This window comes from Gadus chalcogrammus, chromosome 22, assembly GCF_026213295.1.
Source record: "Gadus chalcogrammus isolate NIFS_2021 chromosome 22, NIFS_Gcha_1.0, whole genome shotgun sequence".
In the NCBI taxonomy this organism is placed as follows: Eukaryota; Metazoa; Chordata; class Actinopteri; order Gadiformes; family Gadidae; genus Gadus; species Gadus chalcogrammus.
In genome coordinates, this window is record NC_079433.1 from 4945711 (window position 1) to 5016332 (window position 70622).

At 42.8% G+C, this 70622-nt stretch overlaps 6 protein-coding genes and 1 pseudogene across 22 annotated transcripts in view; 2 read left to right on the forward strand and 5 right to left on the reverse strand.

The window, feature by feature from the left end:
- Positions 1–13777: 13777 nt before the first annotated feature.
- On the reverse strand, positions 13778–17847 carry si:ch73-196l6.5 (riboflavin transporter 2). 2 transcript variants are annotated; one of them, XM_056583092.1, is made up of 4 exons: positions 17835–17847; positions 15283–16332; positions 14870–14993; positions 13778–14369 (listed from the first exon to the last, which is right to left on the reverse strand). In XM_056583092.1, the coding sequence occupies exons 2-4, from the start codon at positions 16290–16292 to the stop codon at positions 14160–14162; spliced, it is 1344 nt and encodes a 447-aa protein (XP_056439067.1). In that variant the 5' UTR covers positions 16293–16332; positions 17835–17847; the 3' UTR covers positions 13778–14159. The 2 variants fall into 2 exon arrangements, with proteins under 2 accessions (XP_056439067.1, XP_056439066.1); XM_056583091.1 differs by lacking the exon at positions 17835–17847 and adding an exon at positions 16438–16515.
- A 688-nt stretch (positions 17848–18535) lies between these two features.
- On the reverse strand, positions 18536–23928 carry slc52a2 (solute carrier family 52 member 2). The gene is made up of 4 exons (XM_056582349.1): positions 23570–23928; positions 21867–22782; positions 21409–21532; positions 18536–20754 (listed from the first exon to the last, which is right to left on the reverse strand). The coding sequence occupies exons 1-4, from the start codon at positions 23697–23699 to the stop codon at positions 20545–20547; spliced, it is 1380 nt and encodes a 459-aa protein (XP_056438324.1). The 5' UTR covers positions 23700–23928; the 3' UTR covers positions 18536–20544.
- Positions 23929–24056: 128 nt separating this feature from the next.
- Positions 24057–27751, reverse strand: LOC130375424 (uncharacterized). Its single transcript, XM_056582345.1, has 3 exons — positions 27664–27751; positions 27313–27403; positions 24057–27136 (listed from the first exon to the last, which is right to left on the reverse strand). Exons 2-3 carry the CDS (start codon positions 27371–27373, stop codon positions 24654–24656), a joined length of 2544 nt encoding a protein of 847 aa, XP_056438320.1. The 5' UTR covers positions 27374–27403; positions 27664–27751; the 3' UTR covers positions 24057–24653.
- fbxl6 (F-box and leucine-rich repeat protein 6) lies at positions 27389–34502 on the forward strand. 2 transcript variants are annotated; one of them, XM_056582348.1, is made up of 11 exons: positions 27389–27509; positions 27691–27942; positions 28460–29213; positions 29560–29718; positions 29832–29895; positions 30159–30290; positions 31470–31577; positions 32075–32191; positions 32485–32716; positions 33454–33703; positions 34267–34502. In XM_056582348.1, exons 3-11 carry the CDS (start codon positions 28561–28563, stop codon positions 34394–34396), a joined length of 1845 nt encoding a protein of 614 aa, XP_056438323.1. In that variant the 5' UTR covers positions 27389–27509; positions 27691–27942; positions 28460–28560; the 3' UTR covers positions 34397–34502. The 2 variants fall into 2 exon arrangements, with proteins under 2 accessions (XP_056438323.1, XP_056438322.1); XM_056582347.1 differs by lacking the exon at positions 27389–27509 and having other exon boundaries at positions 27531–27942.
- A 428-nt stretch (positions 34503–34930) lies between these two features.
- On the reverse strand, positions 34931–52198 carry eppk1 (epiplakin 1). Its single transcript, XM_056582344.1, has 2 exons — positions 52091–52198; positions 34931–47983 (listed from the first exon to the last, which is right to left on the reverse strand). Exon 2 carries the CDS (start codon positions 47973–47975, stop codon positions 35163–35165), a length of 12813 nt encoding a protein of 4270 aa, XP_056438319.1. The 5' UTR covers positions 47976–47983; positions 52091–52198; the 3' UTR covers positions 34931–35162.
- A 3919-nt stretch (positions 52199–56117) lies between these two features.
- Positions 56118–56236, forward strand: LOC130376380 (5S ribosomal RNA; annotated as a pseudogene).
- Positions 56237–67854: 11618 nt separating this feature from the next.
- Positions 67855–70622, reverse strand: part of pleca (plectin a) — a 90465-nt gene continuing 87697 nt past the window's right edge. For all 15 annotated transcript variants that reach the window (XM_056582339.1, XM_056582337.1, XM_056582341.1 and 12 more), the window contains one exon: positions 67855–70622. This exon is cut by the window's right edge and continues 4200 nt beyond it. In XM_056582339.1, coding sequence (XP_056438314.1) covers positions 68622–70622 — 2001 coding nt within the window. In that variant the 3' untranslated portion in view covers positions 67855–68621.

Below are 70622 nucleotides of genomic sequence, written 5' to 3' on the forward strand. Positions count from 1 at the left end.
CGAATTTCCATACATTTGTTTGTATATCTCTTCCTTTGCCTACCAAAAGCGTTGTGTGGCCGGCGCCTTTTTGACTAACACCTGTTTTTTATTGTCCCAATGACAGAGTGAGATCATGTAAATCAGATCTGATTCATGTGCTACCTGTGTTTTTTTTAATGTTTGACTATCCCCACAAACACCTCATCAACCTTCTATAAAATCATTGAACAGTAGCGATCTGAGAAACTTGGGAATATCTTCACCCTCTGTAACTGGTAAGCATTGATGTGATTCCTTAACATAGCCATGTCAATATTCTAACTTTGTCACTGCATAACACTGAGACCCGGTAAGTCTCACACAACTAATGTTGTTACCACACTAACATGTCTATATAGTTACCTCTGAGACCTGGGTAAACATTGATTTTATGCCTTAACGTATCCAGTTCAATATTCTAGCGTGGTTACCCCGCTAACACGGTTAATGCTTATCACTGGGACCTGGTAAGCATTAATGTGTTTCCTTAACGTAGCCAGTTCAATATTCTAGCGTGGGACATCATGTTGGTTACGACACAGGCAATAGAATGTGCTCATTGCATTCGTGTTTTCGTCTGTCTGCTCTGTGTGCACTGTCCACGATGTGTTCTTTGATCATTAGCTAACGAGTGGCTTATATTTTCAGCCCAAAGGACCTGAGAAGATGGAGGAGTTGGCAGTTTGGTTTTACAATCACACCGGAACGTTCCAACGTAACTTCCAACGTCACACTCTGAACACCACCCTTTGTCAAAACACGTTATATAGGACTTTGGTCACAATGAGTGATCTTTTCAGTGTCCTCGTTGGAACACCATTGATTGCAAAACTGCTGTGGACTGCCTTTCACTCAAAGAAGACAGACGTCCTCAATATAAATTTAGCAATTTTCCATTGCCTACAATACCTGCTGTCCCTGGTAGACCTTTGTCTCGTTTTTTACAACGTGTGGAAACATTTACAACTGGTTCGGTTTTTGTCTGTGTATGTAGTCGTCGGAGGGCCCATGAATCTATCCTTCATCTGTTTGGAGTGGTACATCGCGGTGATCCATCCCACCTTCTACCCACTGTTGAAAAAGTACAGATGCAGGGAAGTTTGTGCGCTGTCGGTGTGGCTTTTGGCGGTGCCTCCTGCCCTAATCAAAGTTCTTTATGCAGAACACGGTACGTACGTGGCAATAGACACATTAGCGTACACCGTATTGGGCCTCTTGGCGATTACAATGGTATGGTCCAACGTCGCTATTCTGAAAGCTCTCAGAACATCGGGGCCTGTAACTGATAAATTACATCCTGCCAAAAAGCGAGCTTTTCAAACTGTTGGCGCCATTTCAATCCTCACGTTGCTGTGTTACATTTCAGTGGGTATATTGAGTTATTACAGATCTACTAAGAAACTCGATTCCAATTGTGTACTGGTCCCTACTACCATATTCCTGGTATCTGTTGCTAGTATGGTGCATCCAATGTTTTACTTGGCTGCTACAGGGAACCTCTTTTCATGTCCAAGACCGATAAAATAAAAGCAGCTAATTAAAGGGCTACATGGAGAACATAATTCAATTGAAATAGGATGAAAATCATGTTTTTATGGAATTAGGAAGTTGCTGTTGTAAAGTCTTTGCGCAGCAATTCAATGATTTAAGTACAAATGTGCTTTAAATGAAAAACAAATTGAATTATTAATGGACTAAAGTTCCGAACATGAAATACAAAAATATCATGTACTCATTCTCTTTTTAGGAGGTGATTACTCAAAGTCTATGCATAATAGCAGTATTCTGGCGCTGTCACACCAAAATTGTGCCGGGGGCGAAAATGTTACCGCCTACGTAATCGAAACATTACTTCATCTTTCGACGCGATTGTCCGTTGCCAGGCAGGTTTCAAAAAACGATCGCGCTCATCAAGACGAAATAACATAATACAGATAAGACTTGTTTTAACTTTATATTTGTATTGCATTTAATTGTTTAATCAAATTTAGCTAGTAAACTGATTGTTTAAAGTGTATCGTAGTTTATATTTGTATTGTATTTAATTGTTTAATCGAATTGAGCAAGTAAACTGAGTGTTTAAAGTGTATTGTAGTTTATATTTGTATTGTATTAAATTGTTTAATCGAATTTAGCTGATAAACTGAGTGTTTAAAGTGTATCGTAGTTTATATTTGTATTGTATTTAATTGTTTAATCGAATTTAGCTAGTAAACTGAGTGTTTAAAGTGTATCGTAGTCTAGCTAGCTTGTGTTCATTTAATTTAGATAATAGACGTCATCGTTCGAATTGCCAGGCAGGTTTGGAGTTTTCGGTAAAATCTTTGCCAATAAACATAGGCTACTCCAGTACAGTACTAGAGTGTAGAGCGCTACTAATAAAAAATATATACACTGCCGTTTAAAATTTTGCGGTCACCCAGACAATTTCATGTTTTCCATGAAAACTCACACTTTTAACATTTAACTTAGTTAAATGCTAAATTAACATTTAATTTAGCATTTAACACGATTAGCTTAACTATGTACAATTAGAACCCAGGAGTGATGGTTGTTTGAGATGGAACTCTGTAGTGTGCATCTATGTCGATATTCGATTAAAAATCTGCCGTTTCCAGATTGAATAGTCATTTACAACATTAACAATGTCTAGACTATATTTCTGATAAATGTAATTTTATTTTCATTGGAAGAAAAAACAGCTCTTTTTTAAAAAATGACATTTCTAAGTGACCGCAAAATTTTGAAGAGTATTGTATATTTAGTATCATTAAAGAATTATTTTATTTATAAAAAGGTACTAGAAAATTCTCTGTCTAACTCCAATAGCTCACTCAGTGAAAGAGTGTAAAGAAACAGAAGAGGTTCTGCCGTACTCAAGGCCAGTGGAGAGAGACTGATGTAATGCAGAATTTAAATAGGGCAGTAAAAACATTGGCAGTATTTACACCCGTTTAACACTAGGCTACAACAACAATCACATTAGTTACCAAATTATGTGTTATGTTATCACATTATGTTATGCAATATTATAAACGTATGTTTCTACGGGCAATCATTTTTCCACCATAAAAAAGAAATAAATAATACGTAAAGAGCAATCAAACAGACCAGTAGCAGGCAGAGCTAGGTATTGGAATTGTTGGTGTTAATATGGTTCTGTTGATGTACTTTTTTGAATTGCGTGTTATTTTTATTTAATCGTTGCCAATGGCTTTTCATTTTGAAAAGCCATGAACATTTTGATACATTGATGGGTTATATTTGTTTTATTTTAGACGTCTAATACGTAGGCCTACATGGCATTCAATCATCATCACACATGATTTATCATTGTTTAAAAGTGGTCACAATCTTTACTTCACTTTAAGAACAATTCGCTGTGATACCTACATTGAATATCCCGCCATTATTCCCCCGCTTTAACGTTGTCAATCGATAAATGGACATTAACAGTGGTTATCAGCGGGCCAGCATGGTGCCTATCTACCTGCTAGTCCAATGATATTGATAACCTTCGAAGCAGGGGGTTCATTTATAGTCACTGATGATGGGTCCAGAAGCATCAGTAGATGTATGTACACAGTAAGTGATTTATTTATTATTTATTTATATCATTTATATTTATCTATCAGACCATAAAGACATCAAGGCCTATCCAATGAGATTCTTCTAGCTGGGTTTGATGTGTCTCTAATAATAATAATAATAATCTCTGCAGTCCTGCAGGATCGTGTGACGGTCGTCCTGCCTGACTGAACACCTGTTGTTTTGACAGGCCTTTGGTGGAACCACATCAGAGGCCCCAGAGAGTTGTTAGAAGCGTACATCTTATTTGTACGACGTGATTTGTAATGATTGAGTGTCCCACAGACACTTTAAGCAAATAAGTAAGGGTTCACAAACTTGCTATAAAATCACAGGACCGAGGCAATTATCTTGGCCATATAGCATCAACCACCGGTACCTGGTAAGTGTTGTGATTGATACTGTTACGTTAGCTATGGTGTTAATTTATGTTACTGAATAGGGATGTATAAATAGTACCAACTTAAGAAACCACGGTTTTCCTTCTAAAATAGCCTAATTGTATATGGTTTCTAATATTTTCAGCCCAGAACAATCGAAAGAGATGGAGAACACGACTTACATGTTTTCCAATGGCAAGGAATCTGCCGAAAATAATGGGACAGTCATTTGCGCGGGCAATATATATAAGTCTTATCTCGCAATAACTGACATTCTTATTATTTTGATTGGACAACCTGTGATTGCAAAACTGCTGTGGACCGCCTTTCACTCAAAGAAGAATGATATCCTCAACATCAATTTGGCTCTCTTTCACAACATCCAATACCTGCTAACCGCTATACACGTGTGTATCATTTATTTAAACAGGGAACTCAATTCACAAATAGTTTCTTTCATTACTGTGTATCTTCTCATAGGAGGGCCGATGACTTTATCCTTCATCTGTTTGGAGCGGTACATTGCTGTGATCCATCCCACCTTCTACCCACTGTTGAAAAAGTACAGATGGAGAGAGGGTTGTGTGCTCTCGATGTGGTGTATTGTGTTGCCCACTGCCACGATTAAAGCTTTTTCAGATAGATTGAATATCGAAAGTAATGTCATACCCTTCATGGTGTCCACCATACTATGCCTCGTGGCAATTGAAATGGCATGGGTCAACATCGGCATTCTGAAAGCCCTCAGAACTTCGGGGCCTGCGACTCATAAATTGCATCCTGCCAAAAAGCGAGCTTCTCAAACTGTGTGTGGCATTGCGTTCATTGCAATGATATGTTACACTCCAGTGGGTGTATGTGTTTTTGTCAGATTTATTATCGGACTCGATTCAACTTGTTTTTTAGTTCCTGCCGTCATATTACTGGTGTCTGTTGCTAGTGTTGCGCATCCCATATTTTACCTGTCAACTGCAGGGAACCTGCCTTGCCGAAGATCGTCACCGACTCAGTAGAAACACTGCTTACTGCTAACGATATATTCTCTATAAAGAGCAGAGCATACTGCTCCTGTGAAACACAATTCATGTACAATTCATTCAAAGTTTATAGGTTTAAACCTTATCATTGGCAAATTGAGAGATCCAATGGAAGCTGTCATGTGAGTGTTTTTGTTTTGTATAATATTAGAATATCACGTAGGCCTATGCCCGGATGTCCCAAAATGCATGATGTGAAAAGAGCTAAAAAGGGTTGTGTTGGTAAGATGTATAACACGTTATGTGACATTTCTGCATTAAAATGTCTGAAAACGACTAATCCTTTGTAATACAATTTTTTTTGTTGTGTGAGTTCAATTTTCTAATTTCCAACAATGTTAAATTCAAAGAGAATGCCGTAGTTTCCTTCATAGTAACGACCAGTTACATTCGGCAGCAGGTCAATGACGGGGTGCTTTGTATGTCTCCTGCTGTATAGTCCCGGATGCAGGGCCGTAGCACCAAATTCTGGGCCCTGTATACAGGAGGTACTGATGGGCCCCCCCGATTTATTTCCCCGGGGGGGGTAAAATTGTTGTCGGGGGGGGGGGGGGGAGAAACGAATGTTGACGGGTGGTGGGGAAAGATTGTTGACGGGGGGGAGGCGTGACCTGGCAAATGTCCACTGAGCGCGTGTGCGCGGGCTCCTGCCGCTAGGGGGTGGTAGAAAAATCTATAGGAATATATATTTTTTCTTTTTTACATTCCCATGAGCCCCCCTCTGCCTTGGGCTCCCCCAAGCCTGTCCACCTTGCCCCCCCAGTCCAGCGGCCCTGCCCGGAAGACGTACAATAGGCAATGTAATGTAATGACCAACATTAGTTCTATCGGGAGATGTGCCGCTGCCGACCGTCTCCTCGGCAGCGGCACACAGCTGGACACACAGGACTCATACTGTCATCTGACATGTCTAGATTGCCACGTAAGATCGCTGTAATTCAAGGTGTTAATATCTGTTGAATATCGAATGGCTTTCTAGATTTTTCACGGTCTTTTAAAGACCCAGACGCAGACAATCGAGACCTATTTTGTTTCCATATGGTTGATAACGCTGGAATAGCCTCAGCTTGGATCTGGTGAAGGGCAAAAAAACGTTCATGACCGTACGTCAAAAAGGCTGAGGAGTTATGAGTTTTTGAAGTTTAATTGATCGCTATAGCGCCCCCTATGGTCCATGGAGTTTAGCTAGGTTAACCTTGAACTATGCTTCTTTAAGTAGACATGGTTTGGTGAGTATTGACTCAAGGTAACCCCCACCTTTGGCAACTAACATTGATTGGGCTAATTTGGACATCCAGCCACCATTTTGTTACAGGTTCTGGGTTTCCTAGGAACATTTTCTCAACATGAGGAGAGACAGGATTTAATGATTATAGATGAAAGGCGTCAGGAAATATGGCCGTCCAAAGTTAGCATTTTCAGTTAATTGTTAAAGCAACCCCAAAGGCCCAATCTGGTTACAATTTTGAGAGATTCCTCTTGACGCTTGTTCCTTTGACTACACCAAGTTTGATTATAATGGGGTCAAGTTTTGGCCTTAAGTTCAATTTCTAAGATTTTGAGCCTCCGGCAGCCATGTTGTTTTGTTAATCGAGTTCATCTTAGTTGAGCAGCTATAACTTTGGTCCCCAACAATCACTAATCAGTCCCTAACCCTAACACTAACGATTACAATAGGTTGCCTCACACATTGTGCTTGGCCTCCTAATAATAATAATCTCTGCAGTCCTGCAGGATCGTGCAACGGTCGTCCAGCCTGACTGAACACCTGTTGTTTTGACAGGCCTTTGGCTGAACCACATCAGAGGCCCCAGAGAGTTGTTAGAAGCATTCGTCTTATTTGCACGACGTGATTTGTATTGATTGAGTGTCCCACAAACATATTAGGTAAATAAGTAAGGTTTCATCAACTTGCTATAAAATCACAGGACCAAGGCCTTTATCTTGGCTTTATAGCAACAACCACGATACCTGGTAAGTATTCTGATTGAAACTGTTATCTTGTTATGGTGTTCATTTATGTTATTGAATAGGGATGCATACATAGAACCAACCTAAGAAACCACCGTTTTCCTTATAAAATAGCCTAATTGTATATGGTTTCTAATATTTTCAGCCCAAAACAATCAAAAGAGATGGAAAATACGACAAACATGATTTCCAATGGCACAGAATCTGCCGGAAATAATGGGACAATCTTTTGCGCAAACGAAAAATGTCAAACTTACATCACAATAAGTGAAATTCTTAGTATTTTCATTGGACAACCTGTGATTGCAAAAATGCTGTGGACCGCCTTTCACTCAAAGAAGAAGGATATCCTCAACATCAATTTGGCTCTTTTTCACAACATCCAATACCTGCTAACCGCTATACACGTGTGTATCATTTATTTAAACAAGGAACTCAATTCACAAATTGTTTCTTTCATAACTGTGTATCTTCTCTTAGGAGGGCCGATGAATTTATCCTTCATCTGTTTAGAAAGGTACATTGCTGTGATCTATCCCACCTTCTACCCACTGTTAAAAAAGTACAAATGTAGGGAGGGTTGTGCGCTGTCCATGTGGTTTCTAGTTCTGCCCACTGCCACGATTAATGCTTTTTCGTATGGATTGAATATCAAAAGTTATGTCATACCCTCTATGGTGTACACCGTACTGTGCCTCATAGCAATTGAAATGGCATGGGTCAACCTCGCCATTCTGAAGGCCCTCAGGACTTCAGGGCCTGCGACTCATAAATTACATCCTGCCAGAAAGCGAGCTTTTCGAACTGTGCGTGGCATTGTGTTGATTGCAATGATGTGTTACACTCCATTGGGTGTGGGTTTTTTATTCTTTTTTTTCTCCGGACCTGATTCAACTTGTTTATTAGTTCCTGCCATCATATTACTGGTGTCTGTTGCTAGTGTTGCGCATCCCATATTTTACCTGTCAACTACAGGGAACCTGCCTTGCCGAAGATCGTCAGCGACTCAGTAGAAACACTGCTTACTGCTAACGATATATTTTCTATAAATAGCTGAGCAAACTGCCCCTTTGAAACACAATTCATGTACAATTCATTTATAGCTTATAGGTTTAAACCTTAACATTTGGAAATTTAGAGAACCAATGGAAGCGGTCATGTGAGTATTTTTGTTTTGTATAATATTATAATATCCCGTAGGCCTATGCCCGGACATCCCAAAATGCGTTGTACGAAAATAACTCAAATGTGTTGTAAGATGTATGACATAATATGAAACATTTCTGCATTAAAATATCGGAAAATGACTAGTCCTTTGTTCTACCTTTGTTTTGTTGTTGTGTGAGTTGAATTTTTCTAATTTCCAACAATGTTCATACACAGAAAATGCAGTAGTTTCCTTCATAGTAACGACCTGTTACATTCGGCAGAATGTCAATGACGGGGTGCTTTGTATTTTGCCTGTTGGAGAGGCCCGGATGTACAATAGGTAATGTAAAGTAATGACCAACATTGGCTCTATAGTGAGGAGTACTGCTGCTGACCGTCTCCTCGGCAGGAATACACTGCTGGACACACAGGACTCATACTGTCATCTTTCGCGCCTAGTTCGCCACGTAAGACCGCTGTAATACAGAGTGTGTACATCTGTTAAATATCCAATAGTTTACTCGATTTTTCACAGCCTTTTTAAAGACTGTGACACAGACCGATAAAGACCCAGACGCAGACGATTAAGACCTTTTTTGTTTTCCATATCGTTGACAACGCTGGATTAGCCTCAGCTTGGATCTGGTGATGGGGGAACAAACTTTCATTACTGTCTGTACATCAAAAAGATGTGGAGTTATGAGTCTTTGGAGTTTAATTTATTGCTGTATCACCTCCTATGGTCAATTTTGGATGGGGTTTTGCCTCGTTAACCTATGCTTATTTAAGTAGACCAAGTTTGGTGAGGATTGACTCAAGGTAGCCCCGCCTCTGGCACCTAACATTTCTTTTGGCTTATTTGGACGTCCAGCTGCCGTTTTGATACAGGTTCTGGGTTTCCTAGGAACACTTGCTCAACACGAGGCGAGACGTAAGTCTACAGGATTTAATGACTGTAGTGAAGGTGAAAGGGTCAGGAAATATGGCCGTCCAAAGTTTGCATTTTCAGTTTATTGTTATAGCGCCCCCTATTGCCCGATCTAGATAACATTTGGAGAGGTCCCTCTTGACTCATGTGCCTTTGACTGCACCAAGTTCGATTATGATCGGGTAAAATTTTTGCCGTTAAGTTCAATTTGGATGATTATGAGCCTACGGCAGCCATATTGTTTCGTCAATCGAGTTCATCATCTACTTGAGCAGTTATAACTTTGGTCCCCAACAATCACTAATCACTCCCTAACCCTAACCCTAACCCTAACAATAACGATTACAATAGGTTGCCTCACACATTGTGCTTGGCCTCCTAATAATAATAATCTCTGCAGTCCTGCAGGATCGTGCGACGGTCGTCCAGCCTGACTGAACACCTGTTGTTTTGACAGGCCTTTGGTTGAACCACATCAGAGGCCCCAGAGAGTTGTTAGAAGCATTCGTCTTATTTGCACGACGTGATTTGTATTGATTGAGTGTCCCACAAACATATTAGGTAAATAAGTAAGGTTTCATCAACTTGCTATAAAATCACAGGACCAAGGCCTTTATCTTGGCTTTATAGCAACAACCACGATACCTGGTAAGTATTCTGATTGAAAAGGTTATCTTGTTATGGTGTTCATTTATGTTATTGAATAGGGATGCATACATAGTACCAACCTAAGAAACCACAGTTTTCCTTATAAAATAGCCTAATTGTATATGGTTTCTAATATTTTCAGCCCAAAACAATCAAAAGAGATGGAAAATACGACAAACATGATTTCCAATGGCACAGAATCTGCCGGAAATAATGGGACAATCTTTTGCGCAAACGAAAAATGTCAAACTTACATCACAATAAGTGAAATTCTTAGTATTTTCATTGGACAACCTGTGATTGCAAAAATGCTGTGGACCGCCTTTCACTCAAAGAAGAAGGATATCCTCAACATCAATTTGGCTCTTTTTCACAACATCCAATACCTGCTAACCACTTTACACGTGTGTTTAATTTATTTAAACTGGGAATTTAAATCACGAATAGTTTATTTCATAACTGTGTATCTTCTCATAGGAGGGCCGATGAATTTAGCCTTCATCTGTTGGGAACGATACATTGCTGTGGTCCATCCCACCTTCTATCCACTGTTGAAAAAGTACAGATGTAGGGAGGGTTGTGCGCTGTCCATGTGGATTGTAGTGCTGCCCACTGCCACGATTAATGCTTTTTCGTATGGATTGAATATCAAAAGTTATGTCATACCCTCTATGGTGTACACCGCACTGTGCCTCATTGCAATTGAAATGGCATGGGTCAACATCGCCATTCTGAAGGCCCTCAGGACTTCAGGGCCTGCGACTCATAAATTACATCCTGCCAGAAAGCGAGCTTTTCGAACTGTGTTTGGCATTGTGTTGATTGCAATGATATGTTACACTCCATTGGGTGTGGGTTTTTTATTCTTTTTTTTCTCCGGACCTGATTCAACTTGTTTATTAGTTCCTGCCATCATATTACTGGTGTCTGTTGCTAGTGTTGCGCATCCCATATTTTACCTGTCAACAACAGGGAACCTGCCTTGCCGAAGATCGTCAGCGACTCAGTAACAACACTGCTTACTGCTAACGATATATTTTCTATAAATAGCTGAGCAAACTGCCCCTTTGAAACACAATTCATGTACAATTCATTTATAGCTTATAGGTTTAAACCTTAACATTTGGAAATTTAGAGAACCAATGGAAGCGGTCATGTGAGTATTTTTGTTTTGTATAATATTATAATATCACGTAGGCCTATGCCCAGATTTCCCAAAATGCGTTGTACGAAAATAACTCAAATGTGTTGTAAGATGTATGACATAACATGAAACATTTCTGCATTAAAATATCGGAAAATTACTAGTCCTTTGTTCTACCTTTGTTTTGTTGTTGTGTGAGTTGAATTTTTCTAATTTCCAACATTGTTCATACACAGAAAATGCCGTAGTTTCCTTCATAGTAACGACCTGTTACATTCGGCAGAATGTCAATGACGGGGTGCTTTGTATTTTGCCTGTTGGAGAGGCCCGGATGTACAATAGGTAATGTAAAGTAATGACCAACATTGGCTCTATAGTGAGGAGTTGTGCTGCTGACCGTCTCCTCGGCAGGAATACACTGCTGGACACACAGGACTCATACTGTCATCTTAAGCGTCTAGATCGCTGTAGTTCAGAGTGTGAATATCTGTTGAATATCCAATATCTTTCTAACTTAACAAATTTACATCACTTGTGACCCTTCTGTCAGCTAGCACCAATTATGTTGGAAACAATATAAGTGTGAAGTAATATTTTAAATTTAGGGTAGTCGACTCATCTAATTCTGGGAGTTATTGTTATATTACTTATGCAATTTCATTTAAATTAATTTACATAACGTGACTAAACGTAACCTGAATACAATGATAAAACATTGACCTGTCCGTGAACATGAGTTCGGTCTGAGTCATGTCAGATACCTTTTCACAGCCAATGGTGGTAAGGACAACAACTTCAATTATGTTTGAACCGGCCGGATCCTGTCGGGAGAGAGACGGAAGATACGTCTAAACGCGGATAATGGTGAAAATACAATTTCCTTTATAACTTTTGGATTTCTATCACATTTATTTTTTATAACTGACTGTTATTATCTCAACCAACGGAGCTCGCATTCACTTTGCTCTGAATGCATTATCTTTTGCAGGTTGTATTTAACTTACATGCCACAGGGGCCATTAGTGAGACAGAATATATTTATATATACATATATATATATAATATATATATATATATATATATATATACATATATATAGCAAAGCAGAACTTGTAGCCAGCTTATTTAAGCTGTTTAACAGTTCATGTTAAGGTCTCTCTCTCTCTCTCTCTCTCTCTCTCTCTCTCTCTCTCTCTCTCTCTCTCTCTCTCTCTCTCTCTCTCTCTCTCTCTCTCTATTTCTCTCTCTCTCTCTCTCGCTCTTTCTCTCTCTGTCTAGTCCTATTTGACTAAACACCTGCCGTTTCGATAAGCCTTTTGTAGGGCCACAGTATCACCTATCAATTGTTCATTTTTCCGATGCCTGAGTTACACCTTCCATATATATATACGCCTTGTATGTAAATCTCACTTGTTAAAGCACAACTTGAAGTGGTTTGTTTTGTTTGATTGTCCCACAGTCACTAGCCTGTAGGTAAATGGGTGAGCTGTGATCCACTTGCTATAAAATCATAGGACTGACTGGAACCTTCAGGAAACTTCGCCAATAGACCCAACCACCGTTACCTGGTAAGCAAAACATTCATTCATAAATATAGTCATTATGTTAGTTATGACCATGAATCAGCCCTCAACTGTTTTGGCCTATCCCTGACTTGTGTGCGGTTTCTAATATTTTTTAGCCCCACAATCTGGAGTTGGAGGACATGGAAGACTTATTTGACAACGAGACAGTTAAAAATAATGAAACTGACCTTTGTAGGAGCTACCACTTAGTTGTTATCACAACGCTTGATATTTCTACTGTTCTCATTGGACTACCGGTGATTGCAAAGCTGCTGTGGACGACCTTCCGCTCAAAGAAGACCGATGTCCTCAATATCAATTTGGCATGTTTTCACACCCTTCAAAACATGCTTTCCCTGTTACAAATAATTTTAATTTTGATTAACATTGATGACCATACCAAAATTACTAGGTTTTTATTTGTGTATGTACTCATAGGAGGGCCAATGAATCTATCCTTCATCTGTTTGGAGCGGTACATTGCTGTGATCCATCCCACCTTCTACCCACTGTTGAAGAAGTACAGATGCAGGGAGGGTTGTTCGCTGTTGGTGTGGCTTTTGGCGGTGCCTCCTAGCCTAATGAAAGCCCTTTCTGAGGACCTCCATACTTCAATGGAACAGGGGTCAATGGACATTGTAGCGTACACCATGTTGTGCCTTGTGGTGATTGTAATGTTATGGTCCAACATCGCCATTCTCAACGCTCTCAAAAACTCGCCGTCCTCCACTGATAAACAACATCCTGTCAAAAAGAGAGCTTTTCAAACAGTCCGAGCGATATTCATCGCGTCGTTTCTGTGTTACATCCCAGCGGGTATAATGGTTAGGTATAAGACCGTAGCGCGAGACTCCTCTTGTATAATTGCTCCTTTCTGTATATTCCTCATCTCTATCGCTAGTGTGGTGCATCCCATGTTTTACCTGTCAGCTACAGGGCAGCTGTTTCCAAGTTTAACACCGACAAAGTGAGATAGGCCTATTTATCTTTATATCTGAAATGGAGGTTATTCCTCCTCCATCCTTCTTAGTTTTAGTCAATCTTTTATTTTACCTTTTCAGAATACATTGTTTTGTTTATTCACGTTTTCTTGCCAACATCGCCCGGTTCCTCCTTTGAGAGTGATTGATCGCCCACCGTAACCATCCTGTTGAAACAGGTTAGACTTGGTTTACTTTAATTTGCCCATTGAAGGGGTAGACCAAATGCCAGATATTCCCTTTTATACATTATTTTTCCTCACAATTCTTTCTGCGAGGACGTCTATAACGAATGCCATATGAAGATTATTTTCACCCAAAATTGGCGCATTATAAAAAATACACAAAAAAGTACGTTGTGTACACAATATTTATGCATGTTTAATGTTTTTGGAATAAAGTCTAAGGTGTTCAAAAGTTTAAAGTAATTTATTTACAGTCACTTACATTTCTATTTACACATTTCTTGTCAATTGACATTGACACTTACAGGTAAACATTTTGGAAGCTGTCTTTGTGCTGGTAGGCTCGTACTCTCCTGTGCAACTAGAGCCTATGATCAATTGTACTGTTTCATTTAGCCACTGATATGCCCCTCTCTTCCTGTAGTCAAATATTAGTCTGCTGACCAGACCGAGGGGTCTTGACATTTTATATAGCCTTAGGCTTAGTAGGCCAATGGCCATTCATTCCAACATGTGTGGTTTCCATTGCTGTTGGCTGGGTTTTCCACAATAAATTCCTTTAATCACGGGCATTTTGAATTGCATGGGTCCCCAGAAGAAAATAAGCTATACACGCTGACTAAAGGAAACATTGTGACGGCCCCTAACAAGGAACCCAACTGCACTACAGCGCCGCACCACACGAGGGCGCTGTGTCCTTCGTCGCGCAGGATCACCCCAATGATCACTTTTACATAGGACAGAGTGAGAACAAAAACAATCCAGGCACACACCTGTTGAGCAGAAAACAAGATGGGTGAACCTCATTGCATGCGTACATTCAAATGCGATGGAAATAATGGCTCTCAATCGAAATGCTGTAATAGCAGGTTATGCCATATTTTCCATAAACAATATACGGTAACATGTGAAGGTATTTAAATACTGGTGATTCTGGTTAACCGGCATATTTGATTAAAGAAAACAGCACAGAAATCACAGTTTTACACTGCTAAAGCATTAATCAGAAAATAATTAACTTATGACCCCTATTTCACCACCAGGTACGAGGTTGATTAGTTATTGGATAAAGCCTCTCCTATCTGGGAGCGTCCACCCAGATGTAGGATGAAGCGATTCAGCCTCCCAGTTGGTTCAGTCCATCAGGTTGGTCATCTATCCATCCTACACCTGGGAGAACGCTCCCACTTATGATGTCCCCCGGGGAACGCTGACCCATCAGCCATCACCCAGCAACAGAGTACAAGAGGCCCTGAAACAGCGTCAGACTCACGATGAGGACCACTCCCGAGGTGTCGTGGACCAGCAGTGGACAGGGACTCAGTGCAGCCATGCTCACGATGTACGCTGCAACACCGGTGCCCAAACACGTAAGCACTCCCATCGACAGCAGCGACCTACGTGTGCAGAAACAAACATCTCATTTGCTGTTTGCGTTCTCTCGGATTGATTCGTCATTACACACAGTAATCGTTGTGTTGACACCAGTGTGTGATGTGGTTTAGCGATTACAAGCCATTTCAAAATCAACACTATGGTGAACTGACACGTTTTTGATGTGCGTCCATATTCTGAAGCCAGTCGCATGATGGTTCAGCCTACCAGTTAATCGTCCACTAGATAGGCTGGTACTAGGGTAATCTACCTATCAGGTTCCTGCAGAACCACAAGTGGATCTGGCTCTACCTTATCGGGATGAAAACGGCGATGAAGCAGGCCAGCGGGTTGGCCACGGCGGCCATGGTGGCGGACAGGTGATAGGCTTTGTTCCCGTAGGGCAGGCACGAGTAGGACTGCACGGACGGCACCACCACGTTGGTCAGGGCGTTGACCCATGCAAGGATGCCAAAGATATACAGCACCTCCCTCGTGCTGTAGGCCCCCGTGCCGAAGCCGCTCCTGGGCTCAGCGTTGACCACTCTGAACGGATCCGTCCTCACGGCGCCCTTCTCGGAAGCCTGTGACCGGCCGTGGGTGGCCTTGACGCCATTTGTGTAGTCGCCGTTGCGGCGTTCCCGGGCCACGGCCGGGTGGTGGTTGAGGAGCAGGAACGCCGCCAGGCACACCAGCATCATGGCGCTCAGGAAGTAGAAGAAAACCTCCGGCGAGAAGTTGGCCGGCTGATACCGGGCCTCCAGCTCGGTGGCGGTGGTGGCGGCGGTTCGGTTGGGCGCCCACGCGGCGGCGGTGACGTTGACGCAGTCCACAACCCCGACCCCCTGCACCAGGGCCACCAGTGCCGGTAGCAAGCCGCTCAGGCCCTCACCGATGTAGTACGTGGTGAGGTACTGCGGCTTGAGGCGCATCATGAAGGGCAGGAAGGTGACGGAGGAGGTGCAGTCCACGGTGGACAGGAAGAAGGTGAGCACCAGCAGAGCCACGCTGCGCGGGGCGCCCGCCACCACCGTGGTCTCCTTCCAGAAGAGGGCCAGCAGGAGGGAGGCCACGGTGCCCAGGCCGATGATGAAGTAGATGACGGCCTTCTCGTTGAGCTTCCCCGGCTGGAAGCGGTGCATGAGGGTGACGAAGAGGGGCCCCACGTTGGCCATCTGGATGAGCACCGACAGGTAGGAGGGCAGGTACCAACCCTCGGGGATCTGGGGCACCAGCAGGGGCAGCTCCACCCACAGACCGTTGATGGACACCCAGGAGCCCATGCCCAGCAGGCAGGCCAGTATGTGGGTGAACAGGGACATGCTGAAGGAAAAAGGTCCCTTCGAGTGAAGCACAACTTTCCTAAAAGATTGGAGGAAAAGACATTTTGTTCGTTGGGGGTTGAGGGCATCTTGCCAAATGATGCATAAGGGTACACCTGCGGACACTGGGGATTGAATCTAGTACCTTTTTGCTGGGAGTAGGGAACCGGAACCATCAGGCTTTCCTGCATAATACTATGCATGTGTCCATGGTACCCCAGGCTGCACAAGGATTGCGGTGAGGAAAGGCCGGTTCTCAGTAGTAGTGTGTCTACTTGCGGATTTGCCAGCTTACAAGTCTTATTCTCCGAAGGCCGAACTCCCAAAATTGGACTTTGTATTCAGAAACGTCTTTCATGGTCTTTCAGTGATCTGCTGTTACATAAGCCTAAATGTGGAACTGCTTATTTTCAGTAATTGGCAATTATCGTTATAAGCTTGAATAACAAATGACTGGTTGGGGTGCCCTGGTAGCTAACCGGCTAGAGCATTACCCGGGTTAATGGTATGCATCAAGCGCACCATTAAAGGCTTAGTCCTTTTGGCAGTGCTGCGGGTTCGATTCCTGCCCATGGTCCTTGCCTGCATGTACTCCCATACCTTCCAGTCTAACTCACTTTATCTTGAATGATTAAAGCGTAAAGAAATGCAAAAAGATAAAGAGAAAATTACAAAAGAATGATCTGACTTAAAAGTTCTTAAGAAACAATATACATATGGCTGACAACCTCAAGGAAAGCAAAGTAAACATTATCAAAATGTGACCCATCAACAAACTCAAGTTAATATGTAAGCAAACAATTGTATAAAAGGGTGTTTCCTCTTTCTCTAAATGATTAATTGTGCTGTCGAGTTAAGATGTCCTACAGCCCGTGAATGAGGCTTTACAGTTACAGAAGAGGCGGAGACGTCGTGATCCACCAACTCTTCTAACTGAATAATACTATAGGGTTTCGGATTGGTTTACGTGTGATGCAAAATCCGAAAAGTCTTTAATGACAAACCATATATTTGAACCAATGTAGACAAGACTTGGATTAAGATGGTTTCGTCCGTTTGGGAACCTTGCAAACTTTTGAAAAGTTTATAGCCGTCTGCTATGCCGGGGTAATGTTCAGCAGTGTTATACAACCTAAGAACACTTCTGAGCAGGCATTGTTTGTGGAAATCATGAAGGAAATCATGCTGTGAGAGCTTTTGAAAACACTATTATGTCACAGCTCGGAAATCATAGCATGCACATCTGGCAATGGAACGTGAAAAAAATATATGAAAAGAAAGGGTTTTTAACCTTTAAGTGCGCAAAATTGTCAATTTAAAATGTTCTATTTAAATGTTATATTTGTGTCCCACTAAAAATAGTATTGTGAATTTCAAAAACTCTTCTTGCAAAGGATTAGCAGGTTGCAACACAGCATCTATCAACTTCCATATTAACATTTATACCATGTGATACCTGGGGTGCGCTTCTGTGACGTTATAATCACAGAAACGTCAAGTTAAAAAAAACAAGACAGTATCTCTTGTCGGGCAAACACTCACCGTGGCTCGACAGAAGCTCAGCAAACCGACATCTAAAATCACATTCCCCCGGACTCTGAGCCAAGTTTATAACGGTGAGGGAGGGGGGGACTATGATCAACCAACCATGACACAGGTCTGCAATATGCCCTCCCTCCTTTGACAAGCAGAGAGACACACATCACATGTTGTGATTCGTAACCAGCTTCTTTGTTTTTTTAACAAAAACCCATCTTTGACTAGTCAAAGGTTTATAGCATCTGGAGGTTTTCTTGGACCCCCCCCTCCCCAGGCCAGTCATGGGAGCAGAGGCTTAAAGTTTTCAGTTACCCTTTCCTGTATACGTACTACGTACATCAGATATAAACCAAACAAGTTGTTTCTGTTGTGGTGTGGGCTTTTGGAAAAATAATACATTTGTATTATCTATGTGATGCCTGCAAGAGGGAATCACAAGATGGAGAGGCCTCCATCTTTTATGTAGCATTTTTATTTTATTTTATTAAAAACTAGAATGTAGTTAACAGAGTGGATTAATACTGAAATTCTTCTATATGGGTAAAAAACAAAATCATAGCTTAACTTGAGTTAATGGCCTGAAAAATATAGTACGATTGAGTAGATACCTTTTCATAAGCACATACTTTGCGGAAATGTCCATTCTCAGAAGAAAAAAAAAATATATAATTATAAGAAGCCAAGAGATTAATGTGGGCTAATGACAAGAAACCAAAATGGGGAGCTGGATACCCGTCGATTGGATTTAGCTTAAACGTCGTGAAAATATTCATAAAAAAATCATATTTGGAAAATAGTTAACAGAAATGGATTTGGATTGGTATCAATAAAAAGATCAGTTTCATCTTTGAAAGTTACTTGGTTTAATCAGTTTCACTATTTCGATTTAGTGAACAGAATCGTAAACAAACCACATGATGGCAGTAGCATACATCAGTCAGGACATAAAATACACAATGTAATGGCTTTGGCTGGTTTAATTTCGACAGCAAGGAGACGGAGGGGGCTAGAGACATTTGAAAGAAATTACAATTTATTCTTCCTGATACATCGTTATCCTAAGTTCCCTGGGCTCTCAAGAGTGTCACAACATTGTACAGTTTAATACATTTGCCATATTGTAGCAATAAATCAAACCTAATTGAATACTAGAAGATGAGGCGTACCATTTGTTCTCAAATAACCTTTTCTTTCTTTTAAAAAATTAGCCCTTTCCTCAGATGACTAGCAATGAAAGGAGTGTTGATAGCTATGTAGTAGCTAACCAATACCTTTAGGCATATTGAGATTCTTATCTTCACAAACCCAGACAAACATGGGCTGGGTAAAGGTTCATTATTTACTCAGGGAAATCATGATCCCTTCAAAACTCATTAGGACTTTCATGATGGTGTCAATGTTGAACTGAATTTTTTACAACCTATGTACTTTAAAAAAAAAGAACTTTTTTGCAGATGATTTCACTTATGACAACAATAATAATAATCTGTTACAGTTCATAAAAAAATTCCAACTAAGAACAAAAAAAATTACAATTTCATCTACAATCAATCCGTTACATGGTAAATCAAACAATGAAGCCTTTACCCAACAAATCTTGAACATTTCTTGTAGTAAAGTAACTATGACAATCTGTTCAGGTTTATCAACGGTAGCAGCATATTGATGATAATCAGAAAAGTACAATTTGAATATCAAAATATATAGCCTACATTCGTGGTGGTCTGCTATTAACTTAAACATTTCCTCTTTTACCAAAGTTGGTTTATTGACACTACATTTGGTAGGCTTTGAATTTACCAGTAAATACATTCTTCGAAATATTACAATAATGTATTAACTATTTGCCACTGAAAAATTACTGTCCTTTGGCTGGTAATAAACCTGTGTTGTCACTTTTTTATGTAGAAAGCACTGATGTACAATAATTGCAACGGTAACAACATTTTATTACACAAATAGTAATTAGCTTATCCCAGTTCCTCCTAGGGTGAAGTTGAACTTTAAAATGTGTTGTTACATTTATTGTCAATTGTCAATTACATGATTATATTCTTTTATAATAATTAAGTGACTAGCAGCAAGTAAAAAAAGGTATTAAAAGGCAAAAGAATCTCCCTGTATTGTTTGAAAGACCTGGACGCATATGGATTGCAATGAACAGAAAAATATGGTCTGTGCATGAAATGGTTACTTAGTGTAGAGGTAGGAAACTCAATGTAGTTATTAATAACCATTTCCATTGCATTTCTTTCCCCTCGCATAAGAAAAGGAAGAATGTGATTCTTTCTCTCTGTGTTAATAAGTAGCTTATTGTGTTCCTGAGGTCATCAACAGTTTCACATGATCCTTCCAAAGCTTAGGACAGCTGTAAAAAATATTCATAAAACGCACCAAACACATAGCCTCCTGCAGTATCATCTCCTTAAAAGGCCCCTTTCTCTTTCCCACCCCCTTGGTCGACAGTAACTCAATGCTCCCATTGTCCAGGAAGCCTCCAGCGACCTCTATGTTCCCCAAAACAACAACAGAGCGTCTCATCACGAGCGGCACTATCAGCGGGAATCAAAAAAAGGCTTGTGGCATTTTAACTCTAGAGCTTGCACCAAAAAAACCACGATCCCCTCGGAGTGAATACGGAGAACGACGTCTCATAAATCCTGAAAAATCGAAACGGTTCCGACGTTAGCTCGGAGTGGACGCCGCGGGGCGGCTAGCTGCAGTTGTCCACACACTCCCGGGCGCTGGAGAAGACGTGGTAGACGCTCACCAGGGGGAACATGGAGAGCGCCCCCACCAGGGAGCCGGCCTGGATGGAGATGCCGCACCACAGCAGGGCGGAGTGGCCCGCCTCGTGGAGCAGGGTGCCGATGGCCACCTTCAGGTAGGAGAAGAGCCCCGTGAAGACGATCCAGGAGGTGACCTGCATGGAGGCGCCACAGACAGAGACATACACACACACACACACACACACACACACACACACACACACACACACACACACCCGTTTCACCACATGATGGCCAGAACGCTGGAACTTCAAAACGCCACTGGATTCAGGCGTAGGATAGTGTAGTGGGCGAGGGTACGAGTCCCAGCTGCCCAAAGGTACCCGGGTTCGATCCCCGCTAACGTCCATGTGCTATGAGCCTTGGCAGTCACACAGGGCCTGTAGGCAGCCCAGAGCAAGAGGGGTGCACAGCCCACCCGCTCCTACATAACCTGTTCCTGAAGTCACTTTTGGTGACATGGATAAAAGGAGCCAAGAACTAAAAATAGTATAGAAAGATTCTATGTGCCAGTTAATTCTTATTTCCCTCAATTCGTTAAATACAATGTAAACAAGACTTGGATTAAGATGGTTTCGTCCGTTTATAATTTGCCATTTCCGCCCACGTTGGACCAATCGCTGTAAACATCCATGAAATCCATGACGTTTACTACGAGAGTTAACCTATTTGTTTTGGTTTCTCTTGAAGCCCCTCGTGTTGACATGACTTACAGGCGATGCCCAGAACCAGCCTTAACACTGGTGGGTGCCTCTCGTGGTTCTGCGTTTCGGGCCAGAGGGACTCACCACTAGTCCCACGCCCGCCGGGTGCCCCAGGAGAGGGGGGCACGGGCTGAGGGCCGCCAACGCCATGAGGTACGCTGCAAACACCCCTCCTGCCAAGGACATGACGCCCAGACACGCAGAGGACCTGGGAGGGGAGAGCAGGGAACAAAGTCTGAGTATAGTTTGCGTATTGTCTTTCGAACTGAACGTACAGTTTTATAAAACGACAAAAGCCCTACGTTGTTTTCTCTCACGTATGTACTTTATTTTATTTCTTTATTTTATTGTGAACTTTCCACTTTGCCTTTGTTCTCTTTTACTCATCGGTTTTCTTTATTTTATGAAAATGTTTCTACGTGAAGCACTTTAAGTCTGCCTCGTGTATGAAAAGCGACCAATAATTAAAGTGGCCATGTCTTGCCTACCATCAGACGACCTCTACACGAGAAGCACTAACCGATCCCCCCCCCCCCCCTCACCTGAAGAGGACGAACATGGCCACAAAGCACGCCAGCGGGTTGGCGATGTTGCCCAGGACGACCGACAGGTGGAAGGTCATGGTGCCGTAGGGCAGGCAGGAGTAGCTCTGGACGGACGGCAGCACGCCGTTGGTGAGCGCGTTGGACACGGCCAGCAGCGCCAGCAGGTACACGTTGCGCGGCGTCCAGAAGGTGTGCGCTGCCAGCTGCTCCTCCATCGCGGGCCGCTCGTCCGTGACCAGCGGCCCGCCGTTGTGGAGCGGGTGCGTCTCCTCCCCGTCGCCCTTCTCCCCCGGCCCCGGCGACGCCGAGGACCCCGCCTCCGCCTCCGCCTCCGCCTCGTCGACGACGGCGACAGGCTCGTCGCGCGGTCGCCACGACGACGAGGCCTCCTGCCGCCGCACCAGCGCCAAGAAGGCGAGCGCCGACACGCAGAGCATGGCGCACAGGAACCAGAAGAAGCTCTGCGCGGGGAAGCTCTCGGGCTGGTAGACGGCGTGGCCCGCCGTGCCGTTGACGGACTCGGTGCACTCCATCTTGCCGATGCCCTGCGCCAGGGCCGCCACGCAGGGGAAGAGCGCGCTCAGGCCCTGGCCGATGAAGAAGGTGCGGATGTACTGCGGCGGGTAGCTGTAGGTGAAGGGCAGGAAGGTGACGTTGGACGTGCAGCACACCAGCGCCAGCAGGAAGCTGAGCAGCAGGAAGGCCAGCGAGTGCTGCCGGTCGCCCACGCTGGCCGTGTGCCACCAGAACACGGCCAGGGCGCCGGAGGCGGCCACGGCCAGCGCCTGGATGCCGTGGATGACCAGCCGCTCGTTCAGGCGGCCCGGGGCGCAGTGGTGGGTCACGGTGACGGCGATGGGCCCCAGGTTACCCATTGCTATCAGCACGGAGAGGTAGGCGGGGAGGTTCCATCCTACGAGCAGAGGGGGGCGGCGGGAGGGGATCAAACCATTTTACAACTGCCAGCTGAACAATTACGCACCATTACGACACACAGACGGAGTTCACCGCATTCCATGCAATGTTTCATACAATGACTGCAGCGGTCAGTACTGTGCAGAGCCATATAGTAGGACTTGTCTAACACGTCATTGGGTATGTGGGAGCGGTATATATATATATATATATAATATATATATATATATCTTGGGTGGACACACACGGCCCACATGCTTGAGCCCTGAGCCCCATTCAAACCTCTTCATGACTAACCACGGAACTTCGCAGTGAACTAAACAACCCATTTCCGGAAAAGTGTTTCATATATACAGAAAAACCTGCCGTGCCATTGGTCAAACAAAGAAACAAAATAGACAGAAGTTCTTCAGACAGTAACTACTAGAATAAGAAGTAATAGCGCCGTTATTACATTATGTATCGAATATCATTAAGTAAACGGGTAGCAATACCAAGCATATATTTATTCGCTTTTTTGGGGGCGGATTTTACGATAGACTTGCTATTTCCCATTACCAGGACGTATGCCTATATACGGACAATGGCTAAACTGAACATTCTTCCATAGAGTCGCTTGGGCAACAGACAACAGTCTCCACGGAGACGCGCGAAAGAAACAATCCTTTCAATAAAACATGCTGATTGGAAAACAATCGTCCATCGCCCCTAATTATTCTACAACAATCAAAAAAAATATTGCATAATAGACGTCGTAAAATAAGAGTTAACTCTGGCACACTAACCTTCGGGCAATACTTTGACAATCACCGGCAGCTCGACCCAGAGACTGTTTACGGAAATCCAGGAGCCCATGGCAAAGAGCGCCATCAAAACGTGGGTCACCGCGGCACTATGCCACCATGTGCCGGCCATTGCACCGAAAAATAGGTTTGGTTGGCCTCTGGTAAATGAAGTGTAGGTTGAGTTAACAAAGACTCCTATGTTACGGTTACCTAACGACCTAGAGCTTGCCAAAGCGGAAGGCTGGATGTAACATAGATGTATGATGTTGAGCTACGCAAAACTACCACACGCCCCCTTGAGAAAATGAGCCAATCAGACAGCAAAGGGGAGAAAGGGGTGCGTTGGTTCGTTATAAAATAATAGCCTCATATATACACAGATAAACGTATACACATAGACGTATTAATATAAATGTGTATTTATATATGTATGTACATATATATGCATACAGATTTATATAAGCATATATAAACTTATGAAAATCGATACTATCACTAACACTGTTATTTCCATATATGTTCAAACAAGGTATTTATTTTGCCTGGGCCTTTGGCCAACAATAGGCTATTAAAGGACTTCAGAAGCAACACATTTTTGAGGTTTTAATGACATTTGCATATGATATTGTACAGTAATTTCACAGGCGTACAAATCGACATACATACAAAGTCTATACATTGAAAATTGAAGTTAGAAAATGGTAACAGTAATGGTTGGATTTGATTTGATTTATTTGGATAAAGACATATCCAAGGGATATAAGAAAAAACATGACAAAGTGCAAGCACTTATTTCCATCATGGTCACTCTATGCTAGCTCAATGATTGCTATCTTTTAGGGGGACCGCCTCATTTCATTGCAGTCGAAACATGATTGACTAACATGCCAAGTCACTGTAAGTAACATTATTTTCCTAATTATGTGGACTTTCCCCACATAAAACCAAACATTTTTCTTTTTAAAACACAAAATACTGAACATATTATTCTCCCATTATTGTTTAACATCGAATAAGTTCCCTTTGCTCTTCAGTACTCGAATTCCAACTGTTAGCCATTGAGCCCTGCGTTCGTCTGGGAACGTCAATTGGCCTGGCTGGGGGGGCTCAAGACAAAACTGTACCCAGGTTTCACCCGAGGTAGAGCCAGTTTGAGTTTTGGAGAGATGCTCGAGGCGTACACAGAACCGTCAAAAGAGATATCCAAGTTGGGGTCGTTATTGTCCAGGACCATCTTCTGGTACAGAACTTCACAGCGCAGGGCCTCAACTTTCTCGGCGCCAGACTTAGATTCGAAGCGCAAGAGCAGCTTGTCGACGTCCTGCTGGGTCTTACACGGCCCCCCGTTTCTATTCACCGCGGCCATTACGTATTTTCTATTCGTATTCAAGGTGCGTCTTGGTTCAGCGACCTCAGGGTCGGGTTTGGGTGTCGCCCCTCCGTCCTTCTCCTCCCAATTGGTTGTCTTCAGGACACGGGCCCGTTTGGCGCCAGGCGAGCCGTTCCGAATCGGCTCGTCATCCTCCTCCACACCGGACGAATCCAAGGAATCGTCGTCCTCCGAAGAGCTTTCCGACGACAACGGAAGCTGTTGCCTTCTGGGAATCTTTCTTAGGTACGGATTGCTAAAGGGGTATTCCCTACACAAGGCCGAAAACGGGCAGCCGGTGATCTGAATGCCCACCTCCTCCTGTGGGGGTGGAGAGTACTTCCCCCCGGGCAGGAAATCCAACAAGTGTTCATCCAAAACCATGGCGATCCGCTTCAAGATGTTCTTCAGACAGTTCCTGATCAGGTCTTGGTTTGAATGCCACCTGCCGCAGTATTGGAAGACCCGGTGGAAGGTTCTCTCTTGCAGCGGGTCCTGCAGAAACATGTTCACTTCCGCCTCCGGCTCCATGAGCATCGAGGGGTTCTTGGTCCACTCAAGGAGCTTCTGGTAGAGGCAGAGTATGTAGCGGCAGAAGAGGCCGTACTCACCGCCACTGCTCAGTAGTTGGTAGTAAGGGCCCAGTATTTTGCAGTGGACGACCGCCAGCACACACACAAGACTCTGTATGACGTCATCGGTGGCGTCGCTGTTGACACTCTCCAGGACGACGTTGGGACAGTCGTCGTCGTTCAACAGAAGCAGATCTGAGAAAAATAAGGGGATTTCCTCGTGGTGGTGGACGAGGCCCGCGGCTGCTTCAAAGTAGCTGTGGGAGTCGAGTATCTCCCAAGGGCTACCTTTGAGTTTGGAAGGATTCCCCTTCTCCTCGCAGAACGCAATCCAGTGTTTCATGTAGCAGCTCCGACCGGAATCATCCGGGCTCAACACTTCGCAGGCCATGTGGACGTAACGTGAGGTGGTGCTTTCAGGGAAATCCACAAATCTCTCGAACTTGGGGTTACCGTCTCTGCCCAACTTTTTCCCACTGGACTTTGCCGTCGCGTCCTCCACACTCATCAGCTCCTGTTCGATCACCTCGTGCAAGTCCACAAGAAAATGTGCGTTGTGGTGTAGAAACTCCAGAGGGGACGCCAAAGGGATGGCTTTCGCAAGCACATTGACGTTGCTCTCAAACTCTTTCATGTCTGGGAGTTCTTTGCATAAGTTGTATTGGTTTTTTAAAAGATCCAGCGAGAGCTCCTTGAAAGCATCGGTTTCCCCGCGATACACAGATGCCAGTTTTTGAATATTTAACATAGCAATGTCCAGCAGAGTTATTGTTTTTTGCTCATCATCTGTAGGATTACGATCGATGCTGAGAGGTATCTCCTCAACTTTAACTTGTAGGTTCCCCACGTCGGAATTGAGGCCAAAGATAGATCTCTCTTCGTCTTGCGTTTTTGAAAATGTTTCGCAATTAACATGCTCTTTCTTGAGTTTGGGTTTTTCCATGACCAGTGAAATATCCTTTTTGACCCGTTTCTTTGTGTTGAGTTTGCGCCCTTCACGCACCAGCTCAAACGGACTTTGAATCAGTGTCTCCATTGCTGTATTTCTCCTATAACTCCTTGTCTTGTAATTGCGGAAATTCAGCCTCAATTGTCTTATTTTAGGCCTCAGGACTTTGTATGCCTTCTGAATATCTCCATCCTTGCAAAACAGTGGATGGAAGTTTCTAAGCCAGAATGTTAAATTCCTCAGCTCAAGTTTTTCCCTGGCAGCGAAATTGCACAGCTCAAGAATCAACCCGTTGGTGACTTCAATAGACTGGGCCTGCTCCGAAAAGTCTGCCTTCTCCAAAAGAGCAGTTCTTTCAACCCCGATGATATCACACAGTGGGCCAACAAAGTTAAAGTTGACCTCTGATTCCAGGAAGGTGCTTCGCGCGTCAGTTCCTAAACTCAAGGTAGTGGCGATGCCGGTTTCAATCAGGCCTTGAAAGAAGGCAGATTGGTGTTCCGGAAAGATCTTCTTCAGCCACTCCACCACCGCATCCCAGGTCAGATGGTTGTCCTCTCGCATGAGTCCCACTTGAACCAAAAGTCTGTTTTTGCATCGCTGCGTGTCGAGGTCCAACTCCAAGCCAGCTTGGGAGCCATAGAAGTCAGCCACAAGCTTCCAGAAAGTTTCATCTCCTGAAAATAAAATAGAAACACATACATATTGCAAATGATGTTATCCAGACACACAAATGCTTTCTTGTGTAACAACATGCCCAAGTTGTCTTTTTATGAATAAAAGCCTCAGAGTCGACTTTACAAAGGCCCCTACAGTCAGAGCCAGCGTGGCCCTCCCAGCGACAAACACTTACGTAGGTTCGCCTGAGCTATGACCGTTTTTCCAGATATCGAAAAGTTGAGGTCTTCTTCCATCGCTGATGGAATACTGATGAATGGGTTAGTCTGGGGAAGAAAGAGTTAACATTCGTCAACAAAACATAGAAGGTCAAAGAGCATTTGCGTCGGATCATGGAAAATGTTTACCATTAATTACAGCGACCCAAGGAAGGTAAATACATGCACGCTATTGTTGAGGCTTATACCTAAGCTCTGTAGAATTGTTATAAACTATATATTGTAAACGCATTTGATTGCTACCTTTACTATTATGGTCTTAATGTTAACTTGTAGTGTTTCACATGTATTTAGTGTTAGATTCTTACCGAAGATGTGATCTTTTACATCTAAAGCGTGAATGGGTAAAGCTTTCCCGTCCGGGGCCCCAAGTTCTATCCTGGCATCTGATTGGCTGTTTTTAGAAGGGGCGGTGCGTATGTTGCCCCCTCTGCCAATGAGCTGAAGAAGGAAAGTGCGTCATGGACGTTGACCACGGAAGCTGCGCCATTTCAATGCGCGGGGAGAATCAGGAACCATAGTAAACAATGCACGTCTGAAATCAAGAAGAAATTAAGAACAATTCCCATTCACGGACTCGTTCAGCGGTGGGTTAAACCTGTTGGTACTAGGCGTAGTTGCACGATTATAATAAAAGCATAGGAATGTATCTTGGCATGTCAGTTATGTATCAATATAGCAAAGCAGCAATCTTAATTTCGGCTAAACATTAAGTTTAATGCTTATGTTACATCAGGACCCTTCTTTGTTTCTTTGATTTCCAGTATTTGTAGAAATGTAAATGAGTAACTTATGTGTGCACATTATACACTGGATTTGATGTTAACATGGCCTTTATGAGTGACAATATATTTATAATATAAGGACAGGATAGCAAAATGACGGAGAGCAATATTTAATTCTAACTCCTCCCCATGATTTTATAAAGTGTTTTTAGTCTTTCTTGAAAGCGTTTGCTCAATTGCTAAAAAGCAAACTGTAAAAGTTTGCATTGTACAGCACAGTTTTATGTACTACATTCATTCACAAAAATGTATGGGGGTGTTTTTAGCTTTTTTTGTGGTTGCAGGCTTTTTGATCTCCCTTTCCTTTTTCTCTAAACAGACTCAACCATTATTGTCAGATGGCCTTGGCGTGTTCTCTGTCTGAAGTAGTGCGTGGCTATTCCATCTGTCCAAGGTGAAAGACGACGGACCACATCCAAGATGGATCAGGTGGTCATTGGCGGAGGTGACAGTAAACCCATGGATGAGGGTGTCGGCAGCGCTACATCTGGCGCTACATCTGGCGCTACTTCCAGCACATCAGGGCCGTCGAGGGGTGGGGAAGGTGGGCTGACGAAGCCGGCGGCGGCGGCGAAAAGGAAATCAAGCGAGGCGGCGAAAAGAAAGTCAAGCACGGGGGTGAAAAGGAAGTCAGGCACACCGGTGGCCGCCAAGCCGAAGAAGGCCAGGAAGAAGGCCAGGTTCGGAGCGGGGCCTGGCTACACCATCCAGGAGGGAGAGGACATGCTACTGTTGATCTCCAACACAGGCCATCAGGATCACCTGGCCTGGCGGCCCTTGAAGAAGAAGAAGAAGATGACGACTGCGGCCAAGAAGAAGACGACCTCCTCCGGCAAGGGGAAGTTGAAAACCCATGCCCAGAGGAAGAAGAAAAAGCCAGCGGCCGCCAAACCCGGAGTAAACCTAGGGGCGCCGACCCTCCGAGAACGTTCCAACGGAGTGGCAGAGGAGAATCCTCTTCGCGCACCAAAGGACTTGGACCACAGATGGGGTCAGAGTCTGCCCGAAGAGGTGCTGGTCAGCATCTTTCAGATGATCGTGGTCCAGGACGGTGCAATACCATTTCTGTGCAGGTAGTAGGACGTCATCCGCATCTCACTACGGGCAGGAATCTGAACCGACGTTTCATTGAAATCCACAACGTGGTAAATAATAAAAGTGTGTGTGTGTGTGTGTGTGTGTGTGTGTGTGTGTGTGTGTGTGTGTGTGTGTGTGTGTGTGTGTGTGTGTGTGTGTGTGTGTGTGTGTGTGTGTGTGTGTGTGTGTGTGTGTGTGTGTGTGTTCCCCTCTGTGGGCACCTCAACCGTGTAAATGTGCTAATGACCCTTGTTTTCTCAGACATGCTCCACGTTGTGGTAGTAGCTCATTCTGAGAGGCAGTGTGCAATCATAACAGGTGTGTGTGTTCCTCTGTCTCCAGGGTGTCCAGAGTGTGTCGGCTCTGGAACACGGCGGCCACCAGCCCCGGCCTGTGGCGCAGTGTGTCCATGGGGTTCTGTTGGATAACGCCCAGCAAGACGCAGACGCCCAGAACAGAGGAAAAGATAAAGAACACCGTCGGTTGGCTGGCCTCAGATAGGTCAGGAAGGATGCTTGAGCGGGGGCTGTTCTGTTTGTTTTTAACATCGGGGAGCTTCCTGGATATGATCACAATGGCGATGAAAACAATGAAATGTGTCTGTTGTTTTCTAGATTCAGCCAGCTTAGAGAATTCACTCTTAACCACTGGAAGAAGAATGTTGACTACGCTGTAAAAGTAAGTGCTTTTCAAACTAAGTTTTAAAGCATACAAGCATCCAAACACACCCCACAAACAGACATATAGGCATACTGGTCTTCATAATACAGTTAGCCCTTTACTCTCATAGTTTGATTTCCTATTGATTTTTACTTTATTTTTAAATATATGCTTTATCTTTTTAATTGTATGCATTCAATATTGAAATGTGTGCAGTCTTTTGAAATGTACTTTAAAATGCGCTGATTCAATTCCATCTTTTGAATGTTCCACCCCTGCAGGTTGTGTCCCAGTCGTGCCCTCAGCTTGCCTCCCTCAATCTGTCCTACTGCACGGGCGTGACTGGACAGGCCTTCCTGAGCCTGGCAGAGAACAGCCCCTCTCTACAGAGCATCAACATGCAGTACTCGGAGGTAGCAAAAGCCGATAGAATCGTTGTGCGTTAACAGAGCCAACCCCTGTGCATAACAGAGTGATTAATCTCCTTGACCTCTGCAACACTTTTTGTGATAAATGTGTTGCAAAACTTGCACTTGTAGCCGTGGGAATGAGAGCGCAGGTTTGGTAAAACTCAGCCCCTTTGGTTCGGTAGTGAGCACCCTTTGGAAAGGCAAGACTGCAGTGCGAACAGAGCACTTTGTCTTCTGATTTGATTTCTCATTGGTACTGTGGTGGGAATTTCCGGGCCCACGTCAATCATAACTGTCTAAACTGACCAAACCAGGTAGAATATAGAATCATCCGAACTAATAAAACTTATTGTCATGTACTTGGGTAATAACGGTACAATAAAATACAGCAATCATACAAACAAACAACAAAACAAACCATACAATGACCCAACGGATGGGAAATCTCTGCATCCCTCCAGAGAGGTTGACAAGCTGAAACTCTGCTCCACATATGATGTGTGATGGAAAATTGTATCATGTTGATTCCCCTTCATCATGTAAGCTCTGTCTTCTATTCCTTGCATTGTCTAGCCACTCTACTTGTTCCTAGCGTTATCTAACGTTGACCTTTGTGCCTGGGGTATACCGGTCACGAGGGAGCAGAGATGCATTCATCTCCTTGATGAGAATACAGGAAACTCTGTCCTTAACATGCCCTGAACATTATTTGAATTGATCATTGGTAATTGTAATGTGGGGTCTCATATAGGTGACTTCTCAGTTGGACCCTTTCACCCTTGACCACCCCAAGGATGTCAGCGAAAAGGCCAATCAACAAATCAACAAAAGTTACAGAAACCGAATGGGAAAATATCATTTTCCCATCACAGTACCCCCCCACTCCCTCCCTGCTCTCCCTTCCAAAGCTACATGTCCAAATGTTGCAACACATGCATCACAAAATGTTGCAAAAGTCAAGGGCGGGCCGATTTCTCACTTTGTCATGTGGGGGGGGGGGGGGGCATTTGTGAATATTTTCTCTCTGACCTCACGTCCAGGAACCCGAGTTTGTAAATGGGTGGCATGCAGAAAGTACCTTTTATATGAGGGAAAAATATAGACCCTTGAGTTATTTTCCCTTCATGCAGGTCCTGCGGGTTTTAACACCCGTTTGACCTGCTGTGCTCTCCTTGGCTCTAGTACCAGGTGGAAGGTCTCGCTCAGCTGCTGAAGACCAACGGCGGCAAGATCAGGAAGTTCCTCTTCACGCACGGGTCCAGGAACGACATGCTGCTGGCCGCTCTCTCCGTACGTACTAATCACACCGCGCGCGCGCGTGTGTGCGTGTGTCCATAAGGAATGAAAATTGTGCGCAAACAGGTTAGAATAACCGGATACTATGAAGTATTACATGTAGTGTTCCAACTTTGCGGTAGCCTAAAAAAAAGTGTTCACTTCAGTCCCCTCAAGAGGTTTTTCCCCCTTGTATGCTAATCTCTCTTCACCTATATTTACATTTACGGCATTTAGCAGACGCTTTTATCCAAAGCGACTTACAATAAGTACATTTGTCATAAGAAGTGCATCAATATATCGCTGTCGGTGAAGAAAGGATGTGTATCACTAATGGACACACGGCCAGACTGACGGCATCATGGAAATGCAGCCTTTTCACACATTGGCCAAATACTATATATACTATATAATACTATAATAGCCGAATACCGGATATTCGGTGCGTCCCTAATTTAAAGACATGTGTAGTAGTAGCACACGCTCTACGTGTTGTATATTATCTTTCATAGAGAGGATGCTGCCCAGATCTAGAGTTCCTGGAGATCAACTGGAATGTCCAGAAAGGCGGGTTTTGCGAGCTTCCTATCCACATCCAAGCATTGCAGCATGGCTGCCCCAAGCTGAAGGTGAGCTTCTGTTGACCTAACACTGCCATGTTTCGGCCTCATGACAACTCAAACACAATCAATCCATGAATTGTGTGTTCACCTCCCTGCCCCATGGGCTTATTTGCATATAGAATGAATCAACCCATCCATCACACATAGGCGCAATCCCATTTCTACCCCTTACCCCTTCCCCTTACTCCTCCCCCCCCTTGTTTCGAAGGGGTAAGGGGAAGGGGTAAGGGGGTAGGAATGGGATTGGGCCTTAGACTCATAGAACCATGGCTCCGATTTCCCCCCGGCGAATCCACCAGACGTTCCGGTTGCTGAACGTCGTCCTGGGGCGTAAGACGATCAGGAACGCGGAGGTCTCTGCGCTGGGCTTCCCCCAGCTGGAGGAGCTGTGCATGGCCACCTCCTCCAGCTGCCCGACCAGCGACCGCGACCTGTGGGACCTGCTGCTGGCCTCCCCCAAGCTGCGTGTGCTGGACCTGCGAGGCTGCTTTTATATCAGTGCACCCGGGCTGGCGGCCCTGCCCTGTGAAGGTAGGCCGGAGGCCGCTTTAAAGGTCCCAGATCACACCACCAGGTGTGAGTGATTAGCCGTTTCAAGCCGTTTTGAAAATCTCCTTCTCGTGACATCACACGTGGGCGTGTCCTCCTAGATGTGTGCTGGATTGATCAGTGTACCAGCAAAACGTAACAAAACGTATCCGTCATACATCTAGGTGGACACGCCCACTTGTGATGTGAGAAGAGGCAGGCTTGTAACGGCTGGTCATTCTCACACCGTGTGCTATAATATGGGACCTTTAAACAAACATTTTAAAGCCAGTTAAACGATGGGTCTTTCGGTACAGCGATAGATGTTGTGTAGCATTCAAACTTCCATGCTCTTCCCAGCTAACACAAGTGTACTTGTTTTCATTCAAACATTTGACTTCAGTGTGCACCAACGTCTCCCCCAGGTGAGACAAATAGGGTGTAAGCCCATATCCGAATCTAAACAGCTGAATACTGAGACAGGCGAATTCAGCCATAACAGCTGTTCTCTGATAATTTCACTCACTGATATGATAGAATATAATCGTCAATAACCCTAAAATGTACTCCCTTAAATCTCACCTACAGCACCATTTAAATAATCTAAAGTTTTATATTACGTTATGTGTCGTAATACTTCTATAGCAATGTAAATATATTTATTGTGATTGTTATACCTAGATTATTAAAGTCCCTCGTTGTGTTTGATCCCTGCCCCCCCCCCCCCCCACCCCACCCAGAGCTGGAGTGTCTGTTCTGGGGTCAGTACTTTAACTCCAAGTGTAACTCCTGGCCGCCCCCGGCCAGGAAGGACCTCCACAAGCTGACGGAGAAGTGGAGCCGCAGCTTGCGGGAGCTGGACCTGGCCAACCAGCTGTTCAGCGAGGAGGACCTGGAGCTGGCCCTGGGCCACCTGGCCCGGGCCCCGGACGCCGACACCCTGCGGTCCCTCAACCTCAGCGGGACCCGGATCAGCGCCCCTGCCCTCAGGTCCGGTACTCAGGGCTCTTGGAACGGTTGATCGACTATGACAATTATAATTGCTATGATTAACATTATTGCGTTTCTGAATGTTATAATTAATTATATTGTTATTAATCATAATCAATCATCATTGCTATTATTGTGAAAACATTGTTGTTGTTATTATTATTAAATTAATATTGTTATGAATATCAATATGTGTATGATTATTATTAAGATTATAATTATCATGAATTATGAACTATTATATCTGTAGCTCAACCGTTAGAGCATGGCATTATGACTGCCAGGGTTAGTGGTTAATTTCCGACCAGAGCCACTTAAAATGTCATGGTATTGAGTTTGGATTGAGCCCACAAGCTATTTGTTAGCCATTCTTTGCGCAAATGTTCTTTATCAAATGTTTCATTTAATGTCAATGATCTGACACACACTTTCATTCAGTGTTTAATAGATGGGTTTATCAAGGAAAACGAAATACTAAGAGAAGAACATACACTGGTTTGTTTAAACCATTTGGGTGTTGAACTTACAAAACCACTAATGTGTGTCTTTCCTTTTTTTTACAGGTTGATTATTCAGCAGTCGACAGCGCTCAGCTACCTCAATGTAACCTCGTGTCGCAATCTTCCCCGTGGCCAGAAGAGGGTGCACCGCGGCCATGAGGAAATCAGTCAGTTGCTGGTGGCGCTGCAGTAGCTCAGGGGCTTAATTTTTTTGATATTCATAAAGCCAATCTTTGTATATAAATGTGTCAGGTCTCTTTTAATATTAAAACATTTGAATCTGTTTGTTTGATTAGTATCCATTATTTTATAATATCTTTCGTGCATGCATGTGTAAGCACAAGATTATAATTAAAATTAAAATCAGTGTATATTAGAGCTTGTCTAGGCTCTTAGGTGTTTGTCTTAGACATCTACAAAGAAAGGATAAGTTCTGGTTGCTTATTGCGAGTATTTTAAAAGAAATGGTAAGACACACAAGTGAGAATCTAAAAGTTGTTTAATTAGCCACTATTTAAATTTGAATTATATTTTTATTTTATGGCTAATTTTGAACCCCTAACAACGATCTGCCATTGAAATATCTTGAAAGTATTGGACTTAAAAATGTGTGCAAACTTAACATGACTAAAACACTAAGTTCTGGGATTTAGTTAATAAAACCCATTAGATCTGACATGACATTTAAGGTTTCTTAAAGTGTTGCATCTAGGCAACATACCATACCACATGAATAGACAAACAAAAAGGGTCTTACATTTTATTTTCAACATAATTGTGTTTATAAAGGTTTACATTTATTTCCCGGAATGCATTTCATAAAATACACCAAGCATTATAAATGTAAGATAAAATATATATATATAGGTTTGCCGGAAATCATTTGCATATCTAATTAATATTAATCATCAAAAGCAAGATAGAAAAAAAGGTCAAAGGGGATGATTAGGTGTTAGAGATTACTTGTTCAAGGGCAGCAGACTCAACCCTGTTCGTGGATCTCTGATGCATCGCTCCAACAGCTTGAGATAGGTGAGGTTCTCATGTGTGTTTGGGTCGAAGAAGCCTTTGGTGTCATCGTCAGAATCCGACAGGATCTGATTCATTTTCTCATCAAAGTACCCTCTTTGGTAGGCAACTTCTACTGGCACTCTGTGGCTGTACACTGGGTCTATGATGCCCCCTGTAGCAATTTGTGCTTCAAGGAGACGAATTCCATGGTCCTTTACAATAAGGTCCTTCTGCAAGGCCTGGAACAAAGAAATTGTCTTATCAGTGTGAGGATCTGTGTATCCAGTCACCGCTCTTTCAGCTGAAAGCAGTTTCTTTTTCCAGTCATGTCCAATCACACCTTGAGCTGCCGCTTCTTCTACTGAGAGTTTCTTGTTATTCACTGGGTCTATGATGAAGCCAGTGGCTGCTTGCGCCTCAAGCAGGACCAGGGAGGTTCCAGGGGTGAGCAGACCCTTGGACTTGGCCTGGTGGATGCTCATGGTTTCCTGGTTGGACTGAAGGTACACTCCTGCAATACTGTTGGTTCCCACCAAATACTGGCGCACAGAGTCCATCTCGCTGACCTCTGTCACAGTGACCTTTCCAGTGTTGAGATCTTCAAAGAGCTTCTTGTCAATGATTTTAGATTCCAGGAGCTCAGTGGCAGTGACGTCCTTTCTGATTCCATGGAAGGTGTTACTGTGAGTGGACTTGGTAGCTGTGGTTGTGGTGATGGTGGTTTTGGTGATGCTGGCATTTGAGTCAATTTCTGGGGGTGTGGAATACACCATTGAGGATGTTGTGGTTGTTGTGGTCTGCTGCTGAATGGTGGTGAGAATGATCTCCATGAAGCGTTCAATGTTAATGGCTCCAGACTTGTACTGCTGGACCAGCTCCCTCCTTTCCTCTTCAGTGATGTACTTGGAGTACAGAAGGTCCCACAGGGAAACACTCTTTCCTTGGTATTTTCCTCCAGCTCGGGTCGTTGTTGTTGATTTCAGAATGAGTTTTGTTGCCTCATCAACAAAAAAGTAAAACTCTCCCTTCTTTGCAATGACCAGCAGACTCAACCCTGTTTTTGGATCTCTGATGCATCTTTCCACCAGCTGGAGATAGGTGAGGTTCTCATGTGTGTTTGGGTCGAAAAAGCCCTTGGTGTCATCATCAGGATCAGACAGGATCTGGTTCATTTCCACATCAAAGTACCCTCTTTGGTAGGCAACCTCTACTGGCACTCTGTGGCTGTACACTGGGTCTATGATGCCCCCTGTAGCAATTTGTGCTTCAAGGAGACGAATTCCATGATCCTTTACAATGAGGTCCTTCTGCAAGGCCTGGAACAAAGAAATGGTCTTATCAGTGTGAGGATCTATGTATCCAGTCACCGCTCTTTCAGCTGAAAGCAGTTTCTTTTTCCAGTCATGGCCAATTACACCTTGAGCTGCCGCTTCTTCTACTGAGAGTTTCTTGTTATTCACTGGGTCTATGATGAAGCCAGTGGCTGCTTGCGCCTCAAGCAGGACCAGGGAGGTTCCAGGGGTGAGCAGACCCTTGGACTTGGCCTGGTGGATGCTCATGGTTTCCTGGTTGGACTGAAGGTACACTCCTGCAATACTGTTGGTTCCCACCAAATACTGGCGCACAGAGTCCATCTCGCTGACCTCTGTCACAGTGACCTTTCCAGTGTTGAGATCTTCAAAGAGCTTCTTGTCAATGATTTTAGATTCCAGGAGCTCAGTGGCAGTGACGTCCTTTCTGATTCCATGGAAGGCGTTACTGTGAGTGGAATTGGTAGATGTGATTGTGGTGATGGTGGTTTTGGTGATGCTGGCATTTGAGTCAATTTCTGGAGGTGTGAAATACACCATTGAGGATGTTGTGGTTGTTGTGGTCTGCTGCTGAATGGTGGTGAGAATGATCTCCATGAAGCGTTCAATGTTAATGGCTCCAGACTTGTACTGCTGGACCAGCTCCCTCCTTTCCTCTTCAGTGATGTATTTGGAGTACAGAAGGTCCCACAGGGAAACAGTCTTTCCTTGGTATTTTCCTCCAGCTCGGGTCGTTGTTGTTGATTTCAGAATGAGTTTTGTTGCCTCATCAACAAAAAAGTAAAACTCTCCCTTCTTTGCAATGACCAGCAGACTCAACCCTGTTTTTGGATCTCTGATGCATCTTTCCACCAGCTGGAGATAGGTGAGGTTCTCATGTGTGTTTGGGTCGAAAAAGCCCTTGGTGTCATCATCAGGATCAGACAGGATCTGGTTCATTTCCACATCAAAGTACCCTCTTTGGTAGGCAACCTCTACTGGCACTCTGTGGCTGTACACTGGGTCTATGATGCCCCCTGTAGCGATTTGTGCTTCAAGGAGACGAATTCCATGATCCTTTACAATGAGGTCCTTCTGCAAGGCCTGGAACAAAGAAATGGTCTTATCAGTGTGAGGATCTATGTATCCAGTCACCGCTCTTTCAGCTGAAAGCAGTTTCTTTTTCCAGTCATGGCCAATCACACCTTGAGCTGCCGCTTCTTCTACTGAGAGTTTCTTGTTATTCACTGGGTCTATGATGAAGCCAGTGGCTGCTTGCGCCTCAAGCAGGACCAGGGAGGTTCCAGGGGTGAGCAGACCCTTGGACTTGGCCTGGTGGATGCTCATGGTTTCCTGGTTGGACTGAAGGTACACTCCTGCAATACTGTTGGTTCCCACCAAATACTGGCGCACAGAGTCCATCTCGCTGACCTCTGTCACAGTGACCTTTCCAGTGTTGAGATCTTCAAAGAGCTTCTTGTCAATGATTTTAGATTCCAGGAGCTCAGTGGCGGTGACGTCCTTTCTGATTCCATGGAAGGCGTTACTGTGAGTGGACTTGGTAGCTGTGGTTGTGGTGATGGTGGTTTTGGTGATGCTGGCATTTGAGTCAATTTCTGGGGGTGTGGAATGCACCATTGAGGATGTTGTGGTTGTTGTGGTCTGCTGCTGAATGGTGGTGAGAATGATCTCCATGAAGCGTTCAATGTTAATGGCTCCAGACTTGTACTGCTGGACCAGCTCCCTCCTTTCCTCTTCAGTGATGTATTTGGAGTACAGAAGGTCCCACAGGGAAACAGTCTTTCCTTGGTATTTTCCTCCAGCTCGGGTCGTTGTTGTTGATTTCAGAATGAGTTTTGTTGCCTCATCAACAAAAAAGTAAAACTCTCCCTTCTTTGCAATGACCAGCAGACTCAACCCTGTTTTTGGATCTCTGATGCATCTTTCCACCAGCTGGAGATAGGTGAGGTTCTCATGTGTGTTTGGGTCGAAAAAGCCCTTGGTGTCATCATCAGGATCAGACAGGATCTGGTTCATTTCCACATCAAAGTACCCTCTTTGGTAGGCAACCTCTACTGGCACTCTGTGGCTGTACACTGGGTCTATGATGCCCCCTGTAGCGATTTGTGCTTCAAGGAGACGAATTCCATGATCCTTTACAATGAGGTCCTTCTGCAAGGCCTGGAACAAAGAAATGGTCTTATCAGTGTGAGGATCTATGTATCCAGTCACCGCTCTTTCAGCTGAAAGCAGTTTCTTTTTCCAGTCATGGCCAATCACACCTTGAGCTGCCGCTTCTTCTACTGAGAGTTTCTTGTTATTCACTGGGTCTATGATGAAGCCAGTGGCTGCTTGCGCCTCAAGCAGGACCAGGGAGGTTCCAGGGGTGAGCAGACCCTTGGACTTGGCCTGGTGGATGCTCATGGTTTCCTGGTTGGACTGAAGGTACACTCCTGCAATACTGTTGGTTCCCACCAAATACTGGCGCACAGAGTCCATCTCGCTGACCTCTGTCACAGTGACCTTTCCAGTGTTGAGATCTTCAAAGAGCTTCTTGTCAATGATTTTAGATTCCAGGAGCTCAGTGGCAGTGACGTCCTTTCTGATTCCATGGAAGGCGTTACTGTGAGTGGACTTGGTAGCTGTGGTTGTGGTGATGGTGGTTTTGGTGATGCTGGCATTTGAGTCAATTTCTGGGGGTATGGAATGCACCATTGAGGATGTTGTGGTTGTTGTGGTCTGCTGCTGAATGGTGGTGAGAATGATCTCCATGAAGCGTTCAATGTTAATGGCTCCAGACTTGTACTGCTGGACCAGCTCCCTCCTTTTCTCTTCAGTGATGTATTTGGAGTACAGAAGGTCCCACAGGGAAACAGTCTTTCCTTGGTATTTTCCTCCAGCTCGGGTCGTTGTTGTTGATTTCAGAATGAGTTTTGTTGCCTCATCAACAAAAAAGTAAAACTCTCCCTTCTTTGCAATGACCAGCAGACTCAACCCTGTTTTTGGATCTCTGATGCATCTTTCCACCAGCTGGAGATAGGTGAGGTTCTCATGTGTGTTTGGGTCGAAAAAGCCCTTGGTGTCATCATCAGGATCAGACAGGATCTGGTTCATTTCCACATCAAAGTACCCTCTTTGGTAGGCAACCTCTACTGGCACTCTGTGGCTGTACACTGGGTCTATGATGCCCCCTGTAGCAATTTGTGCTTCAAGGAGACGAATTCCATGATCCTTTACAATGAGGTCCTTCTGCAAGGCCTGGAACAAAGAAATGGTCTTATCAGTGTGAGGATCTATGTATCCAGTCACCGCTCTTTCAGCTGAAAGCAGTTTCTTTTTCCAGTCATGGCCAATCACACCTTGAGCTGCCGCTTCTTCTACTGAGAGTTTCTTGTTATTCACTGGGTCTATGATGAAGCCAGTGGCTGCTTGCGCCTCAAGCAGGACCAGGGAGGTTCCAGGGGTGAGCAGACCCTTGGACTTGGCCTGGTGGATGCTCATGGTTTCCTGGTTGGACTGAAGGTACACTCCTGCAATACTGTTGGTTCCCACCAAATACTGGCGCACAGAGTCCATCTCGCTGACCTCTGTCACAGTGACCTTTCCAGTGTTGAGATCTTCAAAGAGCTTCTTGTCAATGATTTTAGATTCCAGGAGCTCAGTGGCAGTGACGTCCTTTCTGATTCCATGGAAGGCGTTACTGTGAGTGGACTTGGTAGCTGTGGTTGTGGTGATGGTGGTTTTGGTGATGCTGGCATTTGAGTCAATTTCTGGGGGTATGGAATGCACCATTGAGGATGTTGTGGTTGTTGTGGTCTGCTGCTGAATGGTGGTGAGAATGATCTCCATGAAGCGTTCAATGTTAATGGCTCCAGACTTGTACTGCTGGACCAGCTCCCTCCTTTTCTCTTCAGTGATGTATTTGGAGTACAGAAGGTCCCACAGGGAAACAGTCTTTCCTTGGTATTTTCCTCCAGCTCGGGTCGTTGTTGTTGATTTCAGAATGAGTTTTGTTGCCTCATCAACAAAAAAGTAAAACTCTCCCTTCTTTGCAATGACCAGCAGACTCAACCCTGTTTTTGGATCTCTGATGCATCTTTCCACCAGCTGGAGATAGGTGAGGTTCTCATGTGTGTTTGGGTCGAAAAAGCCCTTGGTGTCATCATCAGGATCAGACAGGATCTGGTTCATTTCCACATCAAAGTACCCTCTTTGGTAGGCAACCTCTACTGGCACTCTGTGGCTGTACACTGGGTCTATTATGCCCCCTGTAGCTATTTGTGCTTCAAGGAGACGAATTCCATGATCCTTTACAATGAGGTCCTTCTGCAAGGCCTGGAACAAAGAAATGGTCTTATCAGTGTGAGGATCTATGTATCCAGTCACCGCTCTTTCAGCTGAAAGCAGTTTCTTTTTCCAGTCATGGCCAATCACACCTTGAGCTGCCGCTTCTTCTACTGAGAGTTTCTTGTTATTCACTGGGTCTATGATGAAGCCAGTGGCTGCTTGCGCCTCAAGCAGGACCAGGGAGGTTCCAGGGGTGAGCAGACCCTTGGACTTGGCCTGGTGGATGCTCATGGTTTCCTGGTTGGACTGAAGGTACACTCCTGCAATACTGTTGGTTCCCACCAAATACTGGCGCACAGAGTCCATCTCGCTGACCTCTGTCACAGTGACCTTTCCAGTGTTGAGATCTTCAAAGAGCTTCTTGTCAATGATTTTAGATTCCAGGAGCTCAGTGGCAGTGACGTCCTTTCTGATTCCATGGAAGGCGTTACTGTGAGTGGACTTGGTAGCTGTGGTTGTGGTGATGGTTGTTTTGGTGATGCTGGCATTTGAGTCAATTTCTGGGGGTATGGAATGCACCATTGAGGATGTTGTGGTTGTTGTGGTCTGCTGCTGAATGGTGGTGAGAATGATCTCCATGAAGCGTTCAATGTTAATGGCTCCAGACTTGTACTGCTGGACCAGCTCCCTCCTTTTCTCTTCAGTGATGTATTTGGAGTACAGAAGGTCCCACAGGGAAACAGTCTTTCCTTGGTATTTTCCTCCAGCTCGGGTCGTTGTTGTTGATTTCAGAATGAGTTTTGTTGCCTCATCAACAAAAAAGTAAAACTCTCCCTTCTTTGCAATGACCAGCAGACTCAACCCTGTTTTTGGATCTCTGATGCATCTTTCCACCAGCTGGAGATAGGTGAGGTTCTCATGTGTGTTTGGGTCGAAAAAGCCCTTGGTGTCATCATCAGGATCAGACAGGATCTGGTTCATTTCCACATCAAAGTACCCTCTTTGGTAGGCAACCTCTACTGGCACTCTGTGGCTGTACACTGGGTCTATGATGCCCCCTGTAGCTATTTGTGCTTCAAGGAGACGAATTCCATGATCCTTTACAATGAGGTCCTTCTGCAAGGCCTGGAACAAAGAAATGGTCTTATCAGTGTGAGGATCTATGTATCCAGTCACCGCTCTTTCAGCTGAAAGCAGTTTCTTTTTCCAGTCATGGCCAATCACACCTTGAGCTGCCGCTTCTTCTACTGAGAGTTTCTTGTTATTCACTGGGTCTATGATGAAGCCAGTGGCTGCTTGCGCCTCAAGCAGGACCAGGGAGGTTCCAGGGGTGAGCAGACCCTTGGACTTGGCCTGGTGGATGCTCATGGTTTCCTGGTTGGACTGAAGGTACACTCCTGCAATACTGTTGGTTCCCACCAAATACTGGCGCACAGAGTCCATCTCGCTGACCTCTGTCACAGTGACCTTTCCAGTGTTGAGATCTTCAAAGAGCTTCTTGTCAATGATTTTAGATTCCAGGAGCTCAGTGGCACTGACGTCCTTTCTGATTCCATGGAAGGCGTTACTTTGAGTGGAATTGGTAGATGTGGTTGTGGTGATGGTGGTTTTGGTGATGCTGGCATTTGAGTCAATTTCTGGAGGTTTGCACGATACCATTGATGTTGTTGTGGTTGTGTCGTTCTGCTGCTGAATGGTGGTGAGAATGATCTCCATGAAGCGTTCAATATTAATGGCTCCAGACTTGTACTGCTGGACCAGCTCCCTCCTTTCCTCTTCAGTGATGTACTTGGAATACAGAAGCTCCCACAGAGCAACAGTCTTTCCTTGGTATTTTCCTCCAGCCCGGGTTGTTGTGGTTGATTTCAGAATGAGTTTTGTTGCCTCATCAACAAAAAAGTAAAACTGTCCCTTCTTTGTAATGACCAGCAGACTCAAATCTGTGGTGGGGTCTTTGAAGCATCTCTCGAGCAGCTGGAGATAGGTGAGGTTCTCATGTGTGTTTGGGTCAAAGAAGCCTTTGGTGTCATCATCAGAATCTGATAGGATCTGATTCATTTTCTCATCAAAGTACCCTCTTTGGTAGGCAACCTCTACTGGCACTCTGTGGCTGTACACTGGGTCTATGATGCCCCCTGTAGCGATTTGTGCTTCAAGGAGACGAATTCCATGGTCCTTTACAATGAGGTCCTTCTGCAATGCCTGGAACAAAGAAATTATGTTTCCAGTGTAGGGGTCCTTGTATCCAGTCACTGCCCTTTCAGCTGAAAGCAGTTTCCTTTTCCATTCAGAGCCAACCACACCTTGAGCTACAGCTTCATCTACTGACATTTTCTTGTTGTTTAATGGGTCGATGACGAAGCCAGTGGCTGCTTGCGCTTCAAGGAGTATAAGAGATGTTCCAGGAGCCAGCAGTCCTTTAGACTTGGCCTCATATATGCTCATTACCTTTTTGGTTGATTCGACCCTGACACCAGCTATACAGTTGGTGGCCCCAAGGTACTTCTGAATGGATTCCATTTTATTGATAGTATCTTCAGTGAGTTCTCCTTGTACAATTTGTGTGAAGAGGTCTTTTGAGATAATTTTTGATTCATAAAGTTCACTGGCGGAGACCCTCTTCCTTAGACCTTTGAACTTCTTCTCCTTGGACGTCACCTCAATTATGATTGTGGTGACAATTTCAATGATCTGGTCCATCTTCATGGCTCCTGACCTGTATTGCTGAAGTAACTGCTCCCTTTTTTGTTTAGAAATGTATGCCGAGTTCAACACCTCCCACAAAGTAGTACTCTTGCCTTGAAACTTTCCTGCATCTACGGTCATTGTACAGTTCTGGAATGCCAGCTCGGTCTGGTTGTCTGTATGAAAATCACGGGACCCTTCTTCATGGATGGGTAGAAGAAGGAGCCCAGTCTCATGGTCTTTCTCACAGCGCTCTTTCAATTCGAGATAAGTGACCGCTGTCTTGGTGTTTGGGTCAAAGAAGGCCTTTGTGTTATCATTGAGGGCAGACATCATTTGATTCATTTCCTCACTAAAGTATCCCTTTTTCATTGCAACATGAAGAGGTATCCGGTGACTTTGAATCGGGTCGATAATCCCGCCGGTTCCCATTTGCGCGTCCAGAAGTCGAATGCCCTGGCTTTTCGTGACCAAGTCTTTGCCCATTGCTTCAAAGAGAGAGATTTTAGCACCTGTGAAAGGGTCCGCATAGCCTGTCACAGCCTGCTCGGCTGAAAGCAATTGCTCATGTAGATCTGCACCAACACATTTGTCCCTTGCTGCTTCCTTAACAGTATAGCATTTAGCTTTGACCGGGTCAACGATGAACCCTGTTGCAGCCTGGGCTTCCAGCAAAATAAGTGCAGAAGCTGCTGTCAACAGCCCTTGTTCTCTTGCTTCATAGATGCTCAAGGTCTTCTTGGATGGGTGACTCACAATCCCAGCAATGTTTCCAGTTCCTTTCAGGTATTTCTGCACCAAGTCACGTTTAGAGACCTCTTCGAAAGTAAGTGTGCCTTCCTCCAAACAACTAAATGTCTTTACATCAATGATGTCACATTCCAGGAGCTGTTTGGCAAATACCGGTTTTCTGAGGCCCATTACGGTCTTGTGAGTTTCGGCCTGTTCCAGTTTTGTAATGGTGGTAATCACTGTGGTGGTTATGCTCTGTGTGGTTGTTTTCTTTGTCCTATATTCTGCTATTAATTCCCGCCGCTGATCCTCTGTGAAATATCCAGAATGGATCAACTCCCAAAGCGAAATGTTTCTTCCTGAGTAAAGGCCCACTGATATGGTTACAAGGGTTTTTTCAAACACTTGCCTGATTTCTTCGTCAGTATATGTTTCCACCTTTGTTCCTGTAGAAGTGCCTTTTTCATTTAATGGCAGTAGAAACAGGCCTGTTTCTGTATCTTTGACACATTTGCCTAACATCTCCATGTATGTCAGATTTGCTTTGGTGTTCGGGTCAAAAAAGCCTTTAGTGTCATCAGTAGGGTCTGTCAGGATCTGGTTAAGTTCTGCATCGAAGTATCCCTCCCTGTAGGCAATGTTGAGGGGTAAGTGAAGGCACCTTATGGGGTCAATGATGCCGCCTGTAGCTATCTGGGCCTCAAGCAAACGGATGCCATGTTCCTTCACAATCAGATCCTTTTTCAATGCCTGGAAAAGGGAGATTTTTTTGTCCGTGTATGGATCTTTGTACCCTGTCACAGCTCTTTCAGCAGATAGGAGCTTTTCATACATGTGTGGACTTATGAGCTTGTCTTGTAAAGCCTGTGCCACTGTACATTTCTGGTTATTTGTGGGATCTACTATGAATCCTGTGGCAGCTTGGGCCTCGAGAAGACACAGGGCAGTACTGGGTGTTATGAAGCCCTTCTTCTGAGCTTCATAGATGCTTAGCTTCTGGTTAGATGGCTGTAGTATCATGCCAGCTACACAGCTTTTTCCTTGAAGGTAAGTTCTGACACTTTCCATCTTCCTTACCTCACTTCCTGATAGTGTCCCTTCTAGCAAACCATTGTAAATTGAATTATCCACAATATCTAATCCCAAGAGATCCAAAACAGAGACCTTTCCCCTGAGACAGTCAAAATTCAGATCTGCTTGATGTTTCAATTCCCTTATCTCGACAATCTCTAAAATGGTGACAGTGATCTGTTCCAAAGTCATCTTTCGTGACTTGTAGAGCTTGAAAAGTTCCTGTCTTTTTTCCTCTGAGAGATATTCTGAATTGATCAGATCCCACAGTGTTGTTTGCTTGCCACGGAATCTGCCATACTTTACAGTGACCATCGTGCTTCTGAAGACCTCCCGAAGGGTATCATCAATCTTGATCTTATGCACTTTACCTTTGAGGGGCAGAAGGCACAATCCTGTGCTTGGATCGGTCACACATCTGTCCATGAGCTGAAGGTAAGTCAGATTTTCGTGGGTGTTTGGGTCAAAGAATCCTTTGGTGTCATCACTGGGGTCGTCTAGGACCTGGTTCATCACCTCGTCGAACAGACCTCTCTTATAGGCCACCTGGACAGGAATGCGATGACTGTTTATCGGGTCAATAATTCCACCCGTTGCAATCTGTGCCTCGAGCAGACGAATTCCGTGCTCGCGGATGATGAGGTCCCTCTGCATTGCTTGAAACAAGGAGATTGTTTTGCCGTCTGAGGGATCTTTGTACCCTGTGACCGCCCTCTCCGCTGAGCATAACTTTTGGTAAACGTCTGCCCCGATAATTCCGGCCTTCACAGACTCCTCCACTGAGAACTTCCTGTTAGCAATGGGGTCGATGACAAACCCGGTTGCTGCCTGGGCCTCAAGCAGAATCAGAGCTGTACCCGGCCTGAGCAATGCCTTCTGTCGGGCTTGGTAGATGGTCATGATCTGAGAATTTGGAAGAAGGACACCGGCGATGCTACTTTTCCCTTGCAAATACATGCGGACGGTCTCATCTTCTTTAAGCTTGTTCACTGAGATCTTTCCCATTTCCAGCTCCTCCAGGTCCTTATCAGTGATGATATCTGCCTCGAGTAACTGCTTTCCGGTGACAGTTTCTCGGATTCCCTCAAAGACGACGGTAGTTGTTTTCACAGATTTCTCTATGATTTCCAGGACTGTCGTAGTGACCGTCTTGATCGTGAGTTTTCCCTGTTTGTACTTGTTGATGATTTCCTGCCTCTGGTTTTCATCAAAGTATTCTGACATCAGCAATTCCCACAGTGACACCGTCATTCCCATGTATTTTCCACACGTCACTTTCACCATTGTTTGCTTCAGTTCCATTTTAGTGTCATAGTCGATGAAGCTGATATTCAACTTGTCTGATTTCCCAATAAGAGGAAGCAGGCAGAGCCCCGTGGCTGGGTCAATGACGCATCTCTCCATCAGCTCAAGATAGGTGAGATTGTCTTTGGTGTTTGGGTCAAAGAAGCCTTTGGTGTCGTCGCCGGAGTCTTCCAGGATGGCATTCATGTCTTCCGTTAAAAAGCCCCTCTTGTAGGCCACTTCTACTGGAAGTCTGTGGCTGTTTATCGGGTCTATTATACCACCGGTGGCAATCTGAGCCTCAAGTAAGCGTATCCCGTGCTCCTTCACCATGAGATCCTTTGATAGCGCTTCGAACAGAGATATTGTCTCACCAGTGTAAGGGTCTTTGTAACCCGTTACTGCCCGCTCGGCAGAGAGAAGCTTGGCATGGAATTCGGGGCCAACAACTTTGTTTTTGACCGCCTCATCCACGCTGTATTTTCTGTTCTTCACAGGGTCAAACATGAATCCAGTGGCGGCTTGGGCTTCCAAGAGGACCAGCGCGGTTCCAGGCATCAAGATGCCTTGCTTCATGGCTTTATAGATGCTCATCCGCTCATTGGTGGAGAACACTGCTACTCCAGAGATGCTCCCTTTCCCCTGCAGGAATTCCTTCACTGTCTCCATGAGCATGACGTCCTGAGTTGTGGTCCTGCCCATCTGCAGGTCATCATAGGTTTCTTTGTTGATGATGTTGGATGCCAGCAGCTCAGAGGAGGACACACCCCGACGCAGGCCTTTGAAGGTGATGAAGATCGGCAGAAGCACCATGTCGGTCTCAGGCTCGACAGTGCATTTCTCGAGGAGATGGCTGTAGTTGAGGTTTTCTTGTGTATTTGGATTGTAGAAAACTTTGAGTTCTTCCATCTTGTTATTGAGCAGACCTTTCTCATAGTAGCCCTTTTCAATGGCAGATTCCACCGCAATGCATTTCTTCTCAATCGGGTCGAAGAGACCATGTGTAGACATCTGTGCTTCGAGTAGCCTCAATCCATACTCCTTTGGTAGTAAATCCTTTTGTATGGCTTGGTATACAGAGATTGTTTCATTGGTGGAAGAGTCAACATAACCATCAACGGCTCTCCCTGCTGCCAGCAGTTTCTCTCTCATCTCAGGTCCAACTATTTGAGCTTTGATGGCCTCCTCCACAGTAAGTGTGCGATTGTTTACTGGGTCAAGAATCCCGCCAGTAGCCGCTTGAGCCTCGAGCAGGGCTAGTGCAGTTCCAGGCTTGAGAAGACGCTTCTTCATGGCCTCATAGATAGTCTTCTTCTCCTTTGTCTTCTCCAGGAATATTCCCGCCACAGGGCGGTGTTTGTGTTCTCCAAAACCATTTTGCTTCCCATTAGTAGCTTCACTTATGGGCGCCATTTTGACACCTGAGACAATAAAATAAAAAGAGAAAGAAAGAAGTTAGAGAAGAGTGGCCAAAACAACACACATTTACATGTACCTTACCCTAAATGATCAGCTAATTCTACTACGAATACAACTACAAAATAATTTATTTGTAATATCTCTATACATATAAATACGTTTAAACCAACCTAACACATTTTACTTTGCATATCCTCAACAATGTAGCGCAAAAGGATATGGGAGGAATTAAAAAAATAGTCAGTTGAAAATAAATTAGGGGATGCATGCAGTAATCTAAATGACCTATCTAGTAATGAACTAAATTCATGATATAAGGTACTCGCAATGAGCATTCAAACTGCTTATAAATGTTAATACAAACATAGGTTAAAGATTCAAACTAGTGATGTCAGTTTAAGGCGTTATTAACTGCGTTAATGCAAACCAATTTTAACGGCGTTAATTTTTTTGTCGCGTGATTAACGCTCTTTTGGTTTGGCAAACATTGTAGTTTTTTCACCTGCTGTCTAGCAACAATTAGTCACGTTAGGAAAACTACAACACCATACCGGATCTAGCTACACCGGAAACAAAACAACAAGCACGCTGCACAAACTTGTTGGGGCAAGCAAGGATATACGGATATACGGAGCGGGTGAAAAACTCCTTAAAAGTTTGTGTGTGTTTGTGTGTCACTCTGTTCGAGCCTGACGAAATGTACGTTTTATTTTCGTTGATGAGACGAGACAGGACTAAAATGTTAGTGGTGTGCTATTTGGACATTCAAAATGCACAATATTTTCCAATCAATACCCTCCCGTAAGGTTCTTATGCAACTGATCACTCCTCCAGTAAATAGGACGGACCTTAGCTACGATTTGGCCACGGGAGGTATAGTCCACTCAGCTATGAGCTAACGTTATGCATTGTATATATAATTCGAAATTCGTCCCAGCCTTTATACCACAGATACTCTAGGGTCTATAGCATATAACCGCGTTGTATGATTACATTTTTCAGAATTTACCGACTCTCGTTTTGAAGAGAATCACCGCGTAATATCTAGAATAGATTGTCTTCATATAAAAATAAACTAAACTAAACTAACGTTTACGAACTTTTCCTTTTAATACCCCAGGGGAATACATGAACGCCTCGACATGTTTCGATTGGTAGTGATTTTCACCTCTTGAAATTGATTTATTTTCATTTTGAAAAAAAACAACACATGGAAGCAATGGAGAACGCCATCTCTCGTTCGGTTGTTTAGAACTGAAAATCTGGTTGCCAGGACAACGTGACGTATTCACTTTAGTACTCTATTTGAGTGGAACAGTTTAGCAGCTGTCCATATATATGGGGTTAGCCTAATTGAACTAGTTTAAAAAGAGAAAACATTTTGACTAAAATGTAAGGACTTTTCGTTGACTAAAACTACAAAGGAAAACAATGACTAAAATGTGACTAAATCTAATAAGCATTTTCGTCTAAAGACTAAGATCTCGTCCACACAAAGCCGATTTTATGGCGAAACCGCAAAGGTCTTGTACGGTTCGGTCTTCCGTCCACACGAAGCCGGCGAATCTGCTGACCGAAACCGTAAACTTCTGAAACCACCCTCGGAAGTGGTTTCAAATCTACCCGGTTTCGTTTTGGATTTGTGTGGACGCCTGAAACCGACTGAAACCGTAAACCATGAAGTCATCGCCCCACCCCTCGACCCTCTAGCCAATGACTGTTAAGCCCGCGGAGTCTCACCCTTTATGCGCATGATTGCCTCTTCTTATTATTTATTTTTCTTTCTACATTTCTGTAGCAGGAGCAGCGCCCCTTATGGGCCTGGAATGTGTACTACAGCGTTTCTAAAGATCTACCCGGTTTCGCTTGACTCCGTCTTTACGGAGATACTCCGAAACCGGATACTTGTGCTAGCATAACATAACAGGGATTGTGTGAATTAATCATGACAAAATTGCTTCTGCTCTGAGATGAGCAGAGTACACAGGATCCGGCACTGTCGAGTTTGAAGGTTAAACATGCAGAAACCCTGACAGACAATATCTGCCAGGTTTTTAACTTTCAACTTTTTTTTTTTTTTTGGATTAATCGAAAACTTCATTTCAGCCAAATGTTTTCAGTTTTTGGCCGCTGTTCACTGGCTGCTGCTGAATGTGCGTGATTCCCCTTTCGATCAGAATAAATAACAGAGTAATCATATCTGCAGTTGAGTAGTATCATTCCAATGAATCAAATTTCAACAAACTAGCAACTAATACAAATATCCTTTCCCACGACAAGGCATCTTCTGAAGAAACTTAATGTGTTTATCTCAATGTTATAACATCCAACCTCTATCTATCTATCTGATCACACATGAAGCAGATAAACGTCGGTCCATTTCACCAAGTAGCCTCTTCAGCAGGACCTGTCTTGTTTTCTAAAAAAGGCTCTATTGAGTTCAGTCGGGCATACATCAGCATTATTTATATACCGCAGGAAATAAGTATTTGTAACCACATGTTGTGCATGAGTGCAAATTAAATGAATGGGTACTGTAATGAGGAGTGCCCAACCGGGAAGGAGGGTTTCCGTCGTTGCAGGGCAGCGTGATTTGTCAACCAGCCGTAATCTCTCCCCCTCCTCCCCTCACCGTCCCCGGCCCCTCCCCACCGATACCACCGACGTAACCAGATCACCCACCCAGAGGCGCCGCGTCCCATTAGGCATATCAGGCAATTGCTTGGGGCCCCGGGCCACTACTAGGGCCCCCAAAAGGCCCCCCCCAAAAAAAAAAAAAAAAATCGCGTGGGAGATGAAGCGAAACTATTCACCTTGACAGGAGAAGGATTGCGATGATCAGCTCTCTGAACATACCATTGGGAGAGAGGTTTGTTTGCGTTGGAGAGACTTTCTTTCGTTGACTGATTACCTCATGTCGAATCTAATCTCGTCACCTCTTCAACCAGGGTTGCAGTGTAAGCACATACTGTCATTTCGTCAAAGTTGTGCAATCATTCTTTGCTTTGTTTCACATTAAATACCAGCCTGATAGTAGGGTTAGTCATTTGTAAATGCAGATGACATTCGACTGAAAATGTAGAATGTAATGACAAAGAATGTGTGACAGTGCAGTGTGTTACCTGTTATTTACTCCTATTTACACTCGCATGTTCACATTCTGGTGCATTCGGTAATGGTAGTTATTAAGAAGTTGCAGGAGAAGTTTCACAAGAACTGCATAAGCATGCACACAATGCACTATTTTAAACCAACCCTGATGTTAACTGAACAACAAACAAACAGGAGCAAACGACAGGAACGGTTTCAAACCTTTTTTGTGTGATATTGATGTTTTAGTTCCCGGGTTGTGATCAATATGAAAACATAAAAATGCCAGTTGGGTCATGAATATGCATTTTGTAAATGCACAAGCATCATAAAGGGTTATCCTACCAAGGCTGAGCTCATTGTCGGTTTACAGGCAAATAGGAAAGCATATCGTTTTATGTTGGACCATAACCCATGTGTGTATCTCTCAAAGAGGACGTCGTAGGTTGTGACATATTTAACGCCTGCTCTCCCCGTAAAGCCCCAGGTTCAAGGGTTACTCAGCAGTGCAAAAAAAAAAAATAGTTAGAGGCAATACGCAACCTCCAGTTATAAAGTGTCAGGTCCCGGTATTCGTTCCTTGTTTCTAAATTCAACAAAACCCCCAGGTTATTTGAGATCTGTTGTTAGTAGTGACAGAGAACCGTCTCTGACCTGGTGGTGGACTTGTTGCGTCCTCTCCGCCCAAGCGTTAACCCCTCGCGCAGGACACTATCAAGACCTGAGCGCTACCACGACCTAATCGCACAGGAATGTTTACTTTCCCTTTTTTATGGCAAGGGAGTTGGCACTCTAGGATTTGATCTAGGATACCCGCAATACCTACTACACATGCTGGGCTTTTCTCCCTCGTGAAGTTTATTTCAAGATCTCTATCCAACCTGATCTTGCCATTAAAACCAATCAAAGAAGAACAGAATACATTTTAAATGATGACCTTTCATGAGATAACACAATAATGTGTTTCACCACATTGGTAAAGTTGGTTAGATACCACAGTCACTGAATGACACACTTACGTGTAGGTGGGTAGATGCAGAAACCGGTGCGTAAAGGAGATGGCTGAGTGGTGGTGGTGGTGGTGTTAAATGCCAGGGAGGGAGCACTGGCGTCTCTCGGAGCTGGGCTGACGGACAGCTCTTATAGAAAGTGTCAGAGGGGCTGTCCACCACTGGATCGAGTCAAACTGCTTTCCACGGAAACCACGCCCACCTTCCAAATACAGTAAAGACTCAAGACAAGGTGGAGAGAAATCCTGTCAGCCGATTGGTTGCAGAATGCCAGGAATTCCGTTGGATCTCAGTACATCCCCTCGCCATTGTCTTGCCCAAGAATAACATTTTGTGCTGCATGTCACATCCTTACTTTGAGTTAACATATTAAATGCTGAGTGGTGGGTTTTTTGCTTGTTTTATACATTTTAGTGTTTTTCCTGTTATGCTGAAACACTTTTTCACTTGTACTGAAAAGTGGTATATAAATAAAGGCATTGTTTTTCTTCTTTGTATAATTCAAATAATAAAGTTAAAGGTCTCACAGGAATCCCAGAATCTCTTCTACACCTCTGTAGTCAAGAGCCCTGCGAATAACACTATGTGTGTTTATGTATGAGCGTCACACATGCGGACGGCTCCCTAGTTGTCATTTACTCTGTTTAAGAGGCTCTTGGTGTGACCCCTTATCTCTCTTCACAGAGTAAGCCAAGCACTGACAGGAATACCTCCATCAAAGTCAGAGAGAAAGGGTGAGGCTGTTAACCAAGCGTGTCCCTCGCCCGGTGGGTTCTCAGGGGATAGTCAGACATTCCAAGAGAGAAGGGCGGGGGGGGGGGGGGGGGGGGCGTCCTCCAACAGAGCATTCTCTGGAAAAGTCGTTATTTTAATTACCGTTGACATCATAAATGCGGGACGATCGGTGTGTCACAACTGTGACACCCGTCTGTTACGACGGTAAGGTCGTCACAGACTCAAACAGATGCCGAGATATGAATCAGTCAATGGAGTAGACTATAAACAGATGCAGAGAGATAGATCACGCAACAGTGTGCAGTAAGAGACATGACACCTCACACCGTTCTGTGACCAACCCCTGGAGCTAAATCTGGAGTTCTGCAGTATTTCACACCATGAGACCTTATCACTGATGACCAAAACAGACAGCCTTATTAAAACAGTTAATTGATTAGTCTATGATAATCCCATTGAATAACATTCAATAACTGCTTTATTGGATTGCAACTAACAGGCTTATATAGAAAAAGTAAACATTTATGATCAGGCAACTAAAGTTTGCGCCCCATCCAGTAAGTCAGCCAGTACAAAATCTGTTAAGTTCCCGAATCAGTGAGCTTATAGAATCAGTCAGCTACCAGAATCAGTGAGACAGCACCAGAGTCAGTCAGCTAACAGAATCAGTAATCAAGCCCCAGAATCAGTCTGCCAGTACCAGAAACAGTCTTAAGGAATCAGTCAAACTGTTCCGAAATCAGTCATCCAGAACTTGTCAACTCGAAATAATTCAGCCAGCCCCTAAATCAGTCAGCTACCAGAATTATTCAGTTTACAGAATCCATCAGCCAGCACCAGATTCAGTCCAATAGTCCATCTTGCAGCTTGGGGCAATTCCTGTTTGATCTTAACAGAACGGGCACATTTTGTTACCTCAGCTTTAACCTCTTCCATTCTTCCCTGGTTATATAAAAGGCTTGGATACATCTGCTGTTTACCCCTGGGCCAAATCCAACACAAACCCAGATAGTTTGGACACCACCGGCACAGCTATTGGGAGACATATTGCTGTGTTGCGTGTGGAAAATTCTCAGAATGCATTAGTAGGCACCCGTGAGGTAATGTCATGATGAATTGAAGAAACAGGTGTGGATTGATTGATAGATGGGTGCGGGAAACAGAACACAATTGGAGATTGAGCAATCACATACACGAACGAACGCACTGAAAGATGACATCATCCACAGTTACTTTAAATAATTTTCTTGTATGTCCATGTTTCAGGCCAAAAATTGGCAAAAGAAAAAGGTAAGCATTGTGCACACATAATGTAATGCTTATAACTTAACACGCACGCACATAGTTGGTTTGCACAAAACTGCTGTATAAAATAAAGTTTGTGTTGATTGTAGATTGAATGCTTCGATTGTGAAATGCAAATGTTGTGCAGAGAGTCGATGAATGCAAATACAGTGCTTGCCAAGACTCTTCTCATACTTGGTTGCCTCTGGAAGTGCAGAGTTTCAGAGACAGGCATTTCAACTTTTCAGATCACAGCAGTAATTATTAGTTATTAAGTAATAATAGTTGAGCATTTCACAATTTTACCTCCAGGCCTTGATCATCTGTGCTGTAGTCATCGACCTCTTTTCCCTGTAAACCACAAAACCCAAATCATCGTCGTTGGAATGGGCAATATGGTATAAAACAGGAACCAAAAGCATTGAAGTCATTATAAGTCATTGAACTTAAGTTGTATTTAAGCCATTCTTCCTGGCTAAGAAGTGTGTTTAAGTGCTGACCAGTGCTCTAAATATCATTCTATTGGATTGTGAACTTAAGATCTGTCTCACATATGGAACAATCTGCACCGTTTTCCAGCAGAAGGATGTAGCATTAAAGAAAGTATTACAAAGGACCCATTGACGCATAAATACTACACCAATAGAGAGGTACTGGAGAAGGCCTCACTTTATCCGCTCTAAAAATAAATCCCGGTGGAAATATAATTGCCAACCACATCCATCCAGCCTGCCCTCCTTGTCTCTCTCTCTCGCTCTCTCTCTCTCTCTCTCTCTCTCTCTCTCTCTCTCTCTCTCTCTCTCTCTCTCTCTCTCTCAATCTCTCTCTCCCTCCTTTCTGGTAGTTTTCTTAGACCCTGGAATGTTCTCCTATTGTCCGGCCAGACCCTGCCACACCCACACTCTGACCTGTCGAGACAGGGCGAGGGCCCTCTCACTCAGCCATGCATCTGGAGCTCTGCTTAAAGCAAGACGGATGTGTGTGTCCATCACCTGCAGGAAAACAACAGCAGCTGCAGCAACTTCCGTGGAAATAAAGAAGGGTAGAAGGGTAAATTGATTATGTTTGAATTGACATTTTTCTATTTTCGTCATGCATTCTAGTAGTCCCTTACCCAACTATGTTTTTTAAATATGAACGTGATTCAAACATGGGCACACACACACACGCACGCACGTACGCATGCACACGCACACACGCGCAAGCACACACACAAACACAGACACACACACACACACACACACACACACACACACACACACACACACACACACACACACACACACACACACACACACACACACACACACACACACACAGCTCCCTGGTTTCACATCTACATGTCATTAAACACACAGCAAAATATCGAACACACACCTTTATTCATCATGGTTAACCCGTCACTGAAGTCAGTTGCGTAATCAGGGTTGTGCGTTTACGTAGCTACATGCATCAATCCGATTAACGCTCTTCCCACCGTACGGGTTCGTGTCCGCTGTGCTGCAGGTTCCTCTTTATCAGCCCCTGTTATCTCGGCCACTCCCGCCCGTCGACGGAGAATAGTTTGTACAGGCATACCTTTGACGGCGGCTGAGCCTGCTCGTCGAGTTGGGTTAATGCATGTTTGTGACACGAATAGGGTTTATCACCCTGTTCCAGTTCCGAGGAATAATGCTTTGTCTCGGGTGTCATTTTTTCTTTTTAATCTCAACCCAAAGGAATGCATTTGACCAATAATGCCAAGTCCTTCAAAACAACCACAATTAAACAATCATTTAAGGACAACATTGCTAAGCCGCATCAGTTGGATGGCAGCCAATCTGTTGTATAAGTAAGTGCTGATATTATCTGAGAAGATGGTTTGAAGAAATAGGATTTCCTGTTCTCTGGGAAGAATACTGAGAGGCATATGTGAGATACAATTCTGTCTCTTCCTTAGTCAGGTATTTTTTTTGTGTTGAGTAATCATGCACAATATTTACCTACTGATGTTCAATATTGACTGCATTGTATTGAGTTTAACGGCCTTACCACCATGGACATGCACAATCTCGTCTGATCTCGGAAGATAAGCATGGTCAGGCCCGGTTAGTACTTGAATGGGAGACTGCCTGGGAATACCAGGTGCTGTAAGTGGTGTCGGGTGGTGGCCAATCGGTGGCCCTCTTCCCTCTGGCCTTAACATCACTCCCGATGCCCCAGTGCAGGGACAGGGCCACTGTGCTGTGGTAGGCGCCGTCCTTCGGAGGAGATGTAAAACCGAGGTCCTGACTCAAAGAGGTCATAAAAGATCCAAGGACACTTATCGCAAAGAATAGGGGTGTCCTGGCCCAACCAGGCTCATTCAATCTAGCCCCCTAATCATCCTGCTGTATAATTGGCTGACTCATTAATCCCCTCACACTCCACATCAAGCTGGTGTGTGGTAAGCGTTCTGGCGCAGATTGGCTGCCGTGCATCACCCAAGTGGGTGCTACAAACTGGTAATGGTTAGTGAGGTCCCCCCTTCACTGTAAAGTGTCTTTGAGTGTCTAGAAAAGCGCCATATCAATTAAATCCATTATTATTATAGACATTTACACAACCTTATCAAAGATGGAGGGCGAATTGTGCCAAGGAATGAAATATTAAGTAAAATATTTATGAGACATACTTTGTTATTAGTCAGGTTCACTACGTAATGTCACCTGATTTCTGTGGAGAGTATCAAAACTAAAACTATACATTTTTGGAAACTTCTTTGTATAAGTTGTATAAATAAAATTTCCATTTGCCCTGATTCCTATATGCCCGCCATCTTGGATTCTACAAAATGGCTGTCGTGAAAAAGGCTTTCGTCAATATCTCAGCTTCTAAATAACCTAGAGCTTTTATTTTGACAGCTAAAATAGCATTTGCAGGGCTAAGGAATCCAATGGTAACAAAATAAATAAGCTAGATTCGACCTAAAACTTAATAGACTGACATTTCTAGTTTTAATTGAATTTTTTACAAGTGATAAATCATCAAATTTCCACTAATTTAATGTCCATTAAGAGCCAACATGCTCCTCATGACAGAAATGTGTTTAATGTTTATGGCAATCAAGGAGTCTTTACATATCATCGTCATCATCAGTTTCAGACTACTTTCATACTTTGCTTTGCCTATACGTGAGAACCTGGAAGGTTCTCACGTATATGAAAAATATGTCGTTTTTTATTGGTCGTCACGAAAAAAAACATAAGGGGTAAAACTGTTGTTTTTTATTGGTCGTCATGAAAAAAAACATAAGGGGTAACACTGTTGTTTTTTATTGGTCGTCATGAAAAAAAACATAAGGGGTAACATTGTCGTTTTTTATCGGTCGTCATGAAAAAAAACATAAGGGGTAACGCTGTTGTTTTTTATTGGTCGTCATGAAAAAAAACACAAGGGGTAACCCTGTCGTTTTTCTTTGGTCGTCACGAAAAAAAACATAAGGGGTAACACTGTTGTTTTTTATTGGTCGTCACGAAAAAAAACATAAGGAGTAAAACTGTTGTTTTTTATTGGTCGTCATGAAAAAAAACATAAGGGGTAACACTGTCGTTTTTTATCGGTCGTCATGAAAAAAACCATAAGGGGTAACACTGTCGTTTTTTATCGGTCGTCATGAAAAAAAACATGAGGGGTAAAGCTGTTGTTTTTTATTGGTCGTCATGAAAAAAAACACAAGGGGTAACCCTGTCGTTTTTCTTTGGTCGTCATGAAAAAAAACATTATGGGTAACACTGTCCTTGTTTTTTTGGTCGTCATGAAAAAAAACATAAGGGGTAACACTGTCGTTTTTTATCGGTCGTCATGAAAAAAAACATAAGGGGTAACGCTGTTGTTTTTTATTGGTCGTCATGAAAAAAAACATAAGGGGTAACGCTGTTGTTTTTTATTGGTCGTCATGAAAAAAAACACAAGGGGTAACCCTGTCGTTTTTCTTTGGTCGTCACGAAAAAAAACATAAGGGGTAACACTGTTGTTTTTTATTGGTCGTCACGAAAAAAAACATAAGGAGTAAAACTGTTGTTTTTTATTGGTCGTCATGAAAAAAAACATAAGGGGTATCACTGTCGTTTTTATCGGTCGTCATGAAAAAAAACATAAGGGGTAACCCTGTCGTTTTTCTTTGGTCGTCACGAAAAAAAACATAAGGGGTAACACTGTTGTTTTTTATTGGTCGTCACGAAAAAAAACATAAGGGGTAAAACTGTTGTTTTTTATTGGTCGTCATGAAAAAAAACATAAGGGGTAACACTGTTGTTTTTTATTGGTCGTCATGAAAAAAAACATAAGGGGTAACATTGTCGTTTTTTATCGGTCGTCATGAAAAAAACCATAAGGGGTAACACTGTCGTTTTTTATCGGTCGTCATGAAAAAAAACATGAGGGGTAAAGCTGTTGTTTTTTATTGGTCGTCATGAAAAAAAACACAAGGGGTAACCCTGTCGTTTTTCTTTGGTCGTCATGAAAAAAAACATTATGGGTAACACTGTTATTGTTTTTTTGGTCGTCATGAAAAAAAACATAAGGGGTAACACTGTCGTTTTTTATCGGTCGTCATGAAAAAAAACATAAGGGGTAACGCTGTTGTTTTTTATTGGTCGTCATGAAAAAAAACATAAGGGGTAACGCTGTTGTTTTTTATTGGTCGTCATGAAAAAAAACACAAGGGGTAACCCTGTCGTTTTTCTTTGGTCGTCACGAAAAAAAACATAAGGGGTAACACTGTTGTTTTTTATTGGTCGTCACGAAAAAAAACATAAGGAGTAAAACTGTTGTTTTTTATTGGTCGTCATGAAAAAAAACATAAGGGGTAACACTGTCGTTTTTTATCGGTCGTCATGAAAAAAAACATAAGGGGTAACCCTGTCGTTTTTCTTTGGTCGTCACGAAAAAAAACATAAGGGGTAACACTGTTGTTTTTTATTGGTCGTCACGAAAAAAAACATAAGGGGTAAAACTGTTGTTTTTTATTGGTCGTCATGAAAAAAAACATAAGGGGTAACACTGTTGTTTTTTATTGGTCGTCATGAAAAAAAACATAAGGGGTAACATTGTCGTTTTTTATCGGTCGTCATGAAAAAAAACATAAGGGGTAACGCTGTTGTTTTTTATTGGTCGTCATGAAAAAAAACACAAGGGGTAACCCTGTCGTTTTTCTTTGGTCGTCACGAAAAAAAACATAAGGGGTAACACTGTTGTTTTTTATTGGTCGTCACGAAAAAAAACATAAGGAGTAAAACTGTTGTTTTTTATTGGTCGTCATGAAAAAAAACATAAGGGGTAACACTGTCGTTTTTTATCGGTCGTCATGAAAAAAACCATAAGGGGTAACACTGTCGTTTTTTATCGGTCGTCATGAAAAAAAACATGAGGGGTAAAGCTGTTGTTTTTTATTGGTCGTCATGAAAAAAAACACAAGGGGTAACCCTGTCGTTTTTCTTTGGTCGTCATGAAAAAAAACATTATGGGTAACACTGTTCTTGTTTTTTTGGTCGTCATGAAAAAAAACATAAGGGGTAACACTGTCGTTTTTTATCGGTCGTCATGAAAAAAAACATAAGGGGTAACGCTGTTGTTTTTTATTGGTCGTCATGAAAAAAAACATAAGGGGTAACGCTGTTGTTTTTTATTGGTCGTCATGAAAAAAAACACAAGGGGTAACCCTGTCGTTTTTCTTTGGTCGTCACGAAAAAAAACATAAGGGGTAACACTGTTGTTTTTTATTGGTCGTCACGAAAAAAAACATAAGGAGTAAAACTGTTGTTTTTTATTGGTCGTCATGAAAAAAAACATAAGGGGTAACACTGTCGTTTTTTATCGGTCGTCATGAAAAAAACCATAAGGGGTAACACTGTCGTTTTTTATCGGTCGTCATGAAAAAAAACATGAGGGGTAAAGCTGTTGTTTTTTATTGGTCGTCATGAAAAAAAACACAAGGGGTAACCCTGTCATTTTTCTTTGGTCGTCATGAAAAAAAACATTATGGGTAACACTGTTCTTGTTTTTTTGGTCGTCATGAAAAAAAACATAAGGGGTAACTCTGTCGTTTTTTATCGGTCGTCATGAAAAAAAACATAAGGGGTAACGCTGTTGTTTTTTATTGGTCGTCATGAAAAAAAACACAAGGGGTAACACTGTTGTTTTATATCTGTCGTCATGAAAAAAACATAAGGGGTAACACTGTTGTTTTTTATTGGTCATCATGAAAAAAAACACAAGGGGTAACCCTGTCGTTTTTCTTTGGTCGTCACGAAAAAAAACATAAGGGGTAACACTGTTGTTTTTTATTGGTCGTCATGAAAAAAAACATATGGGGTAACACTGTCGTTTTTTATCGGTCGTCATGAAAAAAAACATAAGGGGTAACACTGTTGTTTTTTATTGGTCGTCATGAAAAAAAACACAAGGGGTGACACTGTCGTTTTTCTTTGGTCGTCATGAAAAAAACCATGAGGGGTAACACTGTTGTTTTTTATTGGTCGTCATGAAAAAAAACACAAGGGGTAACACTTTTGTTTTTTATTGGTCATCATGAAAAAAAAATAAGGGGTCACAATGTTGTCTTTGTCAAATAAAATATAAGGGGTAACACTGTCGTAATTTATTGGTCGTCATGAAAGAAAACATCTTTTTAAATAAATAAATAATGTGTCCTTTTCAAATAAATTATAAGGGGTAACACTGTTGTTTTTCATCAGTCGTCATGAAAAAAAACACAAGGGGTAACACTGTTGTTTTTTATTGGTCGTCATGAAAAAAAACATAAGGGGTATCACTGTCGTTTTTTATCGGTCGTCATGAAAAAAAACATAAGGGGTAACACTGTTGTTTTTTATTGGTCGTTTTGAAAAAAAACATAAGGGGTAACACTGTTGTTTTTTATTGGTCGTCATGAAAAAAAACATAAGGGGTAACACTGTCGTTTTTTATTGGTCGTCATGAAAAAAACCATAAGGGGTAACGCTGTTGTTTTTTATTGGTCGTCATGAAAAAAAACACAAGGGGTGACACTTGTTTTTTATCGGTCATCATGAAAAAAAAATAAGGGGTCACACTGTTGTCTTTGTCAAATAAAATATAAGGGGTAACACTGTCGTAATTTATTGGTCGTCATGAAAGAAAACATCTTTTTAAATAAATAAATAATTGTCCTTATCAAATAAAATATAAGGGGTAACACTGTTGTTTTTCATCAGTCATCATGGAAAAAAAATATTAGGGGTAACGCTGTTGTTTTTTATTGGTCGTCATGAAAAAAAACATAAGGGGTATCACTGTCGTTTTTTATCGGTCGTCATGAAAAAAATCATAAGGGGTAACACTGTTGTTTTTTATTGGTCGTCACGAAAAAAAACATAAGGGGTAACACTGTTGTTTTTTATTGGTCGTCATGAAAAAAAACATAAGGGGTATCACTGTCGTTTTTTATCGGTGGTCATGAAAAAAAACATAAGGGGTAACACTGTCGTTTTTTATCGGTCGTCATGAAAAAAAACATAAGGGGTAACACTGTCGTTTTTTATTGGTCATCATGAAGAAAAACATAAGGGGTAACGCTGTTGTTTTTTATTGGTCGTCATGAAAAAAAACACAAGGGGTAACCCTGTCGTTTTTCTTTGGTCGTCATGAAAAAAAACATTATGGGTAACACTGTTGTTGTTTTTTTGGTCGTCATGAAAAAAAACATACGGGGTAACATTGTCGTTTTTTATCGGTCGTCATGAAAAAAAACATAAGGGGTAACGCTGTTGTTTTTTATTGGTCGTCATGAAAAAAAACACAAGGGTTAACACTGATGTTTTTTATCGGTCGTCATGAAAAAAACATAATGGGTAACACTGTCGTTTTTTATCGGTCGTCATGAAAAAAAACATAAGGGGTAACACTGTCGTTTTTTATCGTCGTCATGAAAAAATACATAAGGGGTAACACTGTTGTTTTTTATTGGTCATCATGAAAAAAAAATAAGGGGTCACACTGTTGTCTTTGTCAAATAAAATATAAGGGGTAACACTGTCGTAATTTATTGGTCGTCATGAAAGAAAACATCTTTTTAAATAAATAAATAATTGTCCTTATCAAATAAAATATAAGTGGTAACACTGTTGTTTTTCATCAGTCATCTTGGAAAAAAAATATAAGGGTTAACGCTGTTGTTTTTTATTGGTCGTCATGAAAAAAAACACAAGGGGTAACACTGATGTTTTTTATCGGTCGTCATGAAAAAAACATAATGGGTAACACTGTCGTTTTTTATCGGTCGTCATGAAAAAAAACATAAGGGGTAATGCTGTTGTTTTTTATCGGTCGTCATGAAAAAAAACACAAGGGGTAACACTGTCGTTTTATCTCGGTCGTCATGAAAAAAACATAAGTGGTAACACTGATTTTTTTTATCGGTCGTCATGAAAAAAACATAATGGGTAACACTGTCGTTTTTTATCGGTCGTCATGAAAAAGAAAAACTTAAGGGGTAACACTGTCGTTTTTTATCGTCGTCATGAAAAAATACATAAGGGGTAACACTGTTGTTTTTTATTGGTCATCATGAAAAAAAAATAAGGGGTCACACTGTTGTCTTTGTCAAATAAAATATAAGGGGTAACACTGTCGTAATTTATTGGTCGTCATGAAAGAAAACATCTTTTTAAATAAATAAATAATTGTCCTTATCAAATAAAATATAAGGGGTAACACTTGTTTTTCATCAGTCATCTTGGAAAAAAAATATAAGGGTTAACGCTGTTGTTTTTTATTGGTCGTCATGAAAAAAAACACAAGGGGTAACACTGATGTTTTTTATCGGTCGTCATGAAAAAAACATAATGGGTAACACTGTCGTTTTTTATCGGTCGTCATGAAAAAAATCATAAGGGGTAACACTGTCGTTTTTTATCATCGTCATGAAAAAAAACATAAGGGGTAACGCTGTTGTCTTTTATTGGTCGTCATGAAAAAAAACATAAGGGGTAACACTGTCATTTTTTATCGCCGTCATGAAAAAAAACATAAGGGGTAACGCTGTTGTTTTTTTATCGGTCGTCATGAAAAAAAACACAAGGGGTAACACTGTCGTTTTATCTCGGTCGTCATGAAAAAAACATAAGGGGTAACACTGTTGTTTTTTATTGGTCATCATGAAAAAAAAATAAGGGGTCACACTGTTGTCTTTGTCAAATAAAATATAAGGGGTAACACTGTTGTTTTTCATCCGTCATCATGGAAAAAAAAAATAAGTGGTAACGCTGTTGTTTTTTATTGGTCGTCATGAAAAAAAACACAAGGGGTAACACTGATGTTTTTTATCGGTCGTCATGAAAAAAACATAATGGGTAACACTGTTGTTTTTTATCGGTCGTCATGAAAAAAAACATAAGGGGTAACACTGTCGTTTTTTATCGTCGTCATGAAAAAAAACATAAGGGGTAACACTGTTGTTTTTTATTGGTCATCATGAAAAAAAAATAAGGGGTCACACTGTTGTCTTTGTCAAATAAAATATAAGGGGTAACACTGTCGTAATTTATTGGTCATCATGAAAGAAAACATCTTTTTAAATAAATAAATAATTGTCCTTATCAAATAAAATATAAGGGGTAACACTGTTCTTTTTCATCAGTCATCATGGAAAAAAAATATAAGGGGTAACGCTGTTGTTTTTTATTGGTCGTCATGAAAAAAAACACAAGGGGTAACACTGATGTTTTTTATCGGTCTTCATGAAAAAAAAATAATGGGTAACACTGTCGTTTTTTATCGGTCGTCATGAAAAAAAACATAAGGGGTAACACTGTCGTTTTTTATCGTCTTCATGAAAAAAAACATAAGGGGTAACGCTGTTGTTTTTTATTGGTCGTCATGAAAAAAAACATAAGGGGTAACACTGTCGTTTTTTATCGCCGTCATGAAAAAAAACATAAGGGGTCGTCATGAAAAAAAACACAAGGGGTAACACTGATGTTTTTTATCCGTCGTCATGAAAAAAACATAATGAGTAACACTGTCGTTTTTTATCGGTCGTCATGAAAAAAACCATAAGGGGAAACGCTGTTGTTTTTTATTGGTTGTCATGAAAAAAAACACAAGGGGTAACACTGTCGTATTTTATGGGTCGTCATGAAAAAAAACATAAGGGAAATAATAGAAAAACACACATACATTTTAATGTCATGTATATCCACTTTATTGATGATTGATCATTGTGTATTGTCATCGCCTCAGTGGTGCAGTGGAGTGTACTCTGCCTAACCCACTGGCGACCGCGGCTCAATTTCTGTGGAAAACACAATATCTTTAATTTGAAACTTAATGCTATCATGTCTATTGCATATTGTCATTGTCATATGACTATATGTTTTTTATTGGTCGTCATGAAAAAAAACATAAGGGGTAACACTGTCGTTTTTTATCGGTCGTCATGAAAAAAAACATAAGGGGTAACGCTGTTGTTTTTTATTGGTCGTCATGAAAAAAAACACAAGGGGTAACCCTGTCGTTTTTCTTTGGTCGTCATGAAAAAAACCATAATGGGTAACACTGTCGTTTTTTATCGGTCGTCATGAAAAAAACCATAAGGGGTAACGCTGTTGTTTTTTATTGGTCGTCATGAAAAAAAACACAAGGGGTAACACTGTTGTTTTATATCGGTCGTCATGAAAAAAACATAAGGGGTAACACTGTTGTTTTTTATTGGTCATCATGAAAAAAAAAAAAGGGGTCACACTGTTGTCTTTGTCAAATAAAATATAAGGGGTAACACTGTCGTTTTTATCAAATGAAATGTTAAGGGTAACACTGTACAGAATAGAATAGAAACACACACACACGCACACACACACACACACACACACACACACACACACACACACACACACACACACACACACACACACACACACACCAATCAGATGGATCCGACCGGGATTTCCGTTGCGATGGGTTTCCTCCATCAGCGACTTATACAATAAACAAATTATGCAAAACAAAACCCCTCTTTCATTATAAAATAATAGTATGCAAATATGCTGAATAGGCCTCCATCTTTATTACACTTTTAAAATGTTCCTATACAGTATAGCCTATTTTATAGCTTACACACTGATATTTTAAAACAGGGATGCGAAATGCGAAATGCATCCTGGGATATTTAACGGTCCCAAGTCCACACCATGGACATATTGGGCTAGCGGCTAAACCTACCAGGAAGAAAGATTATCTCCGTTCACTTCAACAGACAAACACTCTGAGCATTTCAATGTTTCCAGTCCAATACACATTGCATTGGGCTGGTGGGGCTAGAGCCCCTCTTGCACCTCCAGACAAACTCAGCCGGAAGAAGCAAGCCAGGGTCGACTCAAAATTAAATAAAAGCGCTGAACTTGTTATTTTATAGTACTTTCTGGGGAGATTATTCTTTTTATATAGATATATATATCTATATAAAAATATATATATTCTATTTTTTATACATATATATTTTTTCATTTTCATTTTCTTTTATTTTTTTCTTGTGAGAGTAGCGACTTGCCCCTAATGACCAGTCGCCACTGGTCATTCTGACCGGGGACAAATATGCATGCATTGCTATGCAGGCAAATATAGGAAATTCATAAAATAATTAAATCATATAGTTTGTTAACATGTCCCTAGGTACCTCTGGATGATTTTTTGTACAGTTTATTTTATTGTATGAAGTTTTAGTGATTTAATGATAATACTGATTACACAATTCGTAGTATAATGTATATTAAATGTATACATGCAGTAATATATTACTATATAGGCAGATATAACTCCCTCTCCCTTCCTCCCTTCAACGCTCACTTGATCACAACAGAGCATATCAACAAACTAAAGGAGGTCAGAGTTCAAATACCCTAAATTTATGAAAACAATACATTTCTCAATAATCTCTCCCTTCCACGCCCGTCCTACCCCTCCCTACCTACCACTTACAAACATTGTTGTAACACAAACACACTGACACACACACCTACACACACACTTCTACAAGCATGTGGAAGGCACTGGCAGCATGAAGAATGTACTAAGAAAGAGTCTATGGTTTAAAATGTCTAAAGATAATGTATGATATTAGATATAGTTTATTGTATAGCTGCTGTAACTTTAATATAGCTATAGCTATAACTGCTCCTCCAACCTCTATCTTTTTCAATCAGTTCAATTCAAGTAGCTTTATTGGCATTGAAACTATCTCCAAATAAAAAATGACAGATTAGCACTTTGTATGTTCGGAAGGGAGACACAAAAATCTCCCGTGACTCCCCAGAAATTTGTCACAAAACAGCAGACTCAAATAATAGGCTACAGATAAGATATAAGAATTCATGTTTTTGAAAAAACCTACTATAAATTTACTTTTTTCATTGTCAATTAAGTTTTTAAAAATGCTCCCTCAACTGATGGAATACTCTGTGTCTTTAAAAGGGACACATTATTAAATATTCATTATTTCTTTCTGTAGCACAATTTCTCCTCCATAGACCCATGCTGTTTGTCTAGTTGTCTAAGGATAATAAAGGATACAATTAAGACAAACATCCTGTAACTGGATATATCACTTTCAGTGTTTATTTACATTTCTTATGGCGGTAAAATAATTTTTCGCTGTTGAACTATAAATACTCCATTTTAAACAAGGCCTGATAACCAATTTTATTAAAATACATCCTTCAAACCTTTTTTATAACGTAAAAGAAAAAAATCCGGATAAAATAGTCTCGTTTCAGATTTTTCAGTTAATAAAACATGCAAAGGCAAAAAAATATAATATGTCAAGCAACTGCTGTATATTCATAGAATGTGATGCTGTATGCAGGAAAATCTGACATAAAAAAAAGACACATAAGCTGGTAAAAACAGATACGGAATCGGTTGCCAGGGTGACGAAGCTTTGCAATTTTTCCCCAAATTACGCAAACCGACCCCATTCCAGCATTCTGTCTTCTTTACAGCAATAAACAGGAAGTCAAACCATAAAACAATCAAGATATTTTTCTCGAAGAGGAAACACAAAAAAAAAAACACAAACACCGAAGCAAAACTGTGATACGGATTAAAACACATTACATATAATATACACATTCAAACCATGTGAAGCCCTGTGCAAATCTCGATATTATTATTTTGACAGTGAATCTAGTTGCTATTGTGTTTAGATATGAACAGCCATGGCTGCAGGGAAGCGTAGCCGATTACACTTAACCATTGGTGGCGTGCTCATCTTTCAGTCATGCAACGAGCGGTTTACACCTCCGCCATCTCTTCTGACTTTCACCGTGTTAGTAAAGACTCTAGTTTATGAGGCACTTAGCATGGCTACAGCCTACCGGAAGCAGTTCATTTTTGTATTTTAATGCATTCAGATAAAAACACAGGATTAGATGTAACATTGAAAATTAACGACAAAACTCGGTAAGGATCTCGTTAAAAGTGAAAACAAAGGACGCTTTGCGGTGAAGATGTCCCTGTGTAGTGTGGGGATTCAGTCTGGGCTTCGGTCCGAAACAAGGCCTCGGCAAACAGGGTTTAGTGGAAGACAGCGGAGAAGAACTCTGGAGGAAGCATCTGAACAACCAGAGGATGGGAGTAGACAGAACAGTAATGAATCACACCAAACACTCAAAAGGCAGAAAAGAACAGTATCATGAAAAAAAATCTTTGGTTATTCCTCTGCTACTTACATATTCAGGGTGTCGTGTGAAGTCAGGGATGTGGCATGTCTGTGGCAATCTTGATGAGTGATAAACAGTTTTTGGCGACCAGGTGATTTTCTTCATGGTTGTGATGAGAGTGGTTTCCTTGTAATCCAGCGGTTAATTGTTGTTTATGTTGTCCGTTGTCTTTTTTGGTTCCAACTTGTTCTTGATGAGCAATGGAACAACCTCAACATTTTGTTCAAGTTGGTTGGGCTAGGACGTAGAATTTCAGACTTTCTCTGCTCTGCAGATTGGCCTCCCATCTTTCTTTCTTTCATGATTAATACTCATTATAAATACACATGTACATAGCTCTGCTCAAACTGATTTCTCACGCAGAATTCCATGATCAGCATTTCAAAGCAATAAATGGATTATGGAGGTTTTTGGTTATATAATATGGCTGAAGAGAGCCCTCGTATGCTTGGAATTTTCCGAAAACACAAAAAATGTAAAAGCAAACTTTAAAAAATAAATGGAAGCTTTGTGATAAGTGCTCGTAAATCAGGGAACAAATATCACTAGATCTTCTTTGAATGTAAGTCAGAGTTTTAAAAACTTGTCAGTTCTTGAAAGACTATTCCTCAAAAAAAAAAGAAAAAAAAAGAAAAAAAAAAGAAGACTATTCCTCAAATAACTACAATAGCTCCTATCCCATTCCAGCCAAACACAGAGCAGAGTGAAGCCATTGTCATTGTATGTAAAGTGAGGATTAAGATAAGCACTGGGGTTGTAATGTGGCTAACATATTCTCAACTGAGAACATTTCCATTCTGTGCCAGATATCAGTATCGGCGACTATAGCTCGGAGAGCTGTAGGAGGCGGAGGACGAGGAAAAGGTGGTGCTGAAACTGGACCCTGTTGCATCAAAACTGCCTCTCCTCGAGCCAGACCTGGAGCCTGTCCTTGAACCGGTCCGTGAACCTGAGGCTGACCCAGACCCGCTAACACTGTAGGGACTGTAAAGGCCTTTGCTTGACTGAGAAGATGCTTCCAGTAGTCGTAAACCAGAGCCTTCTTCTACCATGCTTCGATCCAATGCATCCTTGTAAGAGATCTTCAGCTTGGTTTTGGGGCATGTGAGATACTTGGAGTACGCGCTCACATCTCTGAGTTTCGTTGCACTGCGTGTGTCCAAGGTACCCTTCTTCAGGGCATCATCTATGGAGACTCTGCCGGTTATTTCTGGCTCAATCAATCCACCAGTTAGATATTGAACTTCGAGGAATCGTTGACCGGCCTCGTAGTACAGCCAGCCTTTCTTCAGCGCTTGGGCTGCCGACATCCTGGTTTTGGTCCTGGGATCCTCAAAGCCACTGTAAGCCTTCTGAGCCAGAACGATGCGGTCCACCATGATCTTATCAACAAGGCCCTTGTTCATCGCGTCTGTAACGGCGTACTTCTCACCGGTGTTGGGGTCAATGATGCCTCCTGTGCAGGCCTGGGCTTCCAGCAACCGTTGACCTGTGATATTGTCCACAAGGTTCCTGTGAATGGCCTCTGTGATGGACACCTTCTCCAGTGTGTCTGTGTCCAGGATACCAGCGACTGGGCCGGTCTCCTCTGTCGGGTCATTCCAGGTAACGGCTGGGGTTTTTATCACGGGCACTGGACTATTGGAGTAAGACGAAGTGGAGCCAAATGACGAAGAGCGAGACCTGGCACCACTCATGTTTCCAGAGAGCATGTCGGCAAACTCTGTGATGGACAGGCTTCCGGCCCGGTACTGATCCAGAGCCGACTTGTCGATGAGACCCTTCAGTATGGCGTCGTCGATATCATACTGTCGCCCTGACCGTCTGTCAATGATGACCGACTTGACCACTCCATCTGACTGGGTGTTTGTAATTTCCTCCCATTCACACTCCTGCTCTGCCAGCTCCTGGTAGGTCTGCTGGTCGATTAGTCCCTTCTGATACGCCTCGTACACCGTCATCTCCTTGCCCGTCTCGGGATCAACGATGACCACCCTGCGTTTGCGCACGGATGACTTGGAGGACGTCTTCCTCTCGCGCTTCTTTTCTTTCATCAGCAGGAGGGCTAGGCCGGTCTCTGGGTCAATCATGCATCTCTCCATGAGCTGCAGGTAGGTGAGATTCTCCTCTGTGTTGGGGTCAAAGAAACCTTTGGTGTCATCCGACGGGTCGGTGAGAATTTCGTTCATCTCTTGGTCGAAGAGGCCGCGTTCATACGCCGCTTCAACAGGCAGGCGATGGCTCTGCTCTGGGTCGATGATTCCCCCGGTGGCAATCTGAGCCTCCAACAGGCGAATTCCATGATCCTTTAGGATGAGTCCCTTCTTCATGGCCTGGAATAGTGAGATGACCTTGCCGGAGTAGGGGTCCTTGTAGCCTGTTACTGCACGCTCAGCAGATAGTAGTTTGTCCTTAAACTCTTGGCCTACCACTCCCATTTTGACTGCATCTTGTACGTTGAGCTTCAGATTCTTAATTGGATCGATGACGTATCCCGTGGCGGCTTGAGCTTCTAGAAGCTCAAAGGCGGTTCCTGGTCTGATCATGTTCTTCTTCATCGCTTGGTAGATTGACAGGCGATCCTTACTAGATTCCACATAGACCCCAGCGATGCAACTGGTTCCCTCCAGGAACTTCTTCAGGGCTCGGCTGACCTCTTCCACCGAGATCAAACCCTCCATGAGGTCGTCGTACATCTTTTGGTCGATAATCTGAGAGCGAAGGAGCTCGTCGATGGTGATCTGCTTTCTGAGACCTTTGAAGAGAAGGTTCCTGTCTGCCAGGGACAGCAAACGCAAGCCACTCTCTTT

Coding starts and splice junctions, on each gene's coding strand:
- LOC130375424 (XM_056582345.1), bottom strand. CDS start 27,373: ATGGAAGAAGACCTCAACTTTTCGATATCTGGAAAAACGGTCATAGCT. Junction 27,137..27,312: donor CATAGCTCAGGCGAACCTAC/GTAAGTGTTTGT, acceptor TTTTATTTTCAG/GAGATGAAACTTTCTGGAAG.
- si:ch73-196l6.5 (XM_056583092.1), bottom strand. CDS start 16,292: ATGTCCCTGTTCACCCACATACTGGCCTGCCTGCTGGGCATGGGCTCC. Junction 14,994..15,282: donor GCCGTTTTCATCCCGATAAG/GTAGAGCCAGAT, acceptor CTGCACACGTAG/GTCGCTGCTGTCGATGGGAG. Junction 14,370..14,869: donor CCTCGGGAGTGGTCCTCATC/GTGAGTCTGACG, acceptor TCTGCTCAACAG/GTGTGTGCCTGGATTGTTTT.
- eppk1 (XM_056582344.1), bottom strand. CDS start 47,975: ATGGCGCCCATAAGTGAAGCTACTAATGGGAAGCAAAATGGTTTTGGA.
- fbxl6 (XM_056582348.1), top strand. CDS start 28,561: ATGGATCAGGTGGTCATTGGCGGAGGTGACAGTAAACCCATGGATGAG. Junction 29,214..29,559: donor GCAATACCATTTCTGTGCAG/GTAGTAGGACGT, acceptor CTCTGTCTCCAG/GGTGTCCAGAGTGTGTCGGC. Junction 29,719..29,831: donor GGTTGGCTGGCCTCAGATAG/GTCAGGAAGGAT, acceptor GTTGTTTTCTAG/ATTCAGCCAGCTTAGAGAAT.
- slc52a2 (XM_056582349.1), bottom strand. CDS start 23,699: ATGGCCGGCACATGGTGGCATAGTGCCGCGGTGACCCACGTTTTGATG. Junction 22,783..23,569: donor TGTCAAAGTATTGCCCGAAG/GTTAGTGTGCCA, acceptor CTCTGCTCGTAG/GATGGAACCTCCCCGCCTAC. Junction 21,533..21,866: donor GCCATGTTCGTCCTCTTCAG/GTGAGGGGGGGG, acceptor CTCCCCTCCCAG/GTCCTCTGCGTGTCTGGGCG.